At 39.0% G+C, this 72,089-nt stretch overlaps 1 protein-coding gene across 1 annotated transcript; it reads right to left on the bottom strand.

The window, feature by feature from the left end:
• Positions 1-333: 333 nt before the first annotated feature.
• Positions 334-36,348, bottom strand: COL1A2 (collagen type I alpha 2 chain). The gene is made up of 52 exons (XM_082846231.1): positions 36,119-36,348; positions 35,633-35,714; positions 33,012-33,026; positions 32,330-32,365; positions 31,105-31,197; positions 29,757-29,810; positions 26,913-26,957; positions 26,770-26,823; positions 26,625-26,678; positions 26,255-26,308; positions 25,781-25,834; positions 25,194-25,247; positions 23,502-23,546; positions 23,155-23,208; positions 23,010-23,054; positions 22,285-22,338; positions 21,650-21,748; positions 21,480-21,524; positions 21,274-21,372; positions 20,800-20,853; positions 20,533-20,640; positions 20,110-20,163; positions 19,910-20,008; positions 18,934-18,987; positions 18,386-18,484; positions 17,953-18,006; positions 17,406-17,459; positions 17,198-17,251; positions 16,875-16,928; positions 15,847-15,891; positions 14,581-14,679; positions 13,286-13,393; positions 12,570-12,623; positions 11,588-11,641; positions 10,814-10,867; positions 10,663-10,716; positions 10,459-10,566; positions 10,029-10,082; positions 9,106-9,159; positions 7,951-8,112; positions 7,104-7,211; positions 6,326-6,433; positions 5,922-5,975; positions 5,726-5,833; positions 5,529-5,582; positions 5,048-5,155; positions 4,527-4,580; positions 4,298-4,405; positions 3,711-3,969; positions 3,109-3,293; positions 2,143-2,385; positions 334-1,304 (listed from the first exon to the last, which is right to left on the bottom strand). Exons 1-52 carry the CDS (start codon positions 36,226-36,228, stop codon positions 1,158-1,160), a joined length of 4,212 nt encoding a protein of 1,403 aa, XP_082702357.1. The 5' UTR covers positions 36,229-36,348; the 3' UTR covers positions 334-1,157.
• Positions 36,349-72,089: the final 35,741 nt, after the last annotated feature.

The following is a 72,089-nucleotide window of genomic DNA, read 5'->3' on the forward strand; positions in this document are numbered from 1 at the left end:
CAATTGCCATGTTGCTTAGGTATTATGTATTTTGAGTAGGGCAAATGTTTAACAGTTCAGAGAAGGAATCTTCCCCATGTTATAAACTGAAACTCAGAAAGGTAAAGCACTCAAGGTCATTTAGCCAGAAGGAGCTGAGCCAGAATTGGAGTTCAGATCTCCAGGGTCCTTGTTCTCCGCTCTTTCTACCATACCAAACTGCCCTTTTTGCATAGTTCCTATCTAATGAGAAATACTCGGTCTAATGGCTGGTTAGAGATGCTATAATCCATATTTATACTGCAAAGAGCATTGAAGCAAGGAATTCTACTCAATATTTTCTTTGGAAAACCAAACATGCTTTATTTCATTTTTTGCACAATTTATTTAAACATCTCACATATACAAAATAGGTACAATTTAATTTTTCTGCTTGTCCGAGAAACAAGGCTTCTTTGGAACCATGGGAGAGGATGAAAATGAGACTGGCAAAGAACAAATGCTGAATTTAAAGAAGAGGACAATGTTGGGCAAACGATCCACTTACTTTTATTCGGGAATAAGATGTAAAGTACTGATGTTAAATCAAATGAAAAAAAATACACAATATAACTCAACACAGAGGAGTATTTCTTCTCACATTCTCCTAGCACCATCAACATTCTTCAAGTATCTGAAATACTATTAGTTAGCACCTTTGTATTTTGAACAAAAAACAGATACCTCAGCTCAACTCTGTCTAGGTCAGCACCTAATGGTGTGGATCACACTCACAGGAAAGTGTTTTGAGGTAGTTTACACCTTTGGAAGTTTGGGTTTTAAACTTCCCTCTGTGGAAGATATTCAAAAGCCACAAGTGGTGCAAATGTTCATGGTTTTTATTTTTCAATTTTTATTTTGGTTTTCTTACAAAGGTTGACATTTTCCACAACAAGTTTAAGACTGTTGAAAAAAAAAATTCCAGATTTTTGGAGAGGGGGAAAGGGAAAGGGAATTAATTAAATCGTATTGCACAATGCTCTGATCAATCCTTCTTCTTCTCTTTTGCCCACAATTTAAGCAAGTAGATGTGCAGAAGAAATGGAAGGATTCAGCTTTCAGTTAAGAAAGAAGAAAAAGAAATGGCCAAGAGAGAAATTTTTCAGATTTCCTTTTTCTTTAATTTAGGTTGAGTTCATTTATTTGAAACAGACTGGGCCAATGTTCAATCTGATTTCTTGGTCAGCGCCACCGATGTCCAAAGGTGCAATATCAAGGATGGGCAGGCGAGATGGCTTATTTGTTTTATATTCAATGATTGTCTTTCTCCATTCATTTATCTTTTTCTGTTTAAAAAGAGAAGAAAAATATACATAAAGCAGCACTATTACGGAACCTAACCATCTTGTATAATATTATATAATTATATATTGCATACAATTGTATTATATAATATATAATTATACAGAACATATATTTATATATAATTATATATATATTAGATAATATATATATAACTATATGTTATATAATATTATATACTAGATATTATAATAACCACTTTTTGGCTTATGTCCTTCTGAAGATGTGTGTCTCAGATCAACAAGTGTATCTTTGAAACAGTAGCATCAGGGCTGTCTTTACAGGGAGAGGTTTCCTACCAGTCTAATTTTATAAAAAAAAACGTTCCAATGCATATTCCAAGTGGCTTATTTCTACATTATCTTTTCAGGATGTGTGTGGTAGGGTGGCTATGCAGTACTACTATTAGTGAATTTAAATTTTCTTCAATTTATAGTATATTATAGAGAAGGCATAAAGAAAAATTAAATATAGGTCATACTAATAAATAAAATAAAATACATATAACTATAAATTACAGTTTGGGCCCTTTTAACCTCAAGTAATTTTAAGTTATGGGTATACATCATCATTTAAGAAACTCATGTTAGAAGACAAATAACTAATACATGGAACAGAGTATATATTTCAGTATTTCAGAAAATTTCAGAAGGCAAGATCTGATAAGAATATTCTGAATTTACCATCTGAATTTAAACAAATACATTTATGAAAGAGAAATCAAATAAGTTTGGTCTCTCATTCATCTGTTCATTTAATGGTCTATGCTCCACTATCCCACTTCCCAAATAAATGTTATTCCCATACTTCACTATTACTTACAGAGCAGCCATCTACAAGAACAGTGTAAGTGAATCTGCTGTTGCCCTCGGCAACAAGTTCAACATCATTGGATCCTTGCAGAATGACAGCCTTTTTCAGGTTGCCAGTCTCCTCATCCATGTATGCAATGCTGTTCTTGCAATGGTAGGTGATGTTCTGAGAGGCATGGTTGGCCAGCAGGCGCATGAAGGCAAGTTGGGTAGCCATTTCCTTGGTAGTTACTCCTTCAACATTATATTCAAACTACAGAGAATAAGATGGGCATTCCAGTTAAATGAAGAAGGACTCAGATACTAAGAGTCAAATTTAAAAAAACAGTCTGGTATAGAGAGGAATAATGGACTCAGATCTGAACTTGTACTTTTAAAGGAAACTCAATTCACTTGTCTTTGAAATATAAGCTACCTAGAAGGAACATAAGAACTACCAAGCTGAGGCAAGTCATCTCAAAAAGGGACCTGTTTCAGATAAAGCCCAGATACACACACACACACACACACACACACGCACACGCACACACACACACACACATATATACGTGTTTCTTTTTTTAAAATAAGAGAGCAAGGATCTAGAGATTCAGAGCCCTTTAGTTTTCTATAATTCCCACCAATAAAGTTGAAAACTTTTAATTAGAAATTCAGAAAAGCTCATATCTTGAAAATACATGTGGCATGAGTACTGGACTACATGCTGGCCAGTACTCCTTCACACTTAATGACATTAGTCAGTGTCTCCAGCGATTATCAATTAAGTCACATTTGAATAATTATTTTTGAATTATATGGATATGTCTAATCAATCCATCTTTAACGTGCAATCTAGGATATAACCAAACCCAAGAACAGAGCAGGTTCTTTTAAAAAGCCCATTTTGGTAAAGGGCTAAAATGTAGATAATTAAAAAACGAATAATCCGAACAAGATATTATTTAGTAGGAGAAGGAATGTTTGTAGGATTCCTTACCTGGGTACCACCATTGATAGTTTCTCCTACCCAGACGTGCTTCTTGGCCTTGGAACTTCTGTACCAGTTCTTGACTGGGATGTTTTCAGGCTGAGCCCGGATGCAGGTTTCGCCAGTAGAGAAATCACAGTATACTTTGATAGCATCCATAGTACATCCTTGGTTAGGGTCAACCCAGTAGTAACCTTTTAGAAGAAACAAGACCCAGATCATAAAACCTCTCATTGAGTGGCATATAGGTTCTAATAATTACTAGTCAAAGATTCTGATTCCCATAAGTAACAGTTCTGATTGTACTGTTATATTGTCTACTCCACGTTAACAGGAAGAGGGTGGCTATTTTCTAAATTAGACAGTTCCTCCTCTCCTCTCCATGAAAATCAAATCAGGGTACATATTACCATGAAAAGGGCAAAAACAGATATCAAGACAATCTTGAAAATGGGTGCTGGTTGGGAGAAGAAAATGTTTTATTAAGTGGGTATGATTTCACATAATGCAGTTTTTACCCAAATACCTTTTTCCTCTAAATATCAGTGGGAACTGATTTTGAAAAGCCTAACTTGTGAGAAGGGTCATTCTGGTTGGACATCTCAACCTACCACTGCTCCATTCTGGGTGGCTGAGTCTCAAGTCACGGCATGTGCGCGCTGGGTTCTTCCTAGAGCCTTCTGGAGTAAGAAGAGTCTCAATCTGGTTGTTGAGAGATTTCAGAGTAGCATCAACTTCATAATCCTTGGGTCTGAGAGATGGTGGTGAGCGAGGCTGGTCAGCCCTGTAGAAGTCTCCATCAAAACCGAAGTCATAACCACCACCACTGGGGCCAGGAGGGCCAGGAGGGCCAGGAGGACCAGGAGGGCCCTGCAGAGTGTAAGTAAGAAAGAGGAGGCTTTGTATTTGGTTACAGTGAGAGAGAATGAGAGCAGGTTTTCCGTCAGGATTCACACAAAAGCATGTTCTAATAAGTAAAAAAGAATCAAGTTCATGTAAATAACAACTTGCTCCCAGGCATACTTGCAGGGATGGGTTTATAGAGCTCATTGCATACAGACAATTTTTATATATTTTAGAAAACATACAGAAATGGGGGACTACTTTAATGTGTTGTTGTAATTGTCTTGGTTTAGTCTAAAGAAGATATTCCCTTAGGTCAGTGATGCCCTTTATTATTTCCCTAAATCATACTTACAGAAGGACCTTGGCTACCCTGAGAGCCACGAATGCCAGCAGGTCCGACTGCACCAGGATGTCCAGTGCGACCATCCTTGCCAGAAGGGCCAGAAGGACCAGAAGGGCCCTAGGGAAGAAGGAAACCAAGTCTGTGTGAGCCAGCAAAAACCCCACAAGGGAGAAGAGGTCTGGGGCTCACTGCCTGCCATAGGCTCCTTTCAGAGATAAACGTCTCTTAGTTGACCTACCCTAGGACCAGCAGGACCCACAGTGCCAGGAGCACCTTGATCGCCATGATGACCCTTTAAAGAGAGAATAGGAAAATCACACTTTCAGAACATATGTCGATACACAGATTTCAAAAAATTGAATGGAAAACTTTAGTTTCAATGGACTCTGGATTGAGAAAATTGAAAATGTAAAATGGGGCTCTTTTCTCTCATTATGTCTATTATATTCAGTTATTTTTTTCTACAAGCCACTTCAGAAGTGCAATATTAGTCATTCCTCTGATTATATTTATTTTAAGTGGGGTTGAAGGACATTGTTGCCAGGAGATTTTAATATATGTATATTTCTATCTCCCCTAACCCTCACCTTTTCATGTTGGGATGAAATAGCATTACCTCTGAGCTATGGAGTTAGAGAACGGGAAGTGAATATGATGTAGGACATTTTAGAACAATAGCAGTGAAATTGTGAGGAAGTTCATTCTGTGTTGAAGGACTTTAAGATCTGTGTACATGCTGGTTGTCCACATTGTACTTACAGCAAGACCAGGAAGACCCTGCAATCCATTGTGTCCCTTTAAGCCAGGAAGACCTCTGGGCCCCTTATCACCAGGCTCTCCCTTATCACCTCGAATACCTTGTGGGCCCTATAGAGAAAAAGGACAGATAGGACATTTACCTTTGAAAGATGACACTCAGTTCTCCACAAATATTGTTCAATCTGTTTACAGAGATAATTCAAGACATGCAAAGGTCTAAAAGCCATGTGGGTGCTACTCCCAACTCTTAATCTGCTTTAGTTGAGCTGTCTGTAAAGTGGCTAAGCGTTGTGATAATTTAATACAAATAAGAATAGATTTGAAATATAAGAGATTAAAAGGTATTTGTAGCAACTCTCCACATGGACTAAATTTTCAAAAAATATATAAAATCCAGTTTATGTATTATTTATCTTTTTTAATGTACAGTGTGGACTGATCCTCCCTAACTGTTGTATAGAAATCTTCACCATGTACGTACACTAGGACCTCTTGGACCAACAGCACCGGCCAGACCAATGGGACCAGAAGGACCCTGTGAATTAGAAAAGAAAAACAATTTATCAGCCAAGCCCAAGATCCTCCTCCCTAGGCCACCACAGTTCCCAGGTGTGGGGAGGTCAGAGGTAAAGCCTGCTGAGGATGACAGCATTAAGGGACTGGTGTTTATAAACTTACAGGTTCACCGCGGTGTCCATGTTTGCCAGTTGGACCCACAGGGCCTTGAGGACCAGGTGCACCCACAGTACCAGTGGGACCAGCGTTACCAGGGTAACCACGATCCCCCTGCCGAAGGCAGAAATGAAGCTTAGCATCAATCTGGCCTGTAGTTTAGTCCCTTTTAAGTTAGAGAACAACGGTGAGGTGTACTGACCTTGTGTCCAGCTTGACCATCGCGGCCTGGGGGACCATCATTCCCAGGGTTGCCCTGTGAAGACACCATGCCAATTAAGGTGCTTAGGGAGGCTCTGTAGCTCACTGACCCCTACAGTTCAGCTATCTGCCTTCATTACTCCCAGTGCCCAATGGAGAACCCACTCTTCAGGCTGTTAAAAATAGGAACAAGAACTTGCCAACCTAGATTTTTATAGAATTTTCTTTTTAATATGTTGGCCAACTTGAAGTATGCTACTTGAAGACTCATTCCCTAGCCCAAGTTATTTTTAGGATTGTCAATACTGGGAGTGGTGAGTACATGTAGACCTCAGCTCAGGATACAAAGTTACACACAAGGAAGTACTGCTAGGTTACATTTTACAAACCAAATGTTGGACTCACATCACGACCAGCTTCACCAGGAGCACCATTGACGCCAGGATTACCCACAGCACCAGGGGGACCACGGGCCCCAGTTGGGCCTGCAATGCCGAGAGGGCCAGGTTCACCCTAAAGAGGCAGAGAAGACAAAATTCCTCTCATTGGATTGAGTGCCACTCCCATTCTCTCAAAACAACGTTAGCCAGGGGATTCCAGGTTTAAGCGAGAAGGTAGATTGAAAGTGAGTGGGCCACATAATGGTAAGAAGTGTCATTAGTGTCATCTTTGCCCTTCTCCTACACACTTAGATGGTCAGCTTTATGTACTTTTGGAATGTTGCTCTGTACAAGGTGAGTCTAGTTTCATCTGATTTTCCAAATAAAATGAATTCATAAAGTTGAGAGAGTTTATGGAGATTAGATGGTTCCTAGTTGCTGTCATGTATTAGGTTTAATAGAATGATTCAGAACTTCTGGAGTTTCATTCTTCCTACAGGATAGATGATGCTAGCATTTCATACTGCAGAGGAGTAAATGCAATTAGAGCTTATATCGTTTTTAAGCATGTAAAAAGAACAAAAATTGTTCTGCATAATGTTAAGCTGTGTTTTTATAGCATGTGTCTAAGTAAGGTGGTATTAAAGCTTCTTAGATAAGTGACATGTGATCTGTATAAAGAAAATGCTATGAATAAAAAATCTTAAGTGGAGTTATTCACTGATCAATCTGTCACAGTTGAAGTGGCAGCTTTTAAATCTTTTCTTATGTTAATGAGAATAAGAATGGTGTCAAACACTCACCACAGATCCAGCAACACCTGGTAGACCACGTTCACCTCTAGAGCCTGGGAGACCCAGAAAACCAGGAGCACCAAGAAGACCTTGAGGACCTGGGGTGCCAGGAGATCCCTAAACAACAGTAAAAATACTGGGTATTACTGTAAGACCCTAGGAGACAACACAGGTTGGCTTGAGGCTTCTGAGAATGAGTTTATCCTCAGTTTAGAAAAAGGCTAATGACCTCTTATTAGTAGAACATATCTTTGGCTATCTTTTCTCTAGTGAAGACAATGAGTTTACATCTTGGCATGTTTATTTCTTTGTACCTGGTTCCTCCTTGAGACCAATGGAACAACATTTAAAAATATGTGGTTGGGATTAATGAAGCCATCTTGGAGTGAGGGAACAGAGTTCTTATAGAATTTATGCTGGGAAGCAAATTTTGACCTTGGCCTCTAACTGCACCAGGTCTAGTAAAGTCACATTTCAGAGTAGCAATAATACTGCACATTGCATGTTTAAAAAATTGGTAGCTTACTGATATTGATTAATTTACAGTAGAGTGACCACAGCAATGGGATGCTGTTCTAATCCCAGTACCAGTGAGGTACTCTCACAACAGCTTAAAGGGCTGTATTGATAAAACAGTGAGTTCCCTCACTTATTGTCATCTCCATCTAGTGCCTTCTGAGCATCTGCTGAAGCCATGACACCTCAATATCTGTTGGATAGATTTCCTGGCTCAACTGAGCTCTACTTGAGAGCCCGCAATACTCATCAACAAATATATGCCACCTGAAGATTTTTACAAGGGATTTATATTAATTCAACACAAGGTATTAAGAAAGAGGAGTTTGAAATCACTTACAGCAGTACCAGGCTCTCCAGAGGGACCCTTCTCACCAACAAAGCCAGGGGGGCCAGAAGCACCTGTTTCTCCAGTTCGACCAACTGGACCTTGGTCACCACGAGGCCCACGAAGTCCTTCTTTACCAGCAGGACCAGGGGGACCAGGGGGGCCAGTGATACCCTGTGAGCAAATACATGAGGTCATTTACTTTCTGTTAATCATCACAGATGGGAGAGAGCAGCTGAGGTTCTAAATATTAAGATGCAAACAACTTGAAGCAACAAAATAATATCCTGGTCACTTTGGAGAAATGTTTAGAAGTCTTAACAGTCTTTCTTGTAGAAAGAAGCAACTTTCATCTTCCTCTCCTGGGGCTGTAATAAAGTGAACAACCGAGGCAGAAGCTATGGCAAATGTCTGTGAGAAAAAGCAATGTGGTGCCACCAGCCACCTGGCATACTGGAATCAGAACTACGTCGAGTTATAAGAGCTAGCTGTAAATGAATGGGAATTTGGGTTTTGGAGGACTCTGCTTGTTTCTTTTTGAAGAAAGCCAATATAGGCATTTTGCTCATAATTGAGGAATCACATATGCTCTCAACTAGGTTTAATTAAATGCCTACAGGGAATGAAGATTTTTCTGTTATGAACCTGTGAAAGGATTCCAAGAAATCAACATCTTCGCTATTTTTTTTCCCTGAAACCTTAACCAGAAGACTTAATCCTTTGTAATTAATTAAATTCTCTTGAGTCCTGACAGGAGAGTCTGAATCAGAATTAAATTAGAGGCCAAACCACCTTTAAATTCAGGAACAATTATACTTTAACAACGGAGGCAGAATGTTGGCCATAAAGGGTAATTAGATATAGAAATATCTGATATGTGACTAAAACTGTTCTGTTTTTTATTTTTAACAAAGAGACCATGCCCCTAAAAGGGGACAAGGGGACTTATGTTCACATGAATAAAAGCCTCTTAAACTGATATTTCTAATATAATTTCTGATGATTTTGCCTTAATGATTCAGAAAAACTGATTTCAGATTAGGAAAGTAATAGCAAAATATTAGTAGCATGTTTTTCATAGGGAGTTTCATACCAGTTTCTTACTAGAGGCTAGGGATTTTGGCTAGAGTAAATAAATGAAGACACATTTTGAAGTGATTTACTTACAGAGGGTCCAGGAGGACCAGTCCTTCCAGCAGCACCAGGGAAACCCGTAGCACCCTAAGAACCAAGCACATTAAAATTCCACAGTCAGCACCAACTCCAGGAATTTGGGTAAGATGGAAATTTCTCCCTTGGAAAATCCTCAGTACACGTGACCAAGGATGGACCAAAGAGTAGGCAGTGACAGCCTCAGGTAGGGTATTATGTTAAATATACCCAGGACCCCGAAGACCCTCCATCTCTACACAGCTTCCTGACCAGCATGCCCCCAGTTGCAATGCCTATATTTTGCATTAAGGTTCTGATAGTTCTTTTTTGAAATGCTAACATATTGCCTGATGGTTGTAAAAGCAAGAAGACAAGACACTATACTATTATTATATATGATCTGTATATATTAATAACTTAACCACCTGGCTGGCTGCTAAGGGAATGGACACTAAGTAATTTTGTTTGCAGAAGAAGGTATAATAAAAGACCAAGTGTATTAATTGCTGTCCAATGAGAGGAGGAAGAAGTCAGTGGAGTTGATTCCTGGGGAGCTTTGGGTCTCTAGGAAGTCAGTGTGATAGCACTGGACACCAAGGGAAGGGACCTAATCAGGCAGAAGAAGGGGGGCATCAACAAAATGATAAAAGGTACCAAAGAAATATTTTACCCATTTCACAAACTACTTGGGGTTAACTTTGGTTATCACTACCTCAAGTGAAGTGGTAGCAACATACAGTGCACTGAGTTCCAGCTGGGATTAAGTTAACATTCCATGAATCTGATCTTGACTTCATTATCAGAATTTCTTTAAATAGTTAGCTTGACTCTCAAGACTCTCATTATAGTCCAAATTACCAAAAATTTCCAAACTTTCAAGTTGTCCCTAATAGATTCTGAAGAAAGAAAAATTATCAGAATACACTGTAAATACTCACAGGGGGGCCTCCATCACCACGACTTCCAGCAGGACCAGGGGGACCATTTGGACCCTAAATGGAAACAAGAAAAGATGGTCAAATCAGAAAACAATCTTTATAAATGTTACTCTTTTCTTCAAATGGATCATTCCCATGTCTATTAGAATCAAATCTAGAAATGTAAAATGATTATCTGTGTTATATAAAATAAATGTCCGTACTTCAATATTACCACCTTTATGGGTAATCAAAGAAGTGAGATAAAACAATATTTATGAAACTTTTATAATGTGTAAAGTGGTATGCAAATGTTAACTCTTATTTTAAAATTGTCTTCTATCTGGTATGTTCCCTGATGTATAGCAGGCACTTGATTGATTTATGCTGAGTTATAAGATTTCATGGGTAACTGCAGAGGCTGTGTTGACCATCAGTGAATTCAACTTACAGCTGGGCCCGCAGCTCCAACGGGGCCTGTGGGACCAGTAGGGCCATTTTCACCCTTGGGTCCTTTGGTTCCTCTCTCTCCTTTAGCACCAGGTTGACCAGCAGCGCCCTGTTGGAAAGGAACAGTTATAGTTCAGGTGTTCCAACTTACTCCACTTGCTAACTTGGAATGTTTTCAGATTAACCTGTGTCACATGATACTCACAGCAGGACCAGCAAATCCATTGGGGCCAGCGGGACCAACCTCACCACGTTCACCCTAGGTGGGAAAAGGGATTTTAAAATGTCTTAGCAATCTTAGATTCATGAGTGTCTAGAAGTTATGAGTGTCTAAAACGACCCAGGTTTTTACTTACAGGGCTTCCACGAGGACCAGCAGGACCGGCGGGACCAGCAGGACCAGCTTCACCCTATAAGGGGGCCAGAAATGAGTTTGTCAGTGTTCCTCACACAAATGCTCAAAGAGGTAGGAGGCAGAGGGAACAGGCGTAGACAGTGGGCTCTTGCCAGAGTTTGCAATTGCATCCAAAGAGATAACTAATTCACATCTCACAAAGAAAAGTGAAATGGATTCTTACTCTGCATAATATTGTATTAATTTTGGAGGGTGAAATGGTATTGGTCATACACTTGCCAAAACACTATAAATCAGTGCCCACAATACCAGGAGGAGGACATTTTAATTTTTAGATGGACACAGGGCTGATCTATTTGCTGCAATTTGTGCTATACAATAAATAAGGTCTATTTTAAGTGGACTGTTCAATGTGAAATGGGCACACTATGTATTTTATTGATTTTTTTTTTTTTTTTTTTTACAATGAAGGCTTCAAGAAGGCTCAGTGCATTAGGATATTGTTAATGGGCAACCCCGAAAGACTTTAAAACAAATGATAGGGATTGAAGTATAGATCAGATACCTGGCACGTGTACAGGAAGGGAAAGAGAACTTTCAACACACAGCGTTTGTTTCGTGCTGCCCCATACTAATGGATAAGTTTTTAAATCAATGGGCTTTAGACCAAGCCATAAAAATGAATTGCCAGGGCCCTTTGGGGCCAGGGTGGCAGGGAATTTTAGATACCGCCATTGGCTCAGAGAGCTGCAACTCAGTGAAAATGCATGCTTACCCGGTCCCCGTTGGCTCCAGCAGGACCAGGGGCACCTACAGCACCAGGAGCACCCTAGTACCAAAAAGAAAACAAGTCTTGTTAATAACACCCCCATACCGTCAGAAGTGACCCTTGCTGTTTCCCCTTGCTGTGCTTATACAGTGACTGAACACTCTGGTGGACATCAAGAAAGCCTTTGAAGCATTTCAGTTCTAATTATCAAGATTATTAGAAGCCACTCTCAGGAGGGGAGTACCCTAGTGGTGAAGGTTATGGAACTAAGTCATGGGCAGGTTAGGAACAATGGGGAGATCTGAACTCTCTGCTCTTGTAAAATTCCCTGGAGAGTAGCAAATGACTAGCCTTGCTAAGAACTGTGAGGATTGTGTGAGTTGGAGAAAGGATATGCTGAATGTGCCACAGGGAGTTGTCAGGCCTGAGGGAGAGGTGAGAAAAGCCCAAGTGGCTTATGGCCTGGAAGAGCCATGATATCAACACTCTAGGTGAGATTATTATACCTTCATGGGATTATCATTGGCATCTCCATGGCATTAACAGTTAATCTTTGGAGCTGCTCTTTGAGTGATAAATTCTTAGGGTATACATTTGAATAAATAGGACCTTATTAGAGGTTCTGGCTTCCTAAAATGTAAGAATTATTGTTTTTTCTAAAGCCCTATGATAAACAATCATTTAATGTTCTATTAAACCTAGAGATTTTGGACTGTAGTTTGTACTTGGTATAGTTAACACTAAGGAAGGTAGAAAATTCAGGCTATGATTTTCAAGGGGATAAGTCCTCATTTGAATTTTTCTTTTGGAACATGTAAACTGATATTATTAGTCATAGGTCCAGGAAGGAACGGAATACTCTTTTACAAGACTTGAATCCCTCTTTTGTCAGTTCAGTTTTGGAAAGCTTCTCAACTCAAATTGAGTGAAATGTAAAACAAAACAAAACAGAACAAAACAATCTGAGTACCAACAGAATTCTACTCACACGAGCACCATCTCTGCCGTGGCTACCAGCATCACCTCTGAGGCCAGTTTCACCCTGAAAGTAAAAAGGAAGAGCAAATGTTTGTTTTCTGACCAAATTTTTGAATCAAAATTAATCCACAGTGTTTTTACAGAAGATGCTATAATACTTTTATTTATTTAAGATCTTTAGTAATGTTTTGATTCCCTACCATTCTATAAAATATTGAATGAGGAAAAAATAATTCAAGGCCCTTTCCAAGTTAGTGTTAAATATTCTTTTCTAATTTCCATACACCCTCCTGAAGCGTAATCAAGCAAGGTACAAATTCATGTGGACAGAATTATAAGGCAACATCACAATGGGCTTCAGTGCCTGATCACTCTTATGGCATAACTAATGCAGCAGCACGGTTGACAGCTGTTCAATATAGCTTCTTCCCATTAATTAGGGCAGGCTGAGGCATTATTGTTAGTGGCATTAAAATGAGCCTCATGTATTACTCAACACCATCTGTTTGTGTGAAATTCCATGGTAGCAAGGAATTTTGCCAGATTAGTGAGTTTAGAAATGCGTAGGTGCTAGGTGGCAGAGGGAAATGTATATAGATAGATATCAAAATGCTACCAGACCACCTGCCAAGAACTGTTAAAAAAAAAAAAAAAGTTGACCTTGCACAGCCTTCTTTGTGAGAGTTCATCAACAATATGTATTGAGGTCAAACACTGAGAGGCTACCTTTTCTCCCTTGCCTCCAGGTATGCCAGCAGCACCCCTTTCTCCTGGGAGTCCATTAGGACCAGATGGACCAGCAGAGCCTGGAGCACCAACCACACCAGGTTCGCCCTTGAATCAAACACATGTGAAATCAGTTATTTCTGTGGTACAAGAAGAAAATGAAGAGCCAAACTCTTGAAGCATTCCAATTTAAACATTTAATGGATAGCATGCTCGCCTGCTTAGACACAAAGGAGGCCTACTGAAAGGAGGGAGAATATAACCGAGGAAGATGCTGTTAATGACACAGTGACTAAAGAGAAGAGGGTAGTAGGATGGGTGCCTGTGATTTTTCTATAACCTGCTCCCAGTCCTCTTAAGGGAGTCAGGCATGGGAGAGAAGAGGGTACGACAATGGAAGGCAGAGAGTGAAAAATGCCCACAAACGTTTTTCAAGGTGAAGTCTCTTAGCTCAGACAGGAAATGTGGAAAGAGACCTCATCAACGGGGGAGATGTTTACATTCTAATCTTCTTAAGAGTGTGGACTATAGCTTACATTTTTTTATAAAACCTTACAATTCCACATACTTAAAACCTGTTGACTAGCTCCTGAGATAAAACCCTTTGAAAGTACTTTCTCACAGAACCAATATTTCCTTTCTTACTTCCTCTCTCCCTCTTACCTTATTTTATTTTTTCCAATATCCTTCCATATACCAAAATAGCCTTTTATAGCAAATCTTTACCCCTTAAAGGTAAGAATCAGAAGTAATATGTTACCTTCTCTTTATTGTGGTTGAAGTAATCTGTTTTTCAGAAATGTGTAATTCCATCTGTTTTAAGATCTAAACCACAGATTCTATTTTGAAACACAAGTTTTCAGGCTTATGTTTTGGGGATGAATGTACTGTCCAGTTAATTTTTATCATCATAAAATTATCTTACTAAAATTTAGATTACTTTTTGAAAGTTTACTTTATGAAGCAGGACGTTGGGGAGGTAAAAGTTCATTCTCTAAAAATAGTGTCCAAATGGATACGATGTTTCTAGATTAAGACAAAAGCATAAAGAGTGTGATGAGAAAAGAGTGAAAACCCACACTAATTCATTTGTGTGTGTAGAACACTGGGGTTTTGCCTCTTTTGGAATAATTCAGGTCAGTTGGAATCAGATTGTTATTTACCGAGGTGGAAATCATCACAGAACTGGAAATAAGTTAAAAAAAAATCTGAGAAACAATTCATTTACTACTGTAAAGGATTTACTTATTCTAGAGCACACTGGGCCAAACCAGCAATATGTAACAAAGTTTTACCTTGTTCCCATCAGGCCCTGCAGGTCCAGAAGGACCTCGGCTTCCAACAGGACCAGTAGGACCAGCAGCACCGCTTTCACCTGGGGGACCACGCTCCCCCTGTGAAAAGGGGATTAGAAGAAGTGTTACACTGTTCATCATTTTCAGAAATACCATTTTACACATTAGAGTTCACACTTGTTTAGCTTTTGAATCCTAGTTCTGCCAAATGTCTAGTTTACTAGCAAATTATAATTATTTTTCCCTTAATTTCTCTACTAGTAAAATGAAGGGATGGGATGAGATAATCTCTAATGTCTCATTCAGCTCTAATGTTCTATGGCTACAACTCCAAAATTTGTTGCTTTTAGAGTGTAATATTCAACTTTTGGAATTCATTTCCTTTTTTTGTGATAGGTCCATAGGTAAAAATAGATGCCAGTTATGCACAGTACCATCATTTTAGGTGAATAGCAATGCCAGATGTAAATAAGATTAGATATTTCATATCTATGCTCTCTTTATACAATTGCATGCAATAGTGATGTAACAGCTATAATATAGTTAACAGAGAATACATGTATGAAAATGTGTGTATTTGTATGTGTGTCTATCTATCTATCTAAATATTTCCCAATTTGCATGTAAATATCACTACAACATAGTATTCTATGGTCCAGAATATTTAACATTTAAGCCCACATTGCAACTGTTTCAAAGGCCCTTGTCATAATTTGGTTCTATGATACTATGGTTCTATGACAGTAAATTTGTTTGGGCGTCCTAGCTATATGGTAACTAGCCACATAACAATATACTTTAGGGGCCAACTAATCTTTCCAGTTATTCTAATGACCACAGACAAATGACATCAATTTATTTAATATTTAAAATAAAAGTAGGCTCATGATTTCCTCTTTTAGACTTTGAACACCAACACACATTGGAAAAATTGATTTTAAATCTTAGTAAGATATTACTTTTCCTTAGCTCAGGTCGAGCCACTGTCATAAATATATCATACTTGTTTGTATAAATCACTGAATATAATACCTATATTAGTTCATTTATGTTTCTTATAATCCTGTGGTTTTTAAATAAGAAATATGAGCAATTACATAAAAAGTCTACTGTCAATTTAGAAATTGAATATTCTCTGCAGATTATGTTTGACTACAGAAGAGTGTCAGGAATTTGCTGTTACAAGGTCACCAATAGTTTTTAGGAGAAGGCACCATTTGTTTTAAAAACATTGAGAGAAGTTTATGGAAGTTAAGTAACACTTACTCTTGGACCAGCAGGACCAGGGAGACCAAATTCACCAGGGATACCCTAGGCAAAACATGAGAAAAAATAAAGTGTGAAACTTATGTATGTTCTCTAAATCCACATATGTTTATGATATTTAGAAAAGTTTTGAGAGTGAAATAAAGCCCGATAGGCTCTACCTACATGAGTGTATAAGTACACAGGCTATTAGGAACAAGAGAGCTTTCAGTGGTGTATGGAAAGATTTTAAAAAAGTGAGAATTTCACTGATATTAAATATATATCTATCCTGGAACCTGGTATCAGAAAATTTTAGTCTCTCATTATTTGGTTTATTGCTTTTTAAAAAGTGAAAAAAGACTATCTCCTTTGATAATATAATAAATAATGATGATGAACAATATCAGACATTGCCTATTTTTAGTTATATAACAGACTGCTTTCTTAATAGAAATGATCATATTCTGCACATTACCTAGTTAATTGTATACCCAAGTGTATCTCCTTTATTACTGACCAGCTGTCTCCTTAATGTGCCCCACTGTTGACAAAGGAGAGCAGGCCACAGAATGTAACTGAATTGAGGCACATTCATCACAATTACAGAAAAAATGACTCAGAACTCATGCCCTGATTGTGAATAGCAGTGTCATGTCTGAATGCCAAGAAAAACATTAAAAGCAATTTTTCAGGGTCTAGTTTGATGGAAAATCAGTGCATTTATTTTTTTTACTATGGAGAGGGAAATAATTTGTATTTTAACATTACCAAGAACAATACAAAAAGTAAGGCTATTAAATGGAATGTTCATGATATTGTACTTCCATAATGTGATGTTTCATTCAATCCTTAAAACAAAGTAATTTGAATGAAAATGAGTAACTTGGCTCATTCTCTCCATCAGTGTACCAACATATGTAGAACACTATCATTAACATATGAAATATGAAGTTTCCTTTTGCATATTATAATTGCACTGCAGTAGGGTATTTAACAGAGGGAAAGTCCCAAGTTTAGGCGAATTTACTATCACTTGCTTTACTCACCCTTTCTCCTGCTTTGCCAGCTTCACCAGCTGTACCTGCAGGGCCAGGCAGACCCTAGATGAAAAAAAGACAAACCTCAATCTTTATGGCTATATTTGGGGGATTTTCTAATAATTGTTTTTTTGGGGGAAATACCTAATATCAACATGATCACTAACTATTATCTGTTATTAAAGGATTACAGAAAAGTTTGCCTTGAAAAAATGTACGCTTCTTTGCTTCAGTTCTGAAACCATGTACTGTGTGGTGGGGAGAGTGTTATAGTTATTTACAGCTGGAGAGTCTGACCAAAAGCAGTAGTCTGTATGTTTTAGCTGACTTACCTGGAAGCCTGGAGGACCAGCGGGACCCTGTTCACCTTTTCCACCTGAGACACCCTGAAAGTGATAGGAAAGATTACATAAATAGAGATATATGCCACCATTGCTATCGAGCTACATAACTTTTAGACTGGAAAAAAAGAGATGGCCATTTTTGTGGGACTAGATTCATTTTAGTGCAAAATAGAGCAAGAGTGAGAGAAATACTCACCTGTGGTCCAGGAGGTCCCTGAGCACCATTGTTTCCATCAGGACCTGGAGCACCCTAAAATGTTCAACAGAAAGGCTCAGAGTTAGTTGCCTGTGAGTCAGACAATTTAAGATACCCCAAAGCCTCCCTCATGTATTACTTCCTCACAACAAAGCTTGTTATTTCAGCATGAATTGAACACATTGTGGCCAAGGCCCAAATACTACCTACTAACTTGTGATATGGCTCATAGGAAGTCCATGGATGAAGGGCAATTTATGAAAGTCAGAGAATGCTACTAGCATATTCATAGCCTTTTAATCATAAAATGAATTAAATAAAAACCAAATGCATCCATAAATATTTTTGACTTAATATACATTCTGATTCATCATAGCTCACTGCCTTCTAAGTGTGGTTAAAGAGAAAAGACATTTTGTGATGGTAAAAGGAAGCTTGGGGATGCCATCTTAGAAAGAAAGTGATGGAATGATATCAGATGGCCTCAAAAGATGTGTATCCTACGTGAATACTATGTGGATAGAGCCGCATAGAAGTTAGTACCTACCCGAGGACCGGCAAGACCAGCATGACCTTTTTCACCATTTTTGCCAGGATCACCCTATAATAAACATTAAAAAAAATACATTTAATGTCAAATTAACCATGACAATTTTGAAATGTGAATTTCTTGCCTTTTTTCTTTTTTTTAGATTCCTAGTCCTTGAATTCTGTTATTTAAGGCATGATCCATCGTCATGCAGCTCCAGATACAATAAAGTACACTTATGTCTGCAGGAGCATATGACTCAAGATGCGGATTTTCAGCAGGAACAATGATACACTGGAGGTCAACTTTTGTTGTGGTAAGTGGCTTGCAGTTTTCTTGTGTTGAAAGGAACCCCCTTGAGGTAGAGTGGACTGAGGCAGGAGAGAAATAAGAGTTCTGGTGAAATGTGGCAAAAAAGTGCCAAGGGAGAAGAGGTTCTGGTGATTCTTACAGTGGGGCCTTTGGGTCCAGGGAATCCGATGTTGCCAGGCTCTCCTCTTGCTCCAGCTGGGCCAATTGGTCCAGGCCTGCCATCAATACCAGGGAGGCCCTGAAACCAGAGTTTATTTAAAGTTTACTCAGCACAGGATCTCACAACCTCAAGCTTGTGATGCTGCCACAGGATGAAACAGAATCATTTTCTGATTGTATAGAGCTTCCTGTATAAAGTGTCAATAAATTACGAATCCACTTTCCTTTTCTAAATGGGATGTCGGTACATGCACATCCAAGTCAATCTCATATGTACACAATTCCCTCTTTCTCCTCTCTTTTCATACCCTTGTCACCCGCTTCAATATTCCCTGCCATGTTTTTCTTTTTCCTTCTCTCCTTTTGCTCCTGTGTCCATTTGGCCTCTGTAATTACAATCTATTACTTTGCATTCTCAGATATGTATGTGGCTAATATATATTTTCAATGTGTTCACATATAAATTAGCTACAGGAAACACTTGATAAGGGTGTAATAAGTGTCCTTGAAAATATAAGCGATACTTACCATCGGACCTTCTTTACCAGCTGGGCCAACATTTCCAGGGGAACCAGGAAAACCCTATAAAATAAATGAGGATGCTTTCCTATTGGCACTCTAACACATATACTCAAGGCTCCAATTAATTGAAATCTCACAAAAGCACTTTCTCCCCACTTTTTGTTTGTTGACTAGGGCAAAACATTAGGGGTATTAGCCACTAGCTGGGAGGTATGAAAGAGCTCTGAAAACTTTCTTCTTTCTATTTTTAATGCCTTTCCTTTTACAGAATTTTAGTGCAACTGACCCATTTAAAGATATCTCAAGAAACTGTTGAGCAACATACTATATGTGCAAAATGTATATATTTTTTTACCTTAGAATAGAAAAACAAATACTTTTAGTAAGTAATTTCCAAAGTGGATTTTTAAAAATTGCTATATTTGGTGTCTTTATTACTTGTTTATGGTACAATGACAGTTGATACTCATCCGTAAGAGATAATGGAGGCAAAAAATTACTCTATTGCTATGGATTAGAGTGTCTACAGATCTAAAGGTCATTTCTCCATAGCTAGTGTGATGCTGAATATATTACAGCACTTTGTGATCGCTGGAAAAATGATTCACTTATGAATCTAATAAACTGATAATGTATAGTCCTAATATATTTCATGAACACCTTATATAAAACTCACAAATTGAGATAAAAGATTCATGCTGATAGGAGAACCAACCTAATTTGGATATATTAAAATAAATCTATTCTTCCAAAAACCTCACAGCCATTGTATCAAGTAATAAATAGGAAATTTATGAACTAACTAAATTCGTCAAAATATCTACTGGGCTTTGATAAAGTTAAATTAAAAAGGGAACCATCAGCAAGTCTACCAACAAATTAATTTTTGGTTTTTTTTATTGTTGTCTTCAAATATTAATCATCCCTTTAGGAAAGGAAACAGTGCTAGGTGTGACTTGCTCAAAATCAATCTGAAACTTACTCGGGGTCCCATGAGGCCAGGCTCTCCGGGGCGACCAGAATCTCCACTGGGACCTCGCACACCAGCAGGGCCAGTTCCACCACGACTACCATGAGGGCCCTATTAAAAAGAAAGGGGAGGGGAGGTTGTTAACTCCAGTGACATACCCACGGCCAGAAGCATCAAGTTCCTTCCCAGGATGTGAGTAATAGACAACTTACCATGACACCAGCTCTGCCATCAGCTCCAGGAAGACCACGAGAACCAGGATTTCCCTGTAACAAAGTACATGAAATAGAAAAGAATTGGAGAGTATCCTTATATCAGGTAGGGCAGAATTTATTGAAACATGGCATGCATGCAAGAAATCTTGATGACCTTAAGGGGGAGATACAATCACAAACCAAACCAAAAAACTTCATCCAAACCCCAAAGGACTGTGTGGAGGAAACCTTCTGCAAAAGTAGGTCAACATTGTTTCCAGACCAATTTTATAACGTATCAAATTGAGAGTCAGTGATTTAATAAAGCAGATGGAAAGCAGATGTTTCCTTCATCTAGAAAATGCACTCAGCAATTCTGACCAGTTCCCAACGAATGGGTGCCTCTGGTGTGTCTGGGTGTCAAGAGCATTTGGAACCTACCCTCAGCCCAGGAGGTCCTGGGGGGCCAGCGGATCCAATTTCACCAGTGGTGCCTCTCTTTCCTTCTTCGCCACTGGGACCAGGAGGACCTGTGGGCCCAGCAGCACCCTATTTAATGAAAAAACAAAAGAAGGGGTCACAGGAAAAGTAAAATTTGTGTTCATATCTAGCTAGAAAAAAAAGTAATAACTTAAAAAAAGTGAAAGTATTACTTTTTGGATTGAAAAAGTAGTAACTCCATAAAATTGTGATTATAGAACTACTTACGGGCTCGCCCTTGTTGCCACTCTCTCCTTTGGAACCAGCTGGACCAGGCTCGCCCTAGGGTCCAACACAAAACAGTGGTCAAATGACAAACATTTGTCACAACTCTCTGGAAGACAAACATCAGGGGCTATTTACAAATCAAAGTAAAGAGAGCTTTAGTTCTCTAAGAAATATGCTCAGTTCATATTTAAACGACCTACCGGGGAATGGTCTTGGTTGAAAGGACAAGACTGATATAATAGAAGTGTGCCTCACTGACCTTTGGGTACTGTTCTAGGATAGCAGAAGGGGTGTGTCTGTGTGTGTGTGAGGGAGAGAGTATACATAAGTGTGCCTGAACTTACAGAAGAAATACACACTGAAAACGCTAAGGAAGAAATAAGGATAAGACGACAAGATGAAGTCTAGATGGGGATGAAGTGATGGTAGAGCTGGTATTTCAGAATGATGAAAGCATCAGCCATGACCACTTACAACAAGTCCTCTGGCACCAGTAGCACCAGCAGCACCAACAGGGCCAGGAATACCCCGGGGTCCAGGGAGGCCAGGAGCCCCAGCAACGCCTGGAAGGCCCTGGGAAAGAAACGCAGCATGGTCCCTCATGAGGCAACTGGCAGGAGAGACAGCATCCATTAAAATACCTTTAAAACCACAGCAGCACATTTTAGCCATATACTCACGGCAGCACCCTTAGCACCATGAAGGCCATTGGCTCCAGGGTTGCCCTGTGACGAAAAGGAAGGGAGAAAGATATGGTTCACAGGAGTATTTCTGCTCTTCTTTGACCCCACCTTCATTCTTTTTGTTTTCTTCCTTCTACTCAATGAAGTTAATGACAGTGGCTACTTACAGGAGGTCCAACAGGGCCAGAAACACCTGGAAGACCCACTTCACCACGGGAACCCGCGGGACCAGCAGGACCAGGGTTACCGACAGGTCCAATTTCACCCTAAAAACAGGAATGACGCTGAGGCATTAGTCAGCAAATAATGAAATAGCATATCTCTGTTTTTAGGTGGCCAAGTTTTATGAAGGTTCTTCAGAATTACAATAATTTCCCTTATCTGATCTGGTACCACAGGTTGGGGTTTGTGTTCCTATTTTCCTGGCCTGGTTCTGCCATCTTGGCTACCATTGCTGTCTTCACCTATCTCTGTCTCTCTTGGTAGAGACTCTGGTTCTCAGCCAGTCAGTCCCAGCTAGTTTGGGAGTATCCCAGAGGAACCCCCAGGGAATCAGTTTCCATGTTGCCATCTCTACCTATGCTCATAGTGCTTGGGTACAGAGAGATCATCTATTTCAAGTTTAGAGTGAGAAAACTGGTCATTCTGTATCTGAGAAAACTGGTCACTCTGTATCCATTTCGAAGGAGGGACTAATTAAGCTGCCTGTTCTGTAATTATCTATATGCAAACACAGTCCCTATCTTTCACATCACAATAAAATGTTTATCAAGGTAATGACAATGGTCACCAGCATTTTTACCTTGGGGCCAGGAGCACCTGGGAAGCCTGGAGGGCCAGCAGACCCAAGAGGACCCTGAAATCAAAGAAGAAGGTGGAAAGAAGTTTCCTCTCAGCGAATTAACAAAACAATGGGATAGGGAGGGTGGGAGGGAGGGAGACGCAAGAGGAAAGAGATATGGGAACATATGTGTATGTATAACTGATTCACTTTGTTATAAAGCAGAAACTGACACACCATTGTAAAGCAATTATATTCCAATAAAGATGTTAAAAAAATAAAAATAAAAAAATAAAAAATCAAGTTATTAGTGGAATGTTTAACAAAATACAAGTATGACCTGTGCACTAAAGCCTACAAAACGACATTGGAAAAAGAAAAGCCCTAAATAAAGTGATCATCAATTGAAAAAAAAAATTAACAAAACAACAACAGAAGATTGAAGTGGCTTAGAGTGGCTTGATCTTACTTAATGTTGGCAAAGAGAAAACTGACAGCTAATCTGCTGTCATTGGTATGTTATCGAAGGGAAGACATTCCAGGTATCCCAGGTGAGGTAGATTTTACTTTATTTATCAATTACAAACCTCAGGGATAGTAGTTCTTATAAATAGAACCTTTAAATGACCTCTTAGAACGTTTGGTAAGGTGTCTAAAATGGTGTTATTTCATAGGGAATTAATAAAGAAGATAGCTCCCATCCCACACTCTCAGTCCCTTCCAAATTCCTCAGTGTCACCACTTACAGCAGGACCCACAGGACCCACACTTCCATCACTTCCACGGGCACCCTATGAAGAAAATAAAGAAAAAAGTCGAGTGGAAAGTTAAATGGAACCTATTAGAAGATTTTTAAAAAGAATAAAAATGAACAAACGTGGAAGCACTCACAGCTGGGCCAGGGGCACCGACACGTCCTCTCTCACCAGGAAGCCCACGAGCTCCCTAGAAGCAGAAATATTTCCATTGAAATCCAGAATGCTAATTTAAGAAAAAGTTGCAGGCATCATTTCCTTTTTGCAATTTCCAACATGCACAAGAATCCACTAGAAATAAATAGGTCTTGTTCTAATTCCAACTAAAAGGTAATGATTTCAATTAACTATGCAGAAGGCTATTAGAAAAATATCAAAGAATACAATGCCAAGGGAAATGGTAATTAGCAAAAACATTAAAGAAGTTCCAGCTTGCAAAGAGTGTACACATTTTTGATTGATAGTAAAGTAATCAATACTTACTACTTGACCTGGAATTCCATTTTCACCAGGGGCACCAGGTTCACCCTACATGGAAAAGAAAGATTGAGTTTTTTTCATTATATATATTAATTATTTTCTTCTGATTTGGTAATTTTTACACTATTACTTCAACTTCAACCATTCATATATTTTGTAACATTTCTTGCATAGATTGTTTCTCAATTATGCCAATCACATACATTTAAAAAATTTATAAAATATGGGTTTTTATTTAGATAATACCAAATATCACAGAATCAGGGAGATGTGGTCTAGTGTTATTCACCCTTTCCCCAATTTTCCCCTTAGATTTTGGATATCATTTAGACTAGGCTTATATATTAGCAATGATAACATAAAAAGAGATGATAGGATAAATTGCTTTCAACATAACCATATTTACCCTCCTTAAAGTTATTTTGAACACTCAATATTTTTATTTTTATAAAATATGCATGAAAAATTAAAGCTTCATAATATTTTATAAAACTGTCTTATTTACTTCCAATCTACATTCTTTTTTTTTTTTTTTTCCAATATACATTCCTATCTTGAGTAAAAACCATGTTGGTGGGGTAGTGGTGGTAGTGATGGTGGGGTAGTGGTGGTAGTGATGGTGGGGTAGTGGTGGTAGTGATGCTGGTGCTGGTGGTAATTTAATACAATGGCACATGAAAAGGAACTTTCCTTCAAGATGATCTAATTTAGATATAGAGGAAACCTGGTTTTCGAGACCATTTAAGAACCCTTCATTTCTAGGATTCTATCTGAAGTGTATTCTTTGTGAGTAAGCACTAGAGTGGGAGTCAGGAATTCTAGCCTGTGCCCTTCTAACTTCTAGATGTGTGACTTTGGGCAAGTCATTCACTCTCTCTAAGCCTCAGTTTCCCTCATCTGAAAAATGAGAGGGTCTCCAAAGCTCCTTGCAGCCCTAACATTTTATGATGCTGTGATCAGTAGTCTGAGCTCTTATATTAGGCTCCAGGGAGAATGAGTTTGACCTTATCCATTGGTGTGGCAGCTGGAAAGTTAGAACGGATTCTCCATATTCATGTTCATTTCTGGTCCCACTAGTATTCCTTACTCATTAATTTGTGATTACGTTGGTATTCACTTTAATATCACATTATCTCCTTAATAGGAGAGAGAACATTTTATAGTTGAAAATGCTGTCAGAGAAGAGCCCAGCCAAGAGATAACACACTTCTGAGACTTTAATTACCTAATTAAAATTTTTTTGAGTGTGCACAGATAAATCACAGGAAAGAGGTTGAAAAGTATATTGTGACATGAATGTACCCATCTAATTAGTGCATGGCAAAGGAGAATTTACTATTTAAAATAACATAGTGTTCTAGTATCTGATTATATGTTTATTTACTTTTATTTTGGCTGCAGAGATCGACTAAAATTATAGGAGGAAAGGAAATGGAGGAAGAAATTATTGACATGTTTTTTAATCTCAATTGCTTAATAGATATTGAATTAAATAAATATTATTAATAATTGGCCTTTTGTTACAGAATCCCGTAGTCCTCACCACTGAAGGATTTAAAGTATTGAAGAGGAAATAAGATATGCTTCAGAATATGATTAGCCTTCAGTAAAAATATACTTTCTGATGGCGATGGGAAATTACAATCAATTTTTTTTAAATTTTTTTAAAAACAGTGCTTCTGATTTAGTATTTACCTTCACACCTGGAGTACCAGGCTGTCCCTTCAGCCCGTCCAGACCATTGTGACCCTGAAAGGCAAATCCTTATTATTAAAATGCTATTCCATTACAGTGTTTGGTCAACTCAAACATCTTGTATCTTTGCAGTTAATATCTCCTGCGTGAATCTTGTGACTGCTTCTGTAGAATGGAGTCCCATTGCCCCAGCTCCCAACAAACTCCCTCTGCTGCCCTAGGTAAGTCACTAAACCTCCCTACACTTGAAAGGGAAGGATAAAGAACTAGATGCTCTCTCATGTACTTTCCATCATTAATAATTTTATGATCTTCAGAGGGCTTTAAATACCTCTTAAGTTATACCCATTTTATACCATTTTCCCTGTAGGGATCCTCCTTTCCTGGAAGCTATGAACAGACTTAAAAAAAAAAAAAACTACACCCCACTTTACTTTCCGGCCCCCTTACCCTTTAACTCTCTCTCCACTCCGGCAAATTCCAGGAATTTGGAAGCAAATATGTGTCATCCAGGAGTTTAAATATAGTTGAGGTTTTTACTAAAAGTAATCAACATTTTCTCTTCTGTGGGTAAAGAATGTGCTCACCCTAATGCCCTTGAAGCCAGGGAGTCCAGGCGTTCCAGGGAAACCACGAGCACCCTTAAAAAGAAACATAGAAGACGACGAATGACGTTTTTGTCCTAAATAAAAAGACGATGATTTCTTCCCTCCAAAGTGTTTCTTCTCATCAAAGTCCAAGCTTGGAATCAAAGACTAGTATATGTGTAAGCACAGAGCAGCAAATAAGTTGCTCTAATTTGAGTAACTAATACTATGGTACTTGTAGAACACACAATTTAGTTGTTTAAAGGATGCTCACCATCATTAATATTACATTATTTGCATTAATAAAACCTGTATGCATTCTTAACTAGGCTCCTTTATTTGTCAGATGCCTTCAGTGAGTGTTATAAGTATGACTTCTGTGTTGCCACTTAGTCTGATTCTAGTTTTAGCAACTATCTTATATACGAGCTACCTCTGATGTTTGGACTATATACTGTTGTAAAAAAATCTCACCTGTGGCCCAACAACTCCTCTCTCACCAGGTCGTCCAGGTTTTCCAGGGTGACCCTAAAACATGAAAGCATCATAGGGTAAACCCTTTCTTGGTAAACTATCAGATGATAGTCGGTGCATCTTGGTTTTTACAACAGGGAAAAAAGGCATCATGTAAAAATGTGGATCCAAATATATATTTAATTAACAATTATATGTCCTTAAATGCAAGAAAATTAATTATTATTTCATTAAAATGTTATTATCCATATGGGGAAAATTATGTCAGGCATATTCAGCTTTTGGCAGAATACTTAATTTGAATCTAGAAATTCTGTTGAGGCAGGAGTATTTAAATGGCATTTGGAAATGCTTACGAGTAAATACTTACATCCTCACCAGCCTTGCCAGGAGGGCCAGGTGGACCACGAGCACCTGCAGGACCCTAGGAAAATGGGAGACCCATTGTTTTGTTAATGCTATATTAAGAAACTTCTTGAAAAAAATATTTATCACAAAGGGGGAAAAGTACTCACAGTTTGACCAGGCTCACCAGGCTCACCAGGAGGTCCTTGGAAACCTTGAGGGCCCTAAGAAAAAACAGTATGTCACATTCCAAGCCTTTATTTAATTCTCTGTCTTTTTTACATAAGAGAGATTACAAGCTTTCGGTACTTACAGGGACTCCAGATGCACCAGGAGGGCCTCTAGGTCCCATCAAACCCTGTAAAGAGGACAGATATAGTTAGCACTGACAAGTCGTCATGGCCTCGGGTTGGGTTAGACAGGACGAGCTTAGTAGTGCCATAGACGTTTCGTGATGGACAAATGAACAGAATTGTCCTGGTCTCATTTCACAGTTTTTGTTCCTCTCAAGGAAGCATTTAAGGACCCAAGTTTCCTCCACTGTTTTCTCTGCCTTTGCTTTCACCTTTGCCCCTCCTAATCCAAATCAGAACTCAGGTAGATGAGGTGGCCACAGGTTGCTTAAAGTTGTGCACAATTGAGCATATTGAGATTGCTCTAATGCAATGAAGTGACTCAGTCTTTGCACAGTACAGAATATACAACTGCCGTTCATGCAGCTGACGAAGCATTTCCATTTGGATTTCCTTATCATATGTCATCTCCTCATATCATACTCAGCTAAGAAATTGATATTTTTATTGCCACAAGGGGCATAAATTGAAAAGGATCAAAAATCTTTCTTAATGATTAGAGGGAGGTTTGTTATAACCTTACAACTCCTTTAAGGGCTATTGGTGACTGATGAAAATGTCAAGCAAAAGTGGATATAGTAAGGGGTGAAGGAAAAATAAAATATTATTGAAACATCCTACTGGAAGAATCTATTATATGCTACTATTATTGAAAATATGGCCCAAATGACAGCAGATTGTTTTCGCCTTTGTTCTTCATTCTGTAGCACACAGAGTAAAACAGAGTGTTACTAGTTTGGAAGCTAAATACACATTGTGACTCCCCTTTGCAAGGCCTGTGCAAACTCTTCTGTAGGGGCCATTCCTCTAATGCTGAATATATTGCACAGACAAGTCTCAGTTAATTTGTTCATGACACATCAAGCATGGGGACTCTGCAGTCAAGTCTGCCCCACTGTATTAATGCCTAGAGTCAAATAATATGGATTTTATTAAAAAGCTCATCATCTTAATTATGAGTTACTTATTTGGTTTTAGAAATTGCTTCAAAGTTAAAAGAAACTGTCACTTTTCAATCAAAATAATATTTTTAGGTGTCCATTAAAAATAATTTTCCTTGACACCATGAATTTTTAATTATATTTATTCATTTTTCCATGTATTTGCAACAATTTCATTTACATAAAAGGTAGTTTATTTTGTGGAGGCTGTGAGATGGATGATGATTATTCATTAATTCAGAGAAGGACCCTGTGGGGTTTTATAGTTATTGATTTTCCAACATGGAAATTTATTTTAATGCTTTATTGCTGCCTACCTCTCCTATTTGTGAAACATATCTGTTGATTACATATGTCTGTGAATGTGTGTGAATGTACAAGCTTAAATTATATTTCACTGATATTTAAAAGTAAAACACTCTGCTATATGCCCCCCAGAGAGATGTTCCAAAGTCAGGGGAATCTGAAATCCATATTAATTTTCCAGGCTTATGTAGGCTTTTTTTTTTTAATTAATGCTTTACTTTTTTTTCTTTTTAGCTTCTTCTTGAGATATAGGTACTGCTTTAAAACTGACTAATGTCCAGCATTAGCTGAAATGGCTGATTTCAAATATCCAATATAAACAAAGCCAAAAGAAAATCTCTACTTCTTCATTTCAGATATGAATGTTTTAAATTACCATGCAAAATCAGGAAATTGGAAATCATCAATTAACGGCATATTACTTCTCAAGTGAGAGTTTTAATTTACAGAAAATATCGTCTTGCCCTTAACCGTGTATTAACTTATTGCGGACCATTAGCTCCAGCAGAACATCTTCTGAAGACAGAGCACTGAATGCATTGTCCAGGTACAATTTATATTTTAAAGACTATCTTAACTTGGGCATATAAATACCTTTGTTTGCAAACAATTAATTAAAAATCACTAAATTATGTGTGGGTATGTACTAAACTGCAGTGTTTAATCAACTTAACATTTTTATTTCCAGCAATTTTCCCCTCTATTTTTTACATACTAGTATATATTTTGCATGCTCATATCAGTTTTTTTCCCCCCCAACACATCTCACTAATGCTTGTTAGAAGGTTTACTTGTTAAAGATAGACCATCATCATCATAGTCATATTCCCTCCTATACTGATTTATAATTAAACTTTAAAAAAGAATTTTTTATCAAGATGGATAAAAAGAAACATTTCCTATGTTGTTAATTCCTTGAGGGAGGGTGGGAATCTGTCATATTCACTGCTGTATCCCAAATGCATAATATAGTTTGGGTCTTACCGAAGACCAACTTGGTAAATACTTGTTAAATAAAGTAATGTTTTATTCAAGTACTGGATACATGAGCCATGATGTTGAATATCAGACATCTTGCCTGGCATTCTGTCATTAACCACATATATGACCTTGGGAAAGGGCTTAAACTCTCTACCTAGAAAATGAACGGGCTACTCTAGAACTTGCTGATCCTTTCCAGCAAGTTCATAGAACTTAATAGTTCTGCGTCTCTGTGGGTTGCTTCAAATTCGAGGCAATGGTAAAGTGAATAAAAAAATTAGAGTGATTACTTTTCTGAATTAAGTTGGTTTACCTAAATTATGATTACTACGTCCAGAGATTATTTCTTGGATATATAAATATCTGATCTATCCTAAGGAGGCATGTTTGTAGAAAAAATCAAACCCCCTAACCTAGGCTTAGATTTTTATAGATTTGAATACAAAGAGAGCTGCTGCTTTTATCTGATCTGAGTATTGAGTATTAAACTAGGTAGCTAAATAAATGGCAATGTGAAATTTAACATAAATTCTCTATTCAGTAATTTTTTGGCTAGATAAAAAGAGATAAGCATACCATTGGTCCAGGGCCCATTCCAACTCCTTTTCCATCATACTGAGCAGCAAAGTTCTAGATGGGTGGGAAAAAAAAAAAAAATATATATATATATATATATATAACTATTGGCCATGTAGTTCATTTTCTCATTCTACTAAAGATTTTTCTGTTATTGTTTAAAAGGAAGCAGTATTTCTGACATAATTATTAGTTTAGACTTCCATATTGAGCTAAATTCCTAAAAATTCAGGAGAGATACAAGTTTAAAATTTAGTCCACACCTAGTTTGAAATAGGGAGCTTCCCTACCTTAATTTTGAAACTTTTCCTGCCCTGTTAACCCTCTCACTCAAATCCCCACCCCCTACCTGTACACTGAGGAAGACAGTTTTCTAAACTTTAAAAGTCAGTGAGGGCCCCTGATAAATTAAGCAGAACCCAAGAGAACAACTTTATATTTCTACCTGTTGCCCTGCTCCTCCATGACTACACAAAATGACCAAGAGACCTTTTTCTTGCTGTAGTTTCAAAAAGGATATAAAGAGTTTTAAAGTTTAGAGGAAAATTAAATTAAAATGCCCCTTGGAAGATTAAACTTTTAAAAAATAGTTCACAGTAATAGCTTTACTGTTAAAGATCTCTCTTACAGTGGTAGACCTATTAAGAAAGGTGCTTTTTAATGCACTCTGTAGATAAGCAATCATAATAAGATCTTTGGGGGAGAAAGGTCTTATTTTACTGGCGTACAGTTGGGTATTAGAATCAGGCTTCTGATTCATAGTGCTAACCAATTAAGCAAATATGTTTTCCTTCCTGCAGTGAGGCCATTTGGCGCTCATACCATTGTTAAAGCATAAAGCTAAAAGAAGATATTAATGAAAAAGAGAAATGTACTTTTCTCAAATTAGTTTCAAGCAAATTAAACCAAAAACTGCTTTGAATGTTGGTTCAGTAGACTTCAAGCCAAGGAGAATAAAAAGAGTAGGATGTTTGTGAAATTGCTTAAGATCAGGGATTTCATTTATAATTTAATCTAATCAAACTTTTTAACAATGCAACACCTCTTATTTGTGCCCTACTGATAAAAGATATTAAATTCCCAAATTAAATAATGGTCACGAGGGCTGCAGCTACCTTCAGCGAACACAAAGACCTGTCCTGTAATTGACAAGGGCTCACAAAGACATCGGGCAAAGCAGAATCTTGAATGAAGAAACCAAAGAAATGAAATAAAATACTATACTAATATCCAAATAGCAGACTCTCCCTTAAAACTACTAAAAATAAATTCCACAATGAATCTTCTTCCAATACAGGTGTAAGAAACTGAAGTTAGCTAAAAGTTAAGGATACTTAAGACACCTTACCCCACCAAGACCAGGGGGACCAGGAGGACCAGGTGGACCAGGTGGGCCTGGGATACCATCATCACCATCTCTGCCTGGTGGGCCTGGCGGACCCTGTTATGTAAAAAGTGAATTAAGTCAGGGTTAGACAGACTCCGCAGAAACCTAAAGGAGACCTCAGAATACATGTGGTAAGATCAGTTGGTCAGAATGTACAAGTGGTGTGGAAATTTAAAATGCCATATTTGCCACTATTGACATGGGTCTATTTTAGAAGGAGGTTTAGCAGCTGGTGTCCGAAGAAGACACAAGACAGGATAGTTCCTCTTGGAAGAGGACTATGTCAGCCATTGGATATTAATTCATAACGGAGCTCCAGTATTCAAATGAAGATAAAAATTATAGCTAAAATTTATAGCTATAAATTCATATGGTTAACAGTGCACAGTGATGTACTGTGTACATTGATTGTCAGTTTCTGACTGATGAACTTACTCAATTGTTTTGGTATGTTATGTGTGAAAAGCAGGTTAATTGATATGATAATTAATAGTTATTTTATCACAGGGTAGAAAATCCTGCAGATTTCCTACCATTAACACTATTTATGTTGTTAAAGTAATTTACTGACATAACCCTACCTCTAATAGATTGCTTGAGTGGAATACATTTAAGTCTGCACTTCTCGATGGATACAAGGTATAGGTATTTATATACTGATGAAAGTGTCATATAATGAAACCATGTGGTTATACCTGCCACATAAGCATAGCAAGGAGATCTAAGAATACGATGAATAAAATGCAAGCCTAACTTGTACATTTATTAATTTAGACAGAAACATGTTGTTGGCTGCTGTTTAACTATTATTCCCAGCCTAGATAAGAGATCTTACTTGAAAAGCAAACAAAACATGTTAAAAAGAGAAGGGCCATGTGGTGGTAGGTAGATATATTTCCATTATGTATGTTTTAGACAGGTCAACTAAAAACAAAGAAAGATAGACCATGCAAAGAATATGGCTGTCTGTAATAGTTCTACTTTCTTAAAGGATAATCTTGACCTAAAAAGAATATTGATTATATATAATAATGCTTATTCACTTTCTGTAAGGCATTATTTGCTTTAAAGGTAGGCAATTATTTAGATACATAATATCCTTATAAATTGTCAGTCTCCTGTAGTTTCTAATATGTAGTTACTAAAATATGGGCCAAAGCCCTTTAATAGTTCAAAAATTACACACCCTTTCTCCACGTGGTCCTCTATCTCCAGTTGGGCCCTATGAGGAAGGTAGAAACAGCACAGTAATAAATGTCTAGGCAATTTCCAGTGAATGAGCAAAACATTCGTGATAATAATTAGTCGGTAAGGCTGATCTAACCATAATGTTATTAGATAGTGGCTATAAAAATGGCACAATACAATAGACAAAAGTATTTTGTTTTTATTATAATTATATGTAATTTGTTTAAACTGGGAGATTGGAGGCTACAGTCTCCAGCATTAGGCCAATATCATGACCACTATTTTTAGAAAGATGATTTCTGTGGATAAAATGATCATTTTGTAATATCGATAACAGCATATTTATATAGTCAAAGCCCTTTAAAATAAACTTTTGTTTATCACGTATAATTAACATAATACTCATTCCATCTCCAGAACAAAAACAAGTCTTTTCTTTTCCTTTAGTATGTAAATCACCAGTTGTATAATATAAGTATAATTAGAGATGACTCTGGAAGATAATAAAGCTTTGTTATCTTGCACATCAAAGCTATTTTATTTTATGGTTTAGCTAATGCATATTCATGTGGGCAAAATCTTGACAAAGTATTTTCCTTCTGTAGTGTACCATAAATTTAGTTAAATTGTAAGTTATCGCTGATCATTTCAAGTACTATGGAGAAGTATTGGATTCTTACCTTTCTTGCAGTTGCCTAGAAAAGAATAAGTAAAGGATTATTATGAGGAAGATTATATAAATTTTAAAATGGCTCCCATTTCCATGTAGTGTACAAACATACCTACAGAGTATATATATTTTGCATTACTATTATCGTAATATCTCAAAGCACAATTTTAAATTTTACCAATAAATAAAATAAAATACATATAGAATCCAGATATATACTTATCTGTAATTATGCCTCAAATTCAATTCATGAACTAAGAATTTGTTCATGATAATCTTGCAAATGATTCCAAGGGAGTGATAAAATTCTCTAGCTTGGTGAAGTCTTCTAGTTCGTAGCAGCTGATGCTAAAACCCAAACTTCCACTGGATAATTTACTCTCTTTTCTTATGGGTGTTCGTTTTAGGGTGGTCTTATTCAGTAGCCCCGCCCATTTCAGAAATTGGGGTGGGTACTTTCTAAGGCAGCCAGAAAGGATTGACTACCATAACTCCTGATGATTATTTTGGAAATTCGAGCTGGTCAATATCAATACAGCCTCCTTTTCCTTCCCCACAGAAGACATTACTGGGGCCAAGGCAATCAAAGTCTAAAATAACAAATTCAAAAAATAATTTTACTCACCTCTTGTAAAGCTATAGAGGAAAGGGGAAAGAAAGAAATAATTATTAGTATTATTTCATTGATCACTAGCGGTGACTAACAAATGGGTATATTAGTCTATAAAATTGACTTACCTAATTAAAGGACAAATTGTATTTTTTATTAAGAATATTCTAATGACTTAGAAATTATGCACATCAAAATTATGGCAGGGATCAGCAGGATGATTTGTTTTCAATATTAATATGTAAGTATATTTTGAATTAAATTGTTAATTATTTACTACTTTATAAATGCTGTAAAATATTAATGTGTCTAAAGGATACTTCTAATGTTTAGTAATTAAGATGCTCTATTGCACAGGTGAATCACTGAATATGAGCAAAACCAGTATATTGATGAGGAAATAATTTGTATTAGACAATTTTTGATACTTAAAAATTTTAAAAGGGGAAAATTTAGGAAAGTACGTTACCTAAAGTTTTTTTCTAAAACGTTAACGTTACAGAGTTTGTACCATTCTTAATGTCCTTTTCAAAAGGTCTAATTTGCAAATAAGTCACCATGACAATGGATTCATTCGGACATCTGAAATTTTGCTTTAAATAGGTTCACTTAAGTTAGGTAAGGTCATTTTACCAATGTGTATCACTTTTGTCCCCGAGGAAGAATTGCTCTGTATAAATGGAAAAACTGTGGATTAAAGATCTAGAAAAATAATGGGAAAAATACACTAAAGGAATATCCTCCCCCTTTGCCATAATTGCTATAAGCCTTTAAAGACTGAATTCCTCTCCTACGGTATAAAAATTATAGGTTAACACAGGACATAAGGCCAAGCTGGCAACAAAATGAATCACCCCTAAAAATTGCTTTAATTAGGTGGCCAAGAATTGTGTCATTTGGAGTGGGAACAGCTGCTGCAACAGTCACAGTTCAGGAGGGTGGACCATATCCAGCACTGACATTTAAGGGCAATTTATGAGAATTACTTTTAAATTAGGAAAATGATATGTTTACTTCATTGTGTTCATCAGTAGGAAGAATAATTATGCCTGGACTTGATTAACAGAAGTTCTTATGATTTTGGAAATTTGCCTTTTAATTATTCAGACTGAGCCACTTTGAAGAATGTGTGTTTGGTAACTTTTATTCAGACTGTAGTTGGATGTTGATCAGAAGGTGAATTGCCCTTTGTACCTTCAAACTTTCCTAGGTCTATTTTCATCTTTTCTCTAGGAGACAACTCTTTCCCCCTGCCACCCTCAGATCTCATTAAAAAAAATGAACTTGGTAATATGAATTTGTTCAATGCAACTATTCCTTAGCATTCACAGTGTGTATACTAAAAGTGGATGAAGGGAGAAAACACACATACACACACAAATGCATCAGTAATACACCGTGGCATGTGGGTGGAGCAAACTTTTAGAGTGTTGGGTGTGGCCAGATCCCCCTCTTACCCCATCAAATCAGTGTCTTTGGTAATTAGTCAGCCATTTTCAAGGCAAAACCAGACTGATTTTCTTCATTCTATCTTAACATGGAAATCTGGTCATAAAACCTACAGCTGGAAAGCAGCCTTGGAGTCCATCCAATTTCTATCCTGCATTTTAGAAAAGGCTTGGTTTGACTTGCCCAAGGTCACATGATAAATTGTTGGCATGGGAAAAACCGGGTCTCCTGAATCTCAGATCAGTGTTGATATTTCCCAACTTGCTATGTTCAGAATGCCTGTCTTTGGGAACATATTAAAGAGATAACTCTGGCTCAACAAAAGGCAGGGCAGATTTTAGCTAAATAATGTTACCATTTCCATGACCAGGTAATGAAATGAGAAGCTAATTTTACTTTTCAGAATGTATCCATTTTTCTTCCCAGGATACACTGACTAGCTATTGGGATTGGCTTCAGTGAGAAATGCAGATCATTCTCTGTATAAACCTGTGGAGTCTTTAAATGGGAAGGATTCCATAGACCTTAAGCCCTGGACCCCTGTGCTCTCATTGTCCCCCTCCAGAGGGCGCCTGGTGGTCGTCATCATCATCATCGTCATCATCATCATCATCATCATCCAGACCAGTCTTAAAACACCCAGAAGAGAAAAGCCTTTAGGAGGTGAGCTTTTTTATTACTAAATTAAGGGCTTTCTAAACCAGGCCTCAAGTTTCACAAGGTGGGCATCAGTGCAGTTTTGGGGCCTTTCAGGCTGAGGCCTCTGCCTTCCTTCATCATGTCAGTTAATATCTCATCCTTAAGGAAAAGGATTTCTGCTCCCTTTGAGCTTCACTAACTGGAGGATCCAGATCAAGTTAACAGGTTCACTCTGAGTTGAGAGAAAAGTTCCCTAACTTTTGGCGAGAGTCAAGCCTTTTTTGTTTTCATTTCTAAAGTATTTTCCATGTTTCTCATAAATGCCAGCGTGTCTCCACATGCCAGAGAGCCTTCCCTCCAAGCTGTACCTAGAACTTTGTTAGGTTTTCCTTTTCAGACCAGGTGCCCACCCATCTAACCTCTTTCCCAGACTGCCCGAAACAAGCTGAAGGCACTTACATTGGCATGTTGTTAGGCACGAAGTTACTGCAAGCAGCAACAGAGTCCGCGTATCCACAAAGCTGAGCATGTCTACCACCTAGACATGCAGACTCCTTGTGTCGCAGAGCCCCTGGGTCACCGGCGGAGGTATCACCTGGCGGGCGCAGGCATACAGTCGTGGCGAGTACCTCCAACTTCGCCGAAACCTCCTGCCGCCTTGGTGCTAAAATAATAAAGCCCGGATCTGCCCTATTTATACGGCCAAAGTTTCTCTGGCCCGAGGGTGCTTCCAAAAGCGCTTCCACCAATGGGAGGGCTGGGGCTGGGGGCCCGGGCAGCCACAGCTGGGAGGAGACTGCGGGGGCGCAGAGGAGGGAGCGGAGGGGGGAGGGACGTGGCCACGGGGCTGGCTTCTTAAATTGGTTCCATCCTTTTTGAGGACGTGGACACTTTTGAGGCTTTCAAGGGGAAACTCTGACTCGCTGTCTGCATACCTCCGCCCTCCCCATCTCCCCCGGTCCTACCCCGCCCTTCCCAAGTTTGGAAACACTTCTGTACACGTCGGAGAGCTCTGCTGACACCGACGTGGGCAGAGTTCTCAGATCTCCGGGCAGCCGGGCAGCTGTAGAAGGGACTGGAGCCCAGAGATCAAAGCAGGAGCTGTCCAGCTCTGCCTACCTGGTGCCCCGGCGGGCCACCGGCAGGGCGGAGGGCCGGCGGGCGCGGAGGGGGCAGGGGACCAGGGAGCAGGATCCGACTGCGTGGCGCAGCCCGAGGCCGCCCTCCCTCCGCCCCCTCCACCCCGCCCCCACCCCCGCCCAGCTTTTCTCCCTCTCTGGGGCGTCTGTGCGCCCACTTTTTCAGCAGTAACGCTCTCTCTCTCTTCTGGCTCCGGGAAAGGGTGAGAGGGGGGTTCAGTCGGTGGAGGGTTTACTTGGAGTCCGAGGACGCCCACCGTTGGGAGGGTGGGGAGGGAAGAGGGCTAGGGTCAGCGTGGCATCCAGCACCAGGGAGGATGTGCTTTGCGCACACCAGACTAGACCGAGCCACGGGAGAAATCATACGACCTCCTCGCTTCCCTCTGTTGAGGCTGATTCTAAACCGAGGCTTTGGGGATTATCTGGCCCTGCAAAGTGACTGCAACTGACCAACACGGACTCCTTTCTTACTTCGCAGTCTCTTTCTGAGGTTGCGGTGGAAAAGTCCACCCCCTCCCCTTCGGGTTTCCAGTCCCCCCTCCTCTTCTCCACAGACTCCTTGTCTGGATTTACCAGCTACAGCCCGAGCCTAGACTTAGATAAGCCCCCAGTGAGGCGCCGCCCGCCATCCCTTTTGTCCTCTCTGCCCATTCATTCACCGACTCCACACTTACGGGAGACGCCCAAGCACCTCTCAGCTGATCTCCACACCTTGGAGAAAACGCCTAGGGCATCTAGAGGGACTTCTAATTTGAGTTTGGGATACAGGCTGTCTTCTCTGGTAACACCTCAAGCGGAGCTCCCGCCAACGTGGGTGTTAGTTCTCTCCCCACCACCCACGTTAGGAGAGAGCTCCTTCTCCCCTTGAGGACGCTTCCCACTCTCTGCCCCCCACCAGGGAGAGGAGAGGACCCTGAGGCCTTGGAAATGCGAGGCCAGAACTCTTGAGAATCTAGAATACTGAGCGCAGTCAGCTTGAGTGGATGGCCCTTTCCCCAACCCTTCTGAGATGGCATTCCAGGTCCAGAGGAAAGGCCATCGGTCCGCGCTGTGCGTCTGCTTGCTCAGCCCCCGCAATGAGGCAGCCATTCTCTCCCAGAAGTCAGTGCAAAAGGGGCATCTTTAGGTCAATTCTGTCTCCACCAAACAGAAATGAGTGGGCTGTAGTTCCTTGCTCATCTTTTTTCCTTTCTTTCCCCCATCTCTCCGCTCCTCCTTCCCCCCTGCGCCCCCCCCCCGCCCCGTACTTTAAGGAAGAATTTCTGCCTAACTCTATCAGCAGCTGCTATAAACCAAAGGGATTGAATATTCTTAAACTGGTTGCTTCCTCTAAGCTTATAAACTAACAAACAGCAAAGTTAATTGAAATAAAAGAGAACAACCAAAAACTATATATATATTAAAAAAAAAACCTCTTCTTTTATTCTAATTAAGAGCACTGACTTGGGAGATAACTTGAGAAGACTTTTTGAAACTGTAGTACATTTTTTGGAAGTGTGATTATAATTTCCCTTTTAGCATAACAAAATGCTCAGCAAGGTTTTGAGAATTCGAGAAATTCAAGCACACATTTATAAACTAAAGGAAACATATCTCTGCAGAGTAAACTGGTAACTGGAAAAGCATTCCTGGAAACTGATGCAAATACCAAACGCTGCCGGGCTCCCTCCCTGCTGATGTGGCAGGGTTTGAAGCAGGCAGTCGTGAGCGTTTGGTGGGAGGCTCTGGATCTAGAGGAAACAATGAAAATGGAAAAAACTGAAGGGGAGTTTTTCTTTTTTAAGCGGGAGATAAATTTTTGTTCCAGCAGTTTTTACACATTATTTTGCCCCTCTCCTTCTCTTACTCATCACTTACTGGGGAGGATAGTTAATTAAGTGTTTGTGTTATTGGAGGAGTTCTTTAATGCTTACATTTAGGTCTCTGTTAAATATTTTGTGCCTACAAACAAAGCGAAAAGCTTTGTGAGTGGATAGGGGTGGGGCTGGGAAGAGGGCTGACTCAAAGCCTAAACTGAGTGTCCTGGCAATGGCTGTGATGATGTATGTGAGTTTAGGGGAAGCCTGGGTGACTGGGTGGGGGGCAATTGGAGACTGAGTAGGAGGAAAGAAGAGTAAGGGAGTAAAGTGGGGTAGAGGCTGAGAGTGGAGGAGTGAAGGAAGAAGGGAGGTAGAGATCAAAGACCTCTACATTTTGCTGTTACACAGTTAACACCTGGGTTCCTATTCCTAAATCATTCTCTGCTGAAAAAAAAGATGATCGCTTTAGCTCCCTGTAACCCACAGATTACAAACTGGGCCACACCGTAAAGTTTGGCAAGAGGAGGGTTGAGAGTCCCACTGATTAAAAAAATGCAGGGCAGCCTGATAAGACTATGCTGCCTTATGCGTTTATTCCTTTCTCTTCTTTGATCAAGCATCAAACTGACATCTCCTTTCAAACATTTTTGAGGATCCAGTCTGTGGAAAGCACGAATACTACACTATCTTATTCTAGTTCTAGTTGAGTTGGTTTTTTGCTAAGAAGGTATTAGCTGATAATTAAGGTGGAAGCTGAGAAGGTTTGAAGGCTGACTTCTGTCTGTGATATTTGTTTGGAAGACATGGAGATTCCTGCCCTACATCACATCTTTTGGGTCATTCGGGGCTCGCTGATTATTTAAATAAGACCAGATGAATATTCACTCAAGTACTATTTAGTGTTGTAGCAGGCATTGTGCTAATTGGTGGGTATATAACATGGTTATTGCCCTCGGGGGCCATATAGTCTGTTGGAGATTAAGAGTGTGGGGAGTACTGCGATGGGGGAGCACAGGGTGCTTATGTGTTTGGAGGACGATTAGATGGGCACCTAATCTAGATTTAGGTGGGTGGAATCAAAGAGGGCTTCCTGGAGGATGCAAGAAGCTCAAGCCTTAAATATGAATAGGATTAGAAGAGATGAGGGAGAGATCCAGGCACAGAGGCATTAGAAAACTTGGAAGTTCTGAGGAATGGAAGCATTTCGGCATGGTGGGTTTGTGGAGGGAAGTGGGGAGAGCAGAGGAAGGAGCTGGACATGAGATTGGTGGATTTAGCAGGAACCAGAGCCAAAAGCACCCTTTCAGCTGTATTCTGGTGTCTGTGTTTTCTTGACTATGTTATGGGGAGTGTTTGGATGATTTTAAGCAGAAAACTTGTGTAATGAGAGAGTGTTTTTAAAAAAGATGACTGTGGCTGCAGTGTAGGGAAATGATTAGAAGGAGAACACAGTGGAGACAAAGAAACCAGTTAGGAGGCTGTAGCAGTAATTCGGAAGGAAAACAATGGTGGCCTAGGGTAGTGCTGGTAGAGATGGAGAGCAGTCGGCAGACTTTGTAAATATTTTGGGAGTAGAAGAAACAGACAGACGTTTGGTTGTGGGGAGTGAGGGAGAAGGACTCAGGGAGCACCAGGAGGTTTCCTGGCTGAGCAACTGGCTGCCTGGAGGTGTCGTCCATCAAGCAGGGAAACATTTGAGGGGGGAAAGACTTGGGGTGAGGGAGGGGAGGATAAAGAAGTCAAATCTGGGCATGTTCAGTTTTAGGTGATTGTGGACGATCCAAGTGGATAGGTCTCATAGATGATTAGATATTTAGGCCTAAGGTCCAAAACGTGTACTGGGCCTAGATTTATCAGTAAGGGAGTCAGCAGATTACTGATGTCACGGGAGTGGATGAAATCCCCCACGTTGTACATGTAAATGGAAGAAGCTGACGATAATAAAACCTAGGACAAAAGCCTGAAGAGCTCCGGCATGTAAGCAGTGGACAGTAGAAGAGGAAAATCCATAAAGGTGACCGAGAAGGAACAGCCACGTGGGATGGAGGAAAATCATAGTGTTTCCATCACAGAAGGCAAGGAAACAGGTTGTTTGGGGGAGGAGAGCAAGAGAGGTCAAGTAAGGCTAAAAAGATGACATAAATTAGCAAATTGGAGACCACTGGTGAGGCCTTGGTGAGGGTGGTTTCAATGGAATGAAATCCTACCGAGAGAAAGTGGAAGAGTGAGGAAATAAACACATCTAGAGTAGAATTTAAGTTACATCAGGAGTATAATAGGAGTCGGGAGAGAGCTGGGATATAGTTTAAGGGTGATATTAGGATTAATATGGAAGAGAATTGTGTGTGTTAGAATGAGACCATCCAAAGCAGATGTTTAATCTTCATACAAACCCCATTTTAAAGCCTTCCATTGAAATGTTCTTCTCCTTCTTTAGGTTTCCTACATTATATTTCTCCTCATTTGCTTTTTATTACTGAAGCAAGGAGCCCTTAAGTGCTTGCAGATATATTTTTTTAAACTTGGTAGTGAATGATCAATTTTTTTTCAGGAGATCCCTTTAGAATGTGTAGACAGAGTCAATTTATTTCATGGTTTTTGAATCCCAGTTGATCTGGGAGATTCCTCTGGGATTCAGTGCCCCATTTTTCATGTCTAGAAATATGAAATAGACAACCACTTCTTTATAAGCACAACTCTGAGTATTCTAGAGTGTACAAATTGTATGGATATAGGTGTTTTGTGATATCTTGTTACTGACTGTTCCAAGCCCTGTAATTCAGAGGGATATATTAGGGCACACAAATTTCTGCTTTGAAGTCCACCTTTTTCTTTGAGAAGATGCTGATTACATTTCTTCAGCTAGTTCCAAATCCATCCTTAAATTGAAGAGCACCAGAATGCTAATGCATTCCAAAAGTCCACTCTGGGTTCTTAGGACTTTGGTTGGCTTGGTTTCCAGAATTATATTTTTCAATTCTTTTCAAGTGGCTGAAAGAAATAAGGAGACTTCTGCTTCAGTTGCAGCTGAAGATTCTGGGTGTTGGTACCTGATTGATTCACCCATTAAGTTGAATTGAGATATATTACATATAGAAAAAGAATTATAAAGATTTAATTCTATATACCGTATTTAGAATTTATATAATTTATATTTCATCTTTTAAAAATAACTAGCAAATTAAGTTAATGGTATTACTGACAGACTCTTTAGAGTTTAAATTTGATTTTGACCTTTAGAATTCTCTATTTGCATAGATAATCTTCCAGTTAGTTAATGTGACATCATAACTACCTATTATATAGTGTGTTAAGTATTGTGCTAGGAATTTTACATAAATTATCTCAAACCTCCAAAAATCATTATCTAAATCTTGGTGGGGTATGTTTTATTATTCCCAAGTTTACAAGTAAAAAAACTGAGGCTTAGAGAGATGAAGTAACTTGTCTGAGGCTTCCCAGGTATGCTAGAATGGGTCAAGCCCATTCTTGGGCATGGATCTGTTGCCTATTGTACATTTTTAAATGCCTTGTACTTCTAATATCTAGTATCTATCACCATGATAACTCATTAATTAATTAAAGGGGCTAGTTGTTCATTGACTGGCTTCATTTAAATGTGAGGTCTTTAATGACAGAGACAATGCCTATTTTATTCACACTTTCAACTCTAGATCCTAGTACAGTGCCTGCTGAATAAGAGATGCTCAACAAATATTTACTCAACAAATGAAGACTGATTTGCATGGCATAACTGGAGAATATGGAACTAAATGTAAATTCTGGTTGTTTTCTTCACCGATGGTTTACCATTTAACCCGCACCCTTAAAAATTTATTTTTGTTAATAGGTAAGAGTGGCAATCAACATATGAAATTTACTTGAATAATACGTGAATATATTTTAGCCAGCTCACCTGATAATAACACCTAATTATTCCTTGATATATCATAAAGATTTTATTTTATTAAGTCAAATTTATGAAGGACGAAGTGATTGAAGAATAGGAAAAAGCTAATTTTATTAATGATAAAACCACACAGTTTTAGAGTTGGAAGATAATTTATATATCATCCAAATCATAATCGTAATTATAGTGTGTGGAATCAGGATTTGTTTTACTACCATATTTCTAATGTCTGGCAGATGTCAGTTACACATCAGGTATTCAATAAGGTTTAGTTGCATGAAATAATACATTTTATAAATGAGAAGACATGCCTAGAGAGGTTATGTGACTGGTAGCTTATGGTAGACCCATAACCAGGGGTCACCTGATTCCCACTCTCCTGCTCTTTTCTTTAAATTAAAATAATATCTAGCATTTGTCTGGAATATTTTGCAATATTTAACCTTTACAACAATCTGAAGATTAGTTATGATTTTACAGAGGATAAATTGAGTCTCAACAAACTTAAAGGTATTCTCCAGATCAGTAGTTCTCAAAGTGTAGTCCCTGGACCAATAATACTAGCATCACCTTAGAACTTGTTAGAGAGAAAAATTGCATGCCCCATCTCAGACCTACTAAATCAGAAACTCTGGCTGTGGGTTAGCAGCAATCTGTGTTGTAATAACCCTTCGGGTGATTTAGTATTGAAGATTGTTACTGTTAAGTTAAACTTGAATTAGATAGATCTAAATCTAGTATCATGGAGAACAGCTGTGAGCATAACAGGATAGAAAAGTGGGAAAGTCCAGTTAAGAAAATGTTAATTCCTTTATTCTCCTTCACTCCAAAGAGCCTCCTCCACATCCAGTTTTGCTCTCTAATACATCTGTTGACTTAATATGTCTTTTCTTGATTCTCCTTGCTTCAAGAGGAAGGGTAGCTGAACATTCTGAAAGGCTATTAATTGTTCTTTACTCACAGTATTTTTTAACATCGAAGGAAGAGTTTTTATCCTTTTTTTTTTTTTTTTTTTTTTTTGCTGATCCAGACTTTATTTAAGGCTATTAGGGTAACATAACATTTACAGTGGAAAAATGTGTGTTGAAGGATATACCTTAACTCTTCAAGAAAGCTGAGTGTGATTGGCCTAATGGTTAGAACTTCGTGCTAATGAAGTCTGGTTTGTAGCATCAGTTCCCCTCTGGAACAATTAACTTCTCCCTGTTTCAGTAGCTTGGAATTCACTGCTCTGTGGACCTGGGGTGTAATTCCCTGGGTAATTAAATAGTTCAGGTGAGGCAGGAAAGATTCATGGTTTCCTGCAAATCCATTACTCATTCTAGAAAATGCTCCCAAAAGTCCGGGTGATGTTGTGAAACATTTTATTTCTATATTGACATCACAGACATATATGCTCCTATTTCCTGTAGTTCCCATATCACGTTTTGATACTTGAATTAATATGGCACTCCACAGCCTTAAAAAATGGATTTTCCTTCTGAAGCACCCAAGAGAGTAAGTAAGAGGATAGATCTTCCTGTTCAGAACTTCAGAATGTGCAATATGCTGGTCTAAAACAATCACGGAAGTCATTGTTTTTGCCTGTGAGTCCCTACTGGGTTTTCTGACAGGCTCCTTATGTTACAACTGTAGCCACTTAGGCACAACTGCAAACCCAGTCCTGCCTAGACTCTGGAAATAGGCCCTGTCCTTGTACATGATGAATTGAAGAAGCTCCAGTTCTAGCTTTTTCTAACTGCCATTCATTGGATTTGACTCTGTGGCACTCTTCTTTTATCTGGGCTTCATATATCCGAAACCCAGTCTACATGTCAAGCCCATTCTTACAACATATGTCTTTATCTTGTCTTCTTGCACCTGAGTTCCTCTTTTGATAATGTGCTTGTTTCCTCTCTAACTGGCTTTATTCACTCTATTCACTCATTCATGCATTCATTCACTCAACAAACCTAATGTCTATGCAAGATACAATGTTGGAAACTGGACCTGAGATACAATCTTGGCAATCCAACCTTTTCTGACAACCTGGAGACTGGAGTCCTGCCCCTAGACTTCAGCACCATATCTCCACATTCATGTCTGCTACTGTTGCAGACCTACCTGCCTGTATCTGCTTCCTCAGGTATCTGTATTCCAGCACCTGTTGTGACAGCTGCATTCCTTTTTGCAGGACCTCACTGATGGCACTCCTGGCTTGGCCCAGCACATACTAGTTATCTCTGTGCTTTCCCTGCTTCTGACTTCCAGCTATTGCCTGCAGCTGATTCCATTGCTGTTGCACCCGTTCCCAGTCTTCACTTTTCTCTCAGAATCTCCATCTGCCAGACGAGGATGGGTTTTACCAGTTCCTCTAGCCACATCTTGTTTTGGATTGCATCCTCAACAATCAGTGATGGAGTTCCAATTGTGCCAGGTGCAGATGCAGGGATAGAGGGATAAGATATAGATTACAATCTCAGGAGACATCACAAATGCAGTAGATCCTCCCCAGTTGTGAGGGGACGGAGATATTTCAGTTTGAGGTACTTAAGATTTTAGGGAGAAAATAAGGTTATAGAGGGGTTAAAGGCAGGCCCTTATAAATCTTTGTATCATCTCTAGAGCATCAAGACAGCATGCTAAATGAAGAAAGTATCAGTGACATTTTTCACGTCTTAAATTACTAATAATGGTTATGGTACAATTGCTTTCCATTTACCATATCTTGCTCAGTAGAAATTTCTCAGGGTCTTTCTCCCCTGCCATTTCAATGAAATGCCCATAAATTTGCTTTGCTTTGCTGAAAATAATATGCATGTGAAAGGATTTTTCCCCCTGTATCTCTTTCTCCATCCAAATGTGCAGTGCCTTTCAGATATCGTGATTCGAATTGTTGACTCCTGCATCCTCAGTCCCAGAGATAACTCTCTAAAGCACATGCCATCAGGCCCCTCTCACACAAATATCACTTTCCTCCTTCCTTGCAGCTGTAGGAGTACCATTTTAAGGTCCTGGTTTATGTCTCCTCAGATTCCCTTATTTCCTAAAGCCTCTAGGCAAAAACCTCTGTTACTGCCATGCCATCTGCTTTACTTTACTTTTTTATTCCCAACACCCAATTTCTTCTTTTTCTAATTATCCCCAACAGGAGTGACTCATAATTCTTATATACTGGAACTAAAAAAGTACACAAAACTAAATCTGCATATACTGAAACCCCTTGTTTACTAAAATTTGAAGTAGGGGCAGTTCACTAATGGGGAGGGATTACTTTACCTAACCGGAGAAAATAAGGCATTATCTCATTAGAACAAAGATATTTTGCACTTATTCAGTGTACAATGTATTAACAAGGTTTAAGGGAGTCCGTAAGGAGGATCAAAGAGCAAGAAGTAACTGATTCTACTTGGGAAGGTTGAGCAGGGAAAGGGAATGTTGAAATTGACTCTTGGAGGAAATTCATCAGGCAGAAAAGAAAAGAAAACCCTTTCTAGGGAGATGGTACCACATGTGTAGAGGCAGGTGACATTTATCATAATTTGTACTCAAAAATAATTAATGTTATAAGAATTATTATCAACAAGGTGTGTCGTGTGCTACTGGTGTCTAGTGGATAGAGGCCAGGGACACTGCTAAATATCCTACAGTACACAGGACAGATTCCATAACATGTGGTCATCCACCTCAAATGTCAACATTGCCTCTGCTCTATAAGGTAGGTCCCATGAGACCTGGAACCTAGCCTGTCTTATTCACCCCTGTGTCAACAGAACCTAGCATAGTTTGAGGCAGAGTTGGTACTGATTTAACATTTGTTGAGTGAATGGAGGCATGAAAGAAGAGGGGAAATGTTTGGGGAGGGAAAATACATATTCAGAGTTATAAGTTAGGGTATAGTTAAAGAGCAGTGGGAAAATAATAAGGCTATCAATGAAGTAAAGAGAAATTAGGAAGGGCATCTTGTGCTATCTTAAGGAGTCTTCTTTTAATGTATAGTCCATGGAGAACTGCTCCATGGAGGGTTTTAAGCAGGAGACTGATGCCATCTGATTTATGTTTTAGTAGGATGACCAAGCAGTGAGGAAAGAGTCTGGAGGCTGGGCAGTCACTTAGAAAGGCATTGTAATAGTGCCAGAATGATGAGGGCCTAACCTAAGGCTGAAGCAGTGAAGATAGTTAGAGAGAAGAGGGCAGATTTGAGAGATATTTAAGACTTAGAATTCTTAGGACTTGGTGATTAATTAAATATAGAAAGTGGGGGAGAAGTTTCTGCCTTGGGCTGCTAAGTGGATGTTGGTATCATTACTTGAGATGAGGAAGGTAGAAGGAGAAGCAGAATTTGTATGTGTGTGTGAGCTTGTCTCTGTATACTCATTAAAACATTAGCTTATATCAGTACACTCAACAGACATTTGATTAACCAGTTTCCCAGGCACTAAGGGTAGCAAGGTAAATAATTCCAGTTTTTAAGAAGCTAACATGTTCATAGCAGCACTGTTCACAATAGCCAAAAGGTGGGAACAACCAAATGTCCATCGACAGATGAGTGGATTAACAAAATGTTGTGTATCCATACAATGGAATTTTGTTCAGCCATAGAAAGAACGAAGTAATGATACATGCTTTAACACATATGAACATCAAAAATATTATGCTAAGTGAAGGAAGCCAGACATCAAAGGTTGTATAATGTATGATCACATTTATTTGAGATATCCAGAATAGGTAAATCTATAGAGACAGAAAACATACTAGTGGTGGCAATGGAGAATGACTTCTTAATGGGTATGGAGTTTCCTTTGATGATGATGAAAATGTTCCGGAGCTATACAGTAGTTATAATTGCATGACACTGTGGATGTACTAACTGTATTTTATACTTTAAGATGGTTAATTTTATGTTATGTGAATTTCACCTCAATAATTTTTTTTAAAAGGAAGCTCGCAGTCATGAGAAAGATAGACTAGTAAAAAATATGGCAAATCAATGTGAGCCATCTATAATTGCCTCAAATAATACAAAATGTTCTTCAAACTGAAGAAACTGTCCAGAAAAAGCCTCAGTGGCTATGAAAGCCCATGGCAGGAGCAGGGAGCAAGAAGGGATTGAAGAGACCATTTGCTCTATTTTTATAGTCCTAATTGCTGCACTTCATGTAAGGCGTAATGGAGTTACTCCAGAGACCTAAAGTGGTTCCATCAATGCCTTGTGACCAGTCAGTGGCAAAGGTCTGAAATAGTACAGTTCATCAATTCTCGGAACTTGAATCTTTTCATTATGTAGACTTCATCTCCAAAATATTTGCAGGAAGTAAAGTCAGAGAATGATAGTGATAAGTTGAAGGATTACAAATAGAAAAATAATTGAGAAAGAATAGTGGAAACTCATGACACAACTTAAAATCGAATGGCCTTTAATGTATTAGACAAATTTCCCAAAGAACATTAAGGAATCTCCACTACTTATGTAGTTTTTGGAAGTAAAGAGTGGGCCAAAAGATGCACTGTAGTGACCAATAAGGAATTGGCAGAGTGGTGTCACAAGTAACTGAAGGTGTTTTCCTAATGTAAAATTACCATATTTACCCCCTTATTTTCTACACATCTTTTAAAAGACAGAATGTCGTTTTGTACATGTTTACAATACCTTCCAAATATGGTAATGAAGAACTGGAATCACTTAATAGTTAGGATAGCTCCATCCTCAACATTGGAAGAAATATTGCTTGACCTACCTCCTTCTCAAGGGAATCATTTGTCCATTCATTCAGCAAACATGTATTGAATCAGAGGCACTGAGAAGAGAAGGATGCTTAAGATGAAAATTGCCTTCAAGTTGCTCATAATTTAGCGGGGATGTGTGAGAGAGAAACAAAACAATGTGACAGAGATCTTTTTGTGGGAAAACAGAAATGAGGTATCTAACTTTGCCTGAGAATATTCAGGTGAATCGCCAAGAGGAGATGATGAGTCCTGATGGGTTAGGGTTTGTTAGGTTGGCACTGCATGAAATAAACAGGAATATATAAAATGTAGCACCATGGTTCAATCGAGTTATTCATTCATTTATTAAATACTAATTTTATGCCTACTCTGTCTCAGGCACTGTGACAGGCATTGATAATCTAAGGTGAGAGGGTTCCTGCTTCATAATCTTATAGACCAGCAGAAAAGACAGGCATTAAGCACGTCTGCATAATAAACTAATGAATCCTCTGACAGGAAATATGTGGGGTGCTATGGGAGTACATGGCAGGGGCCCTGACCTGGCCATGGGACACAGGGAAGAACTCTGAGGAAATGACAGACTCAGAACTAGAATGGTGTCTTGGTCAGCTTGGGCTGCCATAACAAAATACCATGACTGGGAACTTTAAAAAAAAGTCATTTTTTTCTTACAGTTCAGGAGGCTAGGAAGTCCAAAGTCAAGGTGCCTGCAGATTTGGTTCCTGATTAGAACCCTCTTCTGGCTCACAGATGGCTGCCTTCTTGCTGTGTCCTCACATGGAAGAGAAAGAAAGAGAGAGCTCTGGTCTCTCTTTCCCTTCTTAAAAGGACACTAATCCCCTCGTGAAAGCCTCACCCTCAACACCTCATCTAAACCGAATTACCACCACAAAGTCTCACCTCCAAATACCATCACACTGGGGATTAGGGTTTCAACGTTTGAATTTTTTTTGCGGGGTGGGGGACACAAACATTCAGTCCGTAAATGATCGGTGCCACATAGCCAAAGGAAGGGAGATGGGTGAGGTAGGGGTTGAGTTCATAGAGGGCTATTCCAGGTTATCCAGAGGACAGTCAGGGAGGGCCTTGAAAGGCATCTTAAGGAATTTGTCTTAGCAGCAGTGAGAATCCACTGAAGATCGTTAAACCCTAGTCCAAATATTAACCCTAACTCTCACTCTAATGCTAACCCTGATCAGATTTTGTTTAGAAGCATAACTCTGTCTGTGGTCTAGAGAATGGATTTGAGAGAGGAGACTGGAACATGACCCTTTAAGAGACTCTTCCAGATAAGAGATGAATGGTAGTGGGGTCTGGGGTGATAACATCGGGTGAGAAGAGAATTAGGTGGATTTGGGACGTGAGAATCAGAAACGGGTATACCTACCAGGTTTCTGCCTTGTTGTGGTAACATTTCTGAGACAGAAGAATGGATCTGAGCTTGTGAAAATTATAAATTCTTTTTCAGGCATGTTGTGTTTGAAATATCTGAATATAATTTCCCATGGCCGGAACATGTGGGCTGCTTGCGGTAAAGAATCCCAGGTGAAGCAGAGAAGTAGGCAGTATCCATGTCATGGAGGACAAAGGTATATCTTGCAAGGTATGGAGAACCACTGAGGGATTTTCAGTACGGCACTTTTGTGTTTTAGAACAATTATTCTGGCAACAGAAAAATACATCGTAAGGAACGGATACTGGAGGCAGGTGGTTAAAAAGCTGCTATATCACATGACACGGTGGTGGTAGGCTGGACGGGAAAAAGGAGAATCATATTTCAAGGACACATTCATAGAATTTGTTGTGAGAATGTCAGGATTAAGAAAAGAATTGTGAATGATTCCTAAATGTCCTTTGGAACACTGAGTGGATGATGATGTCGTTAACAGAGATGTAGGAGTACAAAGTACAGAGTAGGGGGAAAGGCAGAGTTGTGAATTTGAACTTAGATTTGCACATGGTATCTTTGAGATGGTGCAGGATGTCCATCTGCTGCTGACTAGCAGGCAACAGCTGCTAGTTTCTGTGACACCACTACTGGTAGCCTTATTAATGATGGCTTATTTCAGTTTCCCTCTGTAAGTCCTTTCTTTCTCTTGGTCCATAAAGATGAGCCGCCTCTTCTCTCTGTACACTATTTCTCTGAGAAGACCTTTTATCAAGGAGATAACCAAATATCACCACTCTAATGTAAGCACTACCACTAAAGGTTGATTCTTGTTCTATGAACTCAACATTAGCCTTATATATACAACTAGTTCTAGATATTTCTATTTGGATGTTTTGTCATTTTCTCAATTCAACATAGTCACATCAAAGCTTTCCAAAATTCTTTTATTACGTCCAGAATCCATATCATTTTTCCTGAATCTCTTTGTGCATTAATGTTCTCCTAGTCATACACATCTGAAACTTCAGGATCATCTCTGGTTCTTCCACAGTCGTCATTCTCCAAATTCAATCAATCATAAATTCCTATTTTTTTCCTTTATGCTACTTGTTTCAATCTTTCTTATATTGTTATCCCCGATGTTCTAGTTAATAAAAAGAAAAGAAAAACACTTATTAAGACACTACTGTGTGCCAGTTAATCAAAGGTGCTCAGAGTGTAGTACCACTGGAGAGGCAAATACGTAAACCTACAAATACCATTTAATATGATACGGAATCATTGCTGAGTGCAATGTATAGTGGAGGTCCTAAGAATTCAAACTATGAAAATCAAGGAAACATTTACAAGAGAAGAAATGCCCTAGCTGAGTCTTGAAAACGAATAGGAATGGCATGGTAGAGAAGCAGAGAAAGATGTAGCGGTAGAGGGCAGAGCATGAACAAGAGAGTTGAAGCTTAGGAAAGGTATGGCATGTTGAAGCTACCCTCCATAGTTAGTATGGCTAGAATACAAATTATGCAGCAGAAAGTGGCTGGAAATAAAGCTCAAGACTGACCAGATCAATCATCCTAAGTAAGGAATACATCACCCTACACCCAGATTGCTATCCCAGCTTTTGAGCTGCTTTTGATGCCTCTAGTCTCTCACTCACATGACTGACAAAAATTTATTTTATGTGGTATTTAGAATGAGCTTTCAAAGTACTGTCATGTATATGACCCATTTACCCATCACAACAACCCCTTGAGGTGGTAGCAAGCTGAAATTGGTAATTTTCTCAGTATTAACAAAGCTAAGTTTAGGCCCTAGATCTTCTGTATCAAATTGCCAAATGCTTGCCATTTGTCTATGCATTTTGTGTACTTCTGTCAAACTATCTTGTATACAAAGCTATGATTATCATCCTATTGCTCAACAACTCCCTATTATCGTACATTAGCAAGAAAAGCTTCTCTGCTTGACGTTTTCAAAGCTCTCCATAATTTGGAACCATCCTACATATATAATCTGATTTTCTACTTCTCAAGAAAATTTACCTTTGCACTTCAGTTATCAATTGGTGCCTAATAAACTAGCCCAAAACTTAGTGGCTTAAAACAAATTCTTTATTTATAGACTGGGAATTCAAGTAGGGTTTAGCTGGGTGATTATCGTGTTCTACTTTTTATTGAGTGAGGTCACTCAAGGTTCAGCTAGCAGCTGGTCTGGTCCAAAGAGTCCAAGATGGCTCTGCTCATGTATCTCTTGGCTTTACAGAGATGCCCGAAAGCCTGGGCTCAGCTGGGACTGTTGACAGAAATGCCTACATGAGGCATCTCTAGCACAGCAGTCAGTTTTCATATTTGGCTTCCACAGAGAGCATTCTAAAGGACTAAAGCAGAAGCTGCAAGACTTTTTCTGTCTTAGCCACGGAAATTACACAGTGTCACTTCTACCTCATTCTGTAATCATAAAGAGAGCCTCAGTGCCAACTGAGATTCAGTAGGATGGGATTACACAGGGGTATGATTACCTGGGTGTGTGGTTCATTAGGGAGTAAGCTTTGGAGACTAATACACACATTTAGCTTTAGTCAGCTTCTCTTTGCTTGTGCACACGCCATAGTTATTCCTGCATCTGGACTTTTACCCATGTTGATCTTCCCACAGATTCCATTCCACCTCTCCTTTGGCTTACCTAAATCCTACCAGTCTTTCAAGGATTGTTCAGGTCTCATCTTGAGCATTTTGAATCTTTCTCTGAATACTCTTGTTCTCAAAAAATCTTCTCTATATTTAAAATACAATAGTATTTATGGTCTGGCAGTAGGACTAGAAAGGAGGAGACTGAGTTGGAGCTATCTGGGGGGAAGAACCAACAGGGCTAGTTACCCGTTTGAATGTTGTGGGCTAGTGACGGGAATCAGTCAGAGATGTTGTGGATTCGAAGCTCGATAGGTGAGAGGATTGAGCTACAATTTACAGAATCACGAAATACCAGATGAGCAGTGGTTTTGGGGAAAAGATTAATTCCCTTTTGAACATGTTACTTTGGAGGTGTAGTGGAAGAGCCAGATGAAGGTGTCTTGCAAACAATAAAGGGAAAGGAGTGGAGACTGGGAGAGAGGTCAGAATTAGAGACAGAGATCTGGGATCCGCCTGGTGAGGAGGTGCTGGTTGAAGCTGTGGGGTTGAATAAGCTTGCCAGAGAAGTTGTGGAGATGGAAATCAAAACAGCCAAGGGCAGATCTGAGGGGAATTTTTGCAGCAGAAAGAATCTGAGGATCCAGAAAAAGAACAAAGAGACAGGAGGAGACTTGAGAGAGTGCAAAGCTCCTTAATCCAAAGGAGGAAGGCAAAGATGGTCAAGTATTAACGCTGAAAATGTGTTTAAGAAGCAGGGAATAGGGCTTCCCTGGTGGCGCAGTGGTTGAGAGTCCGCCTGCCGATGCAGGGGACACGGGTTCGTGCTCCGATCCGGGAAGATCCCACATGCCGCGGAGCGGCTGGGCCTGTGAGCCATGGCCGCTGAGCCTGCGCGTCCGGAGCCTGTGCTCCGCAACGGGAGAGGCCACAACAGTGAGAGGCCCGCGTACCGCAAAAAAAAAAAAAAAAAAAAAAGAAGCAGGGAATAAAGAAGACCAGCGAACTTTATCATGAAGAGGTCACTGGCCACTGATCTAGGAATCATTAGGAAGAAAGCTAGACTGGACCTAGTATAGTATAAGTGGGTGGTAGGGTTAGGGAGCAGGAGAGTAGTGAGGACAGACTGGCCACTTTTTCAAGAAGTTTAGCAATAAAGAAAAAATAGGATATCCTCTGTAATAGAATTACAAATAGAACTCTTAATGATGGCCATTCTTCTCTGATGCTGGTCGTTATGTGGGAGTCGTGTGTGTGTGTGTGTGTGTGTGTGTGTGTGTGTGTGTGTGTGTGTGTGTGTTGGCGGGGGGAGGTATATATTATGTAGCAGTATATTACCAGCCAGGTTCTGTATTAAAATCACCGGAGGACCAATTATACTCTTTAAGGCCCCAAACCAGACTTACTGAGAATTTTTAGAGGTGGGTCCCAGGCATCTGCAGGTTAAAAAAAAAATCTTATAGACACTGACTTAAGGGTTTAGGTATATCCAGGGACCTGGAGCTTCACAAAATAGTTGATATCTTCATAGGGGGTAGGGCTAAAATGGAATTAAGTTTTTAAAATGGAAAATTGGGAAATAAAAACTACAGTAAGAATTCAAGATGCAAAAAAGTGAACATAGAAGACAAATATCTCTGTATTGAAGACAAACATTTTAGTAACAACAGAAGAAGTCATATACTTCAGATAGACTTTTTTTTGCTTCAGCAAGCAACACGGACAGTTTTATGAAAGTCTATCATCAGAATTCCAAGCCATTTCCCTTTTCCTCTTTTTTTTTTTTTTTTAAACTGGGCTGGGGGAGGAGAGTAAAAAGAATGTGGTTTGCGAGGCCAGTTAAAGCTCAGAAATTATTTCAAGCTGAACACTTTTTCTAGTTTACACTTTTTGAAGTCTGCAAGTCTGGATATTGGGGGCAGGGGAGTGAGGAAAACTGTGGAACCATTTGTCATTTCCTGGGAGGAACCCTACCCTTAACCCTTAAGGGAACCACATTTGAATACACATACTTCTGGGATTTGACCAAGAGTAGGTCCAACCCTAGCCATTTTCTTTCTGTATTTCAGATTGGTGTTTTCCTAACCTACACCTCAGGGGAAAAGAGTGGCTTTCCTTGAGAAAGAAGCAAATAGCAGTACCATTTGGGGATGTCAGTGAGACCAACACTGTTGAACTCCTTTCACACTTTCTTATGACAATCCAAAACACACACAAACAGTGTCACATTTTATTAATCTTATTTAGATATGAATTTGACTCATAGTGTTATGTTGTTTGTATGTTTTCATAGGTAAATCTTTATCAAAATGGAGTGTTTGGCTTTTGTTTTGAACTAGCATGCCAGGAAAGGGTTACAGAAGCCTGTCTCTTCTTGATGTTTAACAGCTGGTAAGAAAGCACAGCCTCTCCCTCAAGCTCAGCTCAGTCATATACTTAACTCAGGGCCATCACCATCCCCCACTGCCTTGCTTCTCTTAATAAAATTCCTTGCAAAAGTTGAAATCCGGTGGTAAGCAAAGGAAGCAGCTTTGGTTCATTAGTTTGGGGAGGACTAAGGGTGAGATTGTTGTAGTTAAAAAGGAGGTTTAAAATGCAACAACTGGTATGCAACCTCCACGATTTCATGGTTGGAGTGTTGTTCCTGAAAAGGAATAATTCAGGATGAGGAATAGTCTTGGCCTTACTGAGAGCCCGAGCTAGAATTGGAAGCCCCAAACTAAAATCACAAAATCAAGTCTGAAAGCTGGGCATCTTCAATTACATGAACACTACTTGGCGGCTTTTTGCTGTATGCAACTTGCAGTAGATAACGACTTCCATTGTGACTCTAATCAGTGTCTTAACAGAACTGAGCTTGCCCGATACAAATAAACAGGGACACAGAGATGAAGTGTCCACAAAATGGCACACCCTTGGGTCAGCATAATAACCACTTAGGTTTTAGAGAAATCCACATGATTCATGAGGTCCTTAACTAAACACATTAAGGAACTACATATTACATTTTCTCCGAGTAGGAATAAGTGCTTTAAATAGCAATCAGGAAGGAGAGGTCGAAATGTTGGTCTCGGAATGGCCTCTCTCTCTCTGTGTCTCTCTGTCCCTCTCTTGCTCTTTCTCATGAAGATAAAGTGTCAGAGTGTAACCCTCAACTTTTGAGTAAAATTAAGTCCTCAAGGAAATAAAAGGAACTCATTTTTCATTTAAATCCAAGGACAGCTGGGTGGATCCAACACACTAAAATGCTCACGTGAAAGCCATAGGACTGATTTAAAAGATAGGAGTTGGGAAGAGAGAAGGAGACAGAAAGGAAGAGAGACAGGGCACAAAAGTTTTATAAATGCACACACTCTGCTATGTAAAGGACGGTTGGTTCCTGGGGTGGAGGCTGAGGGCAGGTGCCCTCTGTGAGGGCGCCTCTGCTGAGCCACGCTGGCTTCTTGCTGGAAGGGAGGGCTGCGGGACCACAGCTGGGCTGGGCTCCAGCTGGTCAGCTATGTGGCACTGCTGCTATTGTTGAACAAAATTCTTTCCTCATTACACATCTCTCTTCTCAATTTGATAGAAAGTACAGTTCTTGGAATTTTTCTCTTCATGAACTTGAAGGAAATCAGAAAAGAGAAGCTTATTTTCCCCTCATTTAACAAGGGACTATTTGCTGAATCGGTAGCTTGAAGCCCCTTTATATAAAATTAGTTCTAAGAACACAGAAAAGAAACAGAAATTTGATCAATCTTATACAATGAATATTCAGGCAAAACCCATAATTTACCGGTGGCGATGTATGATAGGGCCGATCGGCTCTTTTTAATGGACTCTAATTCTGTGGAGATTTACTTTAAACTGGTTGTGTGAATTTAATAAGTCTAATATTGTTCCTAATCAAATATGTTAAGGGGAACTTCTGGAGCTGGAACATTAATCATTTTTGGCAAATTATTAAAATCCAGGCAAGAACAGAAATGAGACAGGGTAACATCCTCTTTCAGCCTCATTTCTTTTATCTGTAAATTGGGGGTAATATTTTTCGTCTACACACATAGAATGTTGAACAGAACCATTATTTGTGAATTCACCAATTGCTCTGGAAAATCAAACGGGAAGGCTTTATATTATAAATCAGTGATGCTCAATCAGGGTGGGGAAGTTGGAGGAAGAGGAGTGATAGTCACCTAGGTTTTTTAACTTGAAGAAGACTGTAGCCAGACTTGAGGACACCAATTCATAATCTTTCCCCTCAGTTTAAGGGTCTGAAGCTTCTAATTGCTTGTTAATATGGCCCCAAATAAGATAGAATTTTGCATGATCAATTATCATTGAGTTGGCACTCTTGTGTCTTTAACAGCTTGGATAATTCAGGCCAAAACAAAATCAAAAGCAAAAATAAACCCTGTTTTTGCCAAAAGCCAAACTTAAAAAAAAAAAAGATTAAAAAAAATGGGACTTGTAGCCCAAATTCTCTAGAGCACTATGGCTGTGGCAGTCTAGCCCAGTGATTCCGACAGTGTGGTTCCTAAACTGGTAGAATCAGAATCACCTGGGAAACCTGTCAGAAATAGAAATTCTGGGCCTCTTCCTCAGACCTACTGAAACAGAATCTCAAGAGGTGGGACCCAGCAATCTGTGTTTTAACAAGCCTCTGGGTGATTCTGGCCCACACTCAGGTTTGAGAACTACAGCTCTAGTCTAAATCCTGCTGACAATTTGGTCACATCAACTGTTTGAAAAATTGCAATGGTTGTTGTCTCTCAGCCTCTATTTCTCTCTCTATCTAATCCCTCCTTTGCATTGTCAGTAATTATCTTCCTAAAGTGCCATTTTAATCATATCTTTCTTTCTCTCAAAATGTCTCAGGGGATCCTATTAACTACTACATATGTTTATACAGACATTGTAGCTAAAAGGGGTCCTCATTATCAAATCCAACCAACTAGTTTTACAAAGGAGACTATTCTGGGGCAGAGACGTAGAGTGGGGATGCCTGGGCAAGTCAGGTGATAAATCCTGGACGTTGAATCAGCATCTTATATCTGGTTAAAGTGTGCCTGGAGGCAGCTTTGGGGACGAGGAGATACAGGAGAAGAGGGAGATGACAGGAAAAGGGAAACAAGCAAACCAGGGTGTGTGTTTAGAAGACGTAAGAAATCTCAGATCCAAGCCTACTGCTTTTTGTTAGTTGGGATGGTCAGACCCCTTTTTAATTTTCTTGGTACTAGCTCATGGGGTATATTTGTTTGCTGGTGCTACCGTAACAAAGTACCCCAAACTGGGTGGCTTAAACAACAGAAATTTATTGTCTCCCTGTTCTGGAGGCTGGAAGTCTGAGTTCAAGGTGTTAGCAGGCTTGATTCCTTCTGAGAACTGTTGGGGGGAGGATCCATTCCACGCTTTTCTCCTTGGCTTGTAGATGGCTATCTTCTGCTCCCTGTGTCTTCACGTCACCTTCCCTCTATGTGTATCTCTGTCCAAATCTCCCTTTTTATAAAGACACCAGTCATATTAGATTAGAGCCCACCTTAATGACCTCCTTTAACTTGATTATCTCTTAAAAAACCCTATCTTCAAATAAGGTCACATTCTGAGGTCCTGGGGTTTCCGATTCAACATACACATTTGGGGGGTTACTACCTTCTCCTTTGTGCTTGGATGGTCTAGCTCAATGAGCCCAAATGGAGTACTGTGAAGGAGAGTGGTGACTGGGACAGTTGCCATTCAGAACAATTAAAAAAATTTTTTTCTACTTGGAAAACAACTCTGGTGTTAACTACTTCTAGAAATGAAGAATGCTAACACTGGAGTTTCATTTAGAGAGCTTCTGGTCTGACATCAAATTTAGACAGAAGAGCCCACTGTTGGAAAGAGCTTTCTTTACCCACAGTCACAAATCTCATCATGCTTCTGATTTCAACTCCTGTGCTTTTGAGTTGCTGCATGCCTAAGCGGTGAGGTGACTGGCCCAAGGTCATGGCACAGCTGGGACCCCAGACTCAATTCTCCTTCCAGGATTCTGTGCCCCTTATGGCTAGCGTGCTTGCTGAGGGGGTCAGACTTACTTCTGAATACTGCACACTGCATAGCACTTGTGTGCTTAATTTTCCAAAGTTGTACTGTCACCTGAGACAACTGCATTACTATGAACCATTGGAGGGTTCAGCTTCTTTCCATCAAAACGTATTTCCCCCACATTTTTACTGTACAATATTTGCTTGACTTCATAATATTTCCCTTAACTTGTTGTTTGCTAGAACTCTTGTAATAATTGGTACAGCAGGAAAAAAAGACTGAACTGATGAGTTGTTTCCAGTCAGAAGTCACCCATTTCCTGCAAATTGTCAGAGAAAAACAAAATGGATTCAGACAGCTTTTTGTCTTTCAAGACACACAGCTGCATAAAAAGAAAGAGTTGCTGATCAGTTTCTGCCCTTGGAAAAAAGTAGGAAAAAGCCTCATTAATTTAGACTTAATTGTGAGTTTGCGATTATATCAATACATAGAATAATATTAATAAGATCATAAGGGAAAAGATTAATTCGAGGAAAAGTGTTTTCAAGTGTACAAGAAGCAAGCAGATGAAGAAGTAATCTCTCTTGTTAACCATTCTATCCCTAGCATCTACCACAGTTCTTGGCAAATAATATGTGCTCAATAAATTTGTATGGAAAGAAAGAATGAATAAATGAATAAAATAGTATACTTATAAGCAGATGTTGGCAATTGTTGGACTGGTGCCTGGATATGATCATCTAATTGCAAATCTTGCTTCGTTATTTATTAAATTTGAATCTCGATGAAGCAGTTCTCAGTCTACTTTTAATTACCGTAGATTCTTTAAAGCAATAAACCTGAATTTCATTAAAAAATTATATTATCCAAACTTCATTAATTCACACTCCTTTTTCCCCTTTATTTAGTATGGCATAGTGAAGTCTAATTTCATTGAATGACCCAGAGGGAAGTAAGTGATGACAAATAGGAGACAAGAAAACTGTTTAAACAAAAACTCCAATGTTTACCAGAATCCCTGTCTTTTTTTATGGACGTCAACCTCACCTGAGAGAGAGAGAGAAGACACAAAATATATCTGTAGACAATATAGATAGATGAACATGGCTACCTTTGGTGCGCCTGAGAAATTATTAGAAAGTATAGGAAATAATCACTGCTTTAAAAATAAGAATCATACATATCTCCCCTAATCCAGCAAACACCATCACCCACACAGAAGAAGCAATGTTTAAATCCAGCTGATTAAGTCAATTCTATCAAAATAGTACAATATACCTTACTCAACTTTGCTCAATTCCAGAAGTGAAATAAACACCTAAAATGTCATCTTTTAAAATATTGTTCAAATTCTTTATTCTAAACTTCAGTCTCTTTTATGTTTATGAATGCACTTAGTGTAGATAAGTCTCTGTGCTTAATTTCACTGCTTATAGGCAGAACTAAAATTGACATTCTGAGGCAACTCCACTTTAGTCATCTCAAATGGTTAACTCTGATTGGCATTGGCCCTACCTAGCTGGAACCATTCTTTCCCCTCAGTTAAGAGCCAGAGCTGATTACAATCAAGAGAATAGAGAGAGACAGAGAATGGTTTCCTTCAGCTAATCTTGTTTGTTTTATTTAGGTCTACTCTCTGGATTTTCAGTAGATAATCACAGTTTTACTTCATTCCTGGTACCAGGACTTATTTTCATGTTTATCAGAGTTGTATTTTTCTCTGACATGTTTGGCCTGCTATTGCTTTTAGTGCAATTTGTTTCTCTTTCCCAAACCATAAATGTATTGTCCTTTGGCTCATTCTCTGACATTAAGCAAATAAAACTTATATGCCTTATTGAGTCTTTGCATCCTTTATTAATAGCAAAGACATTCTACTGGGCCTAATGGAAAACCACTACATAATATTAGATTTCATAGAGATGATAACCAGCGGTTTTTTTTTTTAATTGCTGAGTGTGATCAGAATGTTGCATTTTTCTGCTACAAAATATTATTAAGAGCCGTTCTTTATTAATAGTACTTCCCTTTTACCAGACATTTAGCGTGCATTTATAGTTATTCTTCACAACAGCCTGAAGATGTAGACTTTTTAAAATCACATAAATGCAGATGGGAAAATCCAGGATTCTAGTCAGCCAGTAAATGGTAAAAGTTGGATCAGAATGAACTCTGCCTAGCTCTGAGGCCCATGGTCTTTCAATAAAGAGCTGCCGCTCAGCGAGGTCTGTAGTTCAGTAATGAAAACAAAGTTTCTAAGCATTTAGATCCCTCTGAAATGCCTCTTTAAAACATCATTTTCCAGAAAATTAATAAAACCCTCTACTCAATTGTGATTACTCTGAATTAAGTGAAAAATAGAGAAAAAAAATCAAAACAGAAATAGAGACTTGGTGAAAGGGAGACTATTCCCTTTAACCATATGCCTCCGTGGCACTTATAAACTTGCAGTTCTTTTTGACTGCTGGCCAGAAATGAATAGGGTAACAGAAATGAAAGCAGAAACAGATGTGGGCAAGTCTAGGTGACCTGCCAAGTGGAAGATAATGTTCTATACAGATGCAGACACAAATACAGTGAATAAAAATCTTAAAGACATGGTCATCTGCAATCACCAGGCAAAAAACAATGAAAAAAATACACATCTCCTGTGGGTGATTCTTCAGAGCTTAGCTCCAGGGTTCGGCGTACAGAATTCGATTTCCATTCTGAATTGTCTTCAGCTTCCTTTGCTAAGAATTATGGGTACAAGGTCCTAACTGATCGCAAATGTTTCTGTGGTAAACTTTTCCATGGGAGTCACCAGCTCAATTCTGTAGGGTTGCTTCTTTTGCAGTAAAACTTGGGAAGAAAGAATGATTAACAACAAAATCTTCCTGTAAGGACACTGTTGTAAAAAAGTTGTCAATAAGTTTGTTTTCTCTGTTTGTTAAAGGGCAGGGTGCTCAAAAGGAGAAGGTAAAATAAAGTCATAAAAAAGTACTTGGACCCTAATTCCTTCTTAGCCAGACGACTTCCAGTGGTTTAGGAGTGCAACACAGAAGAAGTATGAGTGGTTTCCAGAAAAAACAGTGTAAGTGGCCAAACCAAGCAATCTACTTAAAGTGGGCAAAGCAGAGCTGGAGGCCATTATGACTTCGAAGCAAGAGACATTTTTTTTTTTCCTTCTCTCACTGGTGGACCTAAGTGTTGAGTTTTAATAGGGAATCAAAACCTGAATAGATTGCTGGAGAAGAATCGAACTCTTAGGTGTTAATCAGTTCTGTCATCTGTTGTGTATCTTCGTTAAGAATTAAAATTCTTCAAAATAAGCTTTCCCATCAGGACTAAAAGACAGAAAATCTATTATCATGATTTCTGGTTGTTCCTTCTTATATTTCCCAGGGGTCAAAAGTCTTCATTAAAACATACAGCCGTCCTCAAATTGGACATCCCTGAAAAGGGCTTTATCGTTTAAGACTTCTTAATAGAAAGACAGCAGGTTTTCCTTTATGAAGTCAGATTGTAAACATAGCAGGTGGTCAATTAGCACATTCACCTAAAATATTTATCTGTTTATTTATTGTCCTACTTTTAATCAAAGGTGAAGAGTGAAGTTCTTCCTAAGAGAAATCACTTTTCTTTGTTCTTCAGGTCATGTCAGAGGAGGTCACTTCCTGTGGCTCAACCTCCAGGACTTCGTAGGCACAGAAGCTATTCTTTTTACTTTATCATTTTGGAGGACCCAAAAATATCTGAGGGCAGCAGTGTGTTCTGACTGGCGGTGGGGAGCTCTCCCACGCGTCTGCCACATTCTTGGCAGGGCAGGGATGCGCTCAGCTAAGCTGATTTGTCTTTCCTCCTTCCTGCATCATGTCACTTGCTGGCTGTGGTATGTGGAATCCCTCCCGTATCTTGGCAGGTCTCTCCAGAGGCCCAAGACCTTCTCCTGGAGGCCTCCCTCTGGCATGGATAGTAGACAGTATCTCTCTTATCTTATCCCTTGGGTATGACTGGGAAAGCTTTACATATGAGGTCTGGGGCTTATATCTCTAAATCTGTTCATATAGCACCTACAGTGACTTTGTGTTGAGAATTAGAGGGGGACTTAGAAGGATGAGGAGAAGGCATTTCCCATAGCTTCTTAAAGGACACCAAGGAAAATGGTCCTGAATAAGTACCATTTGCTTGCTCAGCTCTGTGTTTAGACCCTGGTGTGACTCGTAACTTCCTGTGAGAATCAACCTCATGGAGGTGAAGGTGAATTGGGGGGTGGGTTTCTTTGGGGATACTGGGCTTAGCAATGCCAACCCACCCCATAGCTGTGGACATTCTAGATCTGTGGTTCACATCATTTATGTCTTTGTGGCACGCTTTTGAACTCTAGATTCTCAAATCAGCACACTTGAAAAGATGAAGAGGTGAAAACAGTTTTTATTTTTAAAAGGGAAAGTTTTGGAAAACTAAAAAAAAAAAAAAAATAGAAGTCCTGAAGTAACCACACTCTTCAGCTGGTCACACTTAGGGCCTTCAGCTCGAATCCCTATTTGAATCAAGTTTTTTTAATGCTCTGACAATACTTTTGCATTTTTGAAGGAAGATCATCACATATTTCAGTGAATGCTCAGTTACTCTTTCATGCTAGATCGAGTTTAACCTCTCTTTTCTTACTCTCAGCAAGTATATTCTATAGTATACTGCATGGTCAGGTGAGTTCAGTATCCTATCAGATGGGCCACACCATAAGGGTTCATGTCCTTAGCTGCAGCAAAAATACATTTCACATATTGAGCCCAAACTGTACAGTGATGAAAAGTTTGTCCATCAGTGTTGAGAACCTGTGCTCCAGAAATCCCTCACTTTCTGGCCCTCTCCAGCCTCAGCTTGAAGGAATATATCAGGAGCATTTGAGTGGTAAAGTCTTTCTGTGCATCTTTTCCCAGCTGATTCTTGTTAAGAACTGTTAAAGCTTTGAGATTTTGCCTTGCTTGCAAACTAACAAGTAAGACTGCCACAGTTTCATGGATACTGGTAGAAGACAGTAGACTGCTGGGTGAGAGACAAAGGAATGTTTATTACTCGCAGTAATAACAATGGTCAGAATATAAGTTTCCCCCCCACCCCAATTCTCTGAGTTCCACAGCGTGATTTAAAAAAAACAGATGACATCTGCACATGCAGTAGGTTGCATTATAGGAGAGGAACCCTGAATTTAGGGAACCCGAATCTTTTACAACAAGCAGTAAGCTTTCCTGTGTTTGCTCTCTATTTTACTGGAAGATAAACATGTTTTTCTTCCAAGGTTGTTCATGGTACAAACATCCTTGAAAATATAGTCCAGAATAAAAGAGCAATCAGTGCTTCTCTTGCAAAATGTGCAGAAACGTGAGACCCATAAAGGATTGTCTCCCAACAATCTCATGCATGTGCAACAGAGCTGGTAATACATTATTTTTAGGATGAAGGAGAGTTGAGTTATTTTCACCCAGGACTCTAATTCCATCTTAGGCCATGTTTTCTTTTTGTAGGGTTATTATACTGATTTGGAAGATTAAGAGAAGACAAAGATGAAAAGAGTTGTTCTTGAGTGTTCAGTGTACTGACAGACTCATAATTTGTCCGTCCTTAGTAAATGCTAAGCAGTGGAAGTAAATGATGCTTCACTAAATGGTGACCTTTCTTTTCAGGTTATTGCTCCTGAGTTCATGCCTCAAAAACCTACCAGTGGGTAGTACATCGGGTTTGCCAAAAAGTTTGTTTGGTTTTTTTCCATAAAATGGCTCTATTGGCTCTTAGTTGTCTTTAACTTCATTTGAAAAGAAATGTTAGATTGTATTATGACAGCTGTCATATCAGCATGCATTAAAAAAAATCAAAATTGGTGAATTTTTGTTTAGCCATTTTAATATTGAAGATGGAAGAAAAAAGCAACATTTTTGGCACATTATGCTTTACTATTTCAAGAAAGGTAAAACCACAACAGAAACACAAAAAAAGATTTGTGCAGTGTATGGAGAAGGTGCTGTGACTGATCAAACGTGTTAAAAGTGGTTTGTGAAGTTCTGTGCTGGAAATTTCTAGCTGGACGATGCTCCACGGTCAGGTAGACCAGTTGAAGTTGATAGCGATCAAATGGCGATATTAATTGAGAACAATCAATGTTATACCACATGGCATATAGCCAACTTACTCAAAATATCCAAATCAAGCGTTGAAAATCATTTGCGCCAGCTTGGTTAGGTTTATTGCTTTGATGTTTGGGTTCCACATAAGTTAAGTGAAAAAAACCTTCTTGACTGTATTCCACATGCCATTCTCTACTGAAATGTAACAAAAACGGTCCGTTTTTAAAACAAATTGTGACAGGCGATGAAAAGTGGATACAGTACAACACTGTGGAACAGAAGAGATTGTGGGACAAGCGAAATGAACCACCACCAACCTCACCAAAGGCCGGTCTTCATCCAAAGAAGGTGATGTTGTGTATATGGTGGGATTGGAAGGGAGTCCTCTATGATGAGCTCCTTCCGGAAAACCAAACAATTAATTTCAACAAGTACTGCTCCCAATTAGACCAACTGAAAGCAGCACTCGACGAAAAGTGTCCAGAATTAGTCAACAGAAAACGCATAATTTCCTATCAGGATAACACAAGACCGCATGTTTCTTTGATGACCAGGCAGAAACTGTTACAGCTTGGCTGGGAAGTTCTGATTCATCTGCCGTATTCACCAGACATTGCACCTTTGGATTTCCATTTATTTCGATTTTTACAAAATTCTCTTAATGGAAAAAATGTCAATTCCGTGGAAGACTGTAAAAGGCACCTGGAACAGTTCTTTGCTCGGAAAGATAAAAAGTTTTGGGAAGATGGAATTATGAAGTTGCCTGAAAAATGGCAGAATGTAGTGGAACAAAAGGGTGAATACATTGTTCAATAAAGTTCTTGGTGAAAATGAAAAATGTGTCTTATTTTTACTTTAAAACCAAAGGAACTTTTTGGCCAACCCAATACTTAGGTGTCATCTTTTCAATGTTCAATCGTTACCCAACCACTGTAAAATCATTAAAATTTGTATACCATCCTCTCCCACAAACTGGGACTTTAACCTGAACACTACACGTAGATTCTAACTTCAAAAATTGGTCCTGTAATTGTCACTGAAAAAAATCCATTTATAGATTGGGGAAACCAATTATTGTTTTGTCATTTCAGAAGTTTATAAAATTAACCTTTTAACTAATTAAAAATGATACAATGAATTCTAAACTTCAGCAGACTAAAAATACAAAAGTGGGAGAACTTTTAAGAAACCGAGCCATTAAGGGGGCTCATTTGACCAGTGAAGAGAAAAGAATAATTAAAACAGTGTTTCTGATTCAAAGAGGCTCCAGGTCAGTCTTCTCTCTGAATAGGCAACGTTTCTCAGTGGGAGCCTGGTCTGCGAGCAATTAATTTCAAATGGTAGTTTTATATGTTCTGGGAAATGTAAATATCAATACGAGAATTATCTCCCCCTCCTCTTTCACTGTATTTCCTTTCTCCAAGATGGATCATATTGCGAGGTTAGAATTCATACAGTGTTCTCTCTGCTAACCAAGAAAGAGCGGCCTGATGAATGCTCTAGGAAAGCACAGCTTTGGCAGATAAAAAGAATGGCAAGGAAAAAAAGACGGCATTGCATCAGACTCAGATTGTTTTTCCCTGAGGAAAAGGACAGCTTCAGCCTTCTCTTTTGTGAGCTTTCAGTCTGCCATTACTCTTCTGGGTCTCCACAGAGAAGTAAATAATTTCCAGGTTGCTTTCATTTTGGAAAACAGAAAACACCCTGAGAGGATTTAAAGAAAATAGCCATGCTCATCAGAGATACCCAACTTCATGAGTCTTTGCTCTGTGGAATTCCTAGGGAGAGTTTGTCCTTGTAGTGTTTACAGAGATGGAGTTCCTTATGCTGTTTTTGTGGAGCATATATTCATGTTAGGGATTAAGCTCCATGCAAAACACAGAGAAAGAAATGTCTGGTGCATGAATGGGATAGAAACTTTCTTAAAAACACCTTTTCCTTTTCTCTATATATTGCTGAAGTACACTTTTAAAAGTTTTTCTTTTAAAATTACATTCCAGTTGGTTATGAAACTGTTTCTCTAAGGACCATCTTTTTCATATATGTTTCTGTCCAAAGGGTATAATTTCTTGGGTTTGTAGAAGGCTGTTTTGTTCAACACATATACTACTTCTCTTCTCTGCCCATTATTATATATCTTTTCTAACCAAATGTAACTCCTTCTGTTAGTCGTAATTATGGAGCCTTGCTATTATGCTAGTCAGTGGGGGAGATTACAAAGGTGAGCGTCGTCCATGACATCAGGAGTTTATAATCTAGAATTCAGCAGACCAGTACAGTAGCCACTAGCCACATGCAGCTATTGAACACTTGAAGTGCGGCAAGTATGAATAAGAAAGTGAATTTTAAATTTTATTTACTTTAATTAAAATGTAAAATAGCTCAGTTTTTAAAACATGTGGAAATGATAAAAAGATAGTCTTAAGATTTATTTCACCTGTTTAGATGGACAGATTTATCAAATAAAAGAACAACATGCCCAGTTAAATTTGAATTTCAGATAAACAAGGAATGATTTTTTAGTACAAGCATATTCCTGTTTTTTTTCTGGCAAGTCTACCTGTTTTCTTCACTTCTTTTAATATGACTACTAGAATATTTAAAATTACATATATGGTTCCCATGATATTTCTGTGGGATAGGATTGCTCCACAATAAATATTGTTATTCTGACTTCCTAGAATACAAAAGTTCATGAAGGCAAGGAATTTTATAATTGTGTTTTCTGACATAAAGATAGTTGATTTCTCAAACATAAGATTTATAACATGATTTTTCCTGGGAACCAAACTGATGGGTCTTAGAAGAAGAGTTGTTTAAAGCTAGAGGGCAAGGATGTTCAGGCGCTGGGGTTCTCTCTGTGACTGCTTGACTTCTGTCAAGCCATTGTTCCTTTCCTTTTGTCACTTTCCTTCTCAACCACGATCCATGCATTATGATTTCAGTAACACGATGGCCAGTACCACTAAATGCGTTCACCTTTGGCTCTTCGTTGCACCCATCAGGCATAAAGTCAGCCCCAGATTAACCCAAAGATCTGCCCTTCCTGTGTTTGCAGCTAGCAGCCCAACCTGGCTGTAGAAGGTAGCACAGCAGGCCTCAATGGATATTCTATAAATGTAGAGTCAACAACTGCAAATGGGCATTTAACTTGCTGCATGTATTTTGGTCAATTCCCACCCACATTTTCTGAAAAGACTTTCAAATTCTCTGTTCTCCATAACCCTCAACATTTCTGTCCTTTCCATTGCTCTCCAAAGGTAGAATTTTCACAGAGAAAATGGAAACTGTTAGATAAGATTGTGATCTCTCATCTTCCCATTTCCAAATGTATCTCTGCCTATACCTGTATCTAATCTATTCTCCTTTCCTCCTGTCTAACAGAGGAACTGTTTGCATCCTCTTGAAAGCCCATCTGCTCACTTGCCCTTTAGATCTGTACACTGTCTCCACGTCTATCTCCCTACCCATACCCACCACCAATAGGGAGAGTGGCCTGTCCCCATCACTGAATAGTTCTTGTTCAGAATCAACAAGGGCCTCCAGGTCTCTAAATCCAATGGACAGTTTCAGGCTGCTTATAACTTGACCTCCCTGTGGCATTTGTCACTGTTGAGCATTTCTTACTTTCCTTCACTGTCTGGACACAATCCTTTTCTGCTTTCTTCCTGCTTCCTTGTTGACTTGTAATCTTTGCAGGTTCATCCTTCTCTCTCCTGACTTTAAATTATCTGAATTTTTCAGCGCTTGAGTCCTTTTTTCTTTCCAATTGGTACCATGTCCCTAGGCTCTCTCATTATGCCTCTGGCTTCTATTACCACCTATATGCACAAATGTGCAACTGCAGCCCACTCCAGACCCATATTTCCCTTTGACATATTACGATTGATGTCTAGAGATCGCCTCGAGCTCAATATGCCAAAACCGAATTCATTATTTCTCCCTTTCGCCAAACCTGGTTCTTCTCAAGGGTTATCTGTTGCAATCACCCCTGCCCTCTCACCTTCATAAAGTTCAGACTTGCATTGCAGTCTGACATCTTTCTCAGCCTCCTCCGATGTTTTCCCCAATAAATCTATTGCACATTTAATTCATCTTAGTGTCTGTTTTTTGGACTAACAAGGTAAACAAAAACCTTTGGAAGATGAAGTAACAAAGAATATAGCTAAGACTGTAATAGATCTCATTGAGCTCAGTCCCTTCATTTTCATAAGCAAGAATGTTGAAGCTTAGAAATCCTTAATTGGGAAGGAACTGAACAAGACCTGTCATCGTCAACGTCCATATGCATAACCTCTGTTATGCAGCCTCATGTGCTTCACTGCTGGTAAATGTAACATCTCCTCAGAGGTAGACAGTGGTTCTATGCTGAATATGTTTTTAGGCATTTTCAAAGGTTAACTTTAATGTGAACTTTAATGACATATAACATACAGAAAACTACATAAATCATAAGTATCCTTCCCAATGAATTTTCACAAAGTAAACCCACCAACCTAACAACCACCCACAACACAGTATAGAACATTACTCATGCTGCAGAAGACCCTCCAAGTCGGGAGCACTCCTTCCCCTTCAAGGGAAACCTCATCCTAACTTCTAACATCAAGGACTAATTTTTAATTTACCTTAATGAAGTAGCTCAAATCCGTAGATTCACAGTGCCTCAAACAAGTAGCTATGTGTATCTATGGCAATACACCATAAAACCCCAGAAACCATTCTGTTTACTCTTTCAGTGCTAGAATCAAGAGCCTTTCCCTGTCCTGAATTGATAATAGTTTTTAAGAAACACATGACATCTTTGCCAGAAATTGGGCATGTCCTTTCCCCTGTGTCCCCTTGGAGAAGTTGTTTAACACCTTTAAGATTCATCTTTCTCAGCTGTAAAGTGAGGATAATAATATTACATACTAAGACACAATAATCATGGAATAAATAAGTTAATGCATATAAAAGTTATATCATGGTATCTAGAACACAGTATAACTTCAGTGAATGCTACTTTTGTAGGAGTTATTATTAGTAATACTAATATACAAAAGTTCATACCAGAGCTTTTTAGAAGCAATGTGCTAAATTAGTGACTTCTTGTCCAACCTTGTGCAAATGACTTAGTTTTTGAGTCTTTGAATTTCTCCTCTTTTCTAAGGAGACAAAAGGTGAAGAAACAATTAATTAGCTGTTTTGTAAGTGCTGAGCTCTGCAGATGAGAAGATGAAAGGTGCCTTTTAAATATACAAATTATCCTTTTGTTTCAAAGCACAGCAGTGCAAAGGCAAGTCACTATCCTCTTGAGAGATTGATGGTCTTTTAGGAAGAGTAAAAGTCATAGTAACTTTTGAAATCCCTCAAGAATACTTGGATTACATTCTAAAACAAAAACCTCTATCTCCATTCTAGAAAAAAGAGAACTACTATATTGAAAAAGTAATCCAAAATTAGTTTCCCCTGAAGTAATGAAGTTAATAGCCATAAAGGCACAGATATATGTACACTGTTATAAATGGCAGGGATTGGGAGGTATGCTACAGAGGAGTCAAGAATCCTGAGATCCAGTCTCTTCTGCCGTCCAGTTCTATGGCTTTGGGCAAATCATCTTACTTTTTTAGGACTCAATTTTCTCGCCTGTAAAATGAAGTTCTTAGTTCAATAATTTTATAATTCTACTGGGCACACCACTTTTTTTTTACTATCGTCCCAGTGAAAAATTTGAAACATGTATGTTAATTGTTGATAGAACCAAGATTTTCAGAGGATATAGAATCATATTCAAAACCAAGTCTAAACACCAAATTCAACTCTGTGTGTGTGTGTGTGTGTGTGTGTGTGTGTGTGTGTGTGTTGGAGTGGTTCAGACACTGACAGAAAGGAGTTTATAAAGAAAGAAAGAGGATACTGTGGGTGACAAGAGAATGAGTGTTTATAGTTTTGACTGCTAGACTTCTTGTTTCTGAATATAGCTTGAACGTGAGTGTTCTCAGTTTGGAATTCAGACAGGTGGTGTGACACAGTGGAAATAGTACTGAAATAACCATCAAGAATCTAGGTTCTAATAGCTATTCTGTCTGATTAGTAGTGTGATATTTGACATGTCATTTCACCTCCTGGGTATTCTCAGATGTAAAAAAGAAGTGGTTGGATGTGAAGACTCTGGCCCCTTACAGTTCTTAAAGTCTTTGATTTTTTTTTCTCACATGTACAACAGCTGAAAGAATTTATTATCAGCTCATCTGCACTGCAGGAAAAGTTAGAGGGAATCCTTCAGGCAGAAGGAGCATGTAATACTTTTATATGGTAAGAAATGAATGGCGACATGGTTCTACACAAAGGAATTAAGGACACTGGAAATAACGGCATGGGTAAATAGGTGATATTTTTCTATTCAGATACCTTTAAAAGACAGTTGACTGTTTAAGCAAAAATAATAACAGTGTACTGTGGGGTTTATACCATATATATATAAGTTAAATGTATGACAATAGTAGCATAAAAGTCAGGAGGGGAATAGCAGCATTATTCATAAGTTCCAAAGATGAACAACCCAAAAGTCCACCAACAAATGACTGGACAAACAAAGGGTGGTACATACAGACAATGGAACATTACTCAGCTTTTTTTTTTTTTTTTTTATGTCCATGCCTCACTCTCGCTTTGTCACGGCTTACCCTTCCCCCTCCCCATATCCTCAAGTCCATTCTCTAGTAGGTCTGTGTCTTTATTCCTGTCTTACCCCTAGGTTCTTCATGACATTTTTTTTTTCTTAAATTCCATATATATGTGTTAGCATATGGTATTTGTCTTTCTCTTTCTGACTTACTTCACTCTGTATGACAGACTCTAGGTCTATCCACCTCATTACAAACAGCTCAATTTCGTTTCTTTTTATGGCTGAGTAATATTCCATTGTACATATGTACCACATCTTCCTTATCCATTCATCCGATGATGGACACCTAGGTTGTTTCCATCTCTGGGCTATTGTAAATAGAGCTGCAATGAACATTTTGGTACATGACTCTTTTTTTTTTTTTTGTGGCACTCGGGCCTCTCACTGTTGTGGCCTCTCCCGTTGTGGAGCACAGGCTCTGGAAGCGCAGGCTCAGCGGCCATGGCTCACGGGCCCAGCCACTCCGCGGCATATGGGATCTTCCCGGACCGGGGCAGGAACCCGTGTCCCCTGCATCGGCAGGCGGACTCTCAACCACTGCGCCACCAGGGAAGCCCTACATGACTCCTTTTGAATTATGTTTTTCTCAGGGTATATGCCCAGTAGTGGGATCGCTGGGTCAGATGGTAGTTCTATTTGTAGTTTTTCAGGAACCTCCATACTGTTCTCCACAGTGGCTGTATCAATTTTCATTCCCACCAACAGTGCAAGAGGGTTCCCTTTTCTCCACACCCTCTCCAGCATTTATTGTTTCTAGATTTTTTGATGATGGCCATTCTGACTGGTGTGAGATGATCTCTCATTGTAGTTTTGATTTGCATTTCTCTAATGATTAATGAAGTTGAGCATTTTTTCATGTGTTTGTTGGCAGTCTGTATATCTTCTTTGGAGAAATGTCTATTTAGGTCTTCTGCCCATTTTTGGATTGGGTTGTTTGTTTTTTGGTTATTGAGCTGCATGAGCTGCTTATAAGTTTTGGAGATTAATCCTTTGTCAGTTGCTTCATTTGCAAATATTTTCTCCCATTCTGAGGGTTGTC

The sequence above is a fragment of the Leucopleurus acutus genome, assembly GCF_964270905.1.
Source record: "Leucopleurus acutus genome assembly, chromosome: 9".
Classification (NCBI taxonomy): Eukaryota; Metazoa; Chordata; class Mammalia; order Artiodactyla; family Delphinidae; genus Leucopleurus; species Leucopleurus acutus.

Coding starts and splice junctions, on each gene's coding strand:
- COL1A2 (XM_082846231.1), bottom strand. CDS start 36,228: ATGCTCAGCTTTGTGGATACGCGGACTCTGTTGCTGCTTGCAGTAACT. Junction 20,164..20,532: donor CAGGACCTCCTGGGCTGAGG/GTAGGTTCCAAA, acceptor ACTTTGTTACAG/GGAAATCCTGGTTCTCGTGG. Junction 5,156..5,528: donor TTGGTCCAAGAGGTCCTAGT/GTACGTACATGG, acceptor TTTTCTCTATAG/GGCCCACAAGGTATTCGAGG.